The sequence below is a fragment of the Anguilla rostrata genome, chromosome 14 (assembly GCF_018555375.3).
Source record: "Anguilla rostrata isolate EN2019 chromosome 14, ASM1855537v3, whole genome shotgun sequence".
NCBI classification, from domain to species: domain Eukaryota; kingdom Metazoa; phylum Chordata; class Actinopteri; order Anguilliformes; family Anguillidae; genus Anguilla; species Anguilla rostrata.
This window is the reverse complement of record NC_057946.1, coordinates 5,492,689-5,555,271: the sequence shown is the minus strand read 5'-3', so window position 1 is coordinate 5,555,271 and position 62,583 is coordinate 5,492,689. Positions and strand designations below refer to the sequence as shown.

At 45.7% G+C, this 62,583-nt stretch overlaps 4 protein-coding genes across 8 annotated transcripts; all 4 read left to right on the top strand.

Moving 5' to 3' along the window:
- Positions 1-8,946: 8,946 nt before the first annotated feature.
- On the top strand, positions 8,947-20,498 carry LOC135239453 (ectonucleoside triphosphate diphosphohydrolase 2-like). 3 transcript variants are annotated; one of them, XM_064308116.1, is made up of 9 exons: positions 8,947-9,192; positions 14,228-14,345; positions 15,532-15,682; positions 16,771-16,930; positions 17,636-17,863; positions 18,085-18,354; positions 18,785-18,904; positions 19,227-19,361; positions 19,790-20,498. In XM_064308116.1, exons 1-9 carry the CDS (start codon positions 9,076-9,078, stop codon positions 19,997-19,999), a joined length of 1,509 nt encoding a protein of 502 aa, XP_064164186.1. In that variant the 5' UTR covers positions 8,947-9,075; the 3' UTR covers positions 20,000-20,498. The 3 variants fall into 3 exon arrangements, with proteins under 3 accessions (XP_064164186.1, XP_064164187.1, XP_064164188.1); XM_064308117.1 differs by lacking the exon at positions 8,947-9,192 and adding an exon at positions 9,227-9,334; XM_064308118.1 differs by lacking the exon at positions 8,947-9,192 and adding an exon at positions 9,597-9,747.
- Positions 20,499-21,447: 949 nt separating this feature from the next.
- LOC135239454 (14 kDa phosphohistidine phosphatase-like) lies at positions 21,448-23,449 on the top strand. Its single transcript, XM_064308119.1, has 3 exons — positions 21,448-21,718; positions 22,058-22,185; positions 22,886-23,449. The coding sequence occupies exons 1-3, from the start codon at positions 21,508-21,510 to the stop codon at positions 22,976-22,978; spliced, it is 432 nt and encodes a 143-aa protein (XP_064164189.1). The 5' UTR covers positions 21,448-21,507; the 3' UTR covers positions 22,979-23,449.
- Positions 23,450-25,621: 2,172 nt separating this feature from the next.
- On the top strand, positions 25,622-51,595 carry mamdc4 (MAM domain containing 4). 2 transcript variants are annotated; one of them, XM_064308470.1, is made up of 29 exons: positions 25,622-25,739; positions 27,061-27,156; positions 27,628-27,786; positions 28,327-28,452; positions 29,391-29,624; positions 29,992-30,114; positions 31,142-31,303; positions 31,608-31,708; positions 33,168-33,323; positions 33,679-33,769; positions 34,480-34,593; positions 35,155-35,253; positions 36,076-36,213; positions 36,612-36,742; positions 37,235-37,337; positions 37,971-38,075; positions 39,687-39,821; positions 41,143-41,267; positions 42,440-42,659; positions 43,134-43,271; positions 43,966-44,087; positions 44,862-44,952; positions 45,457-45,600; positions 46,783-46,908; positions 47,117-47,241; positions 47,563-47,665; positions 48,130-48,317; positions 48,864-48,932; positions 50,971-51,595. In XM_064308470.1, the coding sequence occupies exons 1-29, from the start codon at positions 25,682-25,684 to the stop codon at positions 51,115-51,117; spliced, it is 3,729 nt and encodes a 1,242-aa protein (XP_064164540.1). In that variant the 5' UTR covers positions 25,622-25,681; the 3' UTR covers positions 51,118-51,595. The 2 variants fall into 2 exon arrangements, with proteins under 2 accessions (XP_064164540.1, XP_064164541.1); XM_064308471.1 differs by lacking the exon at positions 50,971-51,595 and adding an exon at positions 49,141-50,154 and having other exon boundaries at positions 25,623-25,739.
- Positions 51,596-54,105: 2,510 nt separating this feature from the next.
- Positions 54,106-61,807, top strand: LOC135239789 (glutamine synthetase-like). 2 transcript variants are annotated; one of them, XM_064308737.1, is made up of 7 exons: positions 54,106-54,213; positions 56,515-56,685; positions 57,176-57,337; positions 57,728-57,874; positions 58,713-58,840; positions 60,724-60,923; positions 61,500-61,807. In XM_064308737.1, exons 2-7 carry the CDS (start codon positions 56,517-56,519, stop codon positions 61,795-61,797), a joined length of 1,104 nt encoding a protein of 367 aa, XP_064164807.1. In that variant the 5' UTR covers positions 54,106-54,213; positions 56,515-56,516; the 3' UTR covers positions 61,798-61,807. The 2 variants fall into 2 exon arrangements, with proteins under 2 accessions (XP_064164807.1, XP_064164808.1); XM_064308738.1 differs by having other exon boundaries at positions 54,148-54,213; positions 56,510-56,685.
- Positions 61,808-62,583: the final 776 nt, after the last annotated feature.

The following is a 62,583-nucleotide window of genomic DNA, read 5'->3' as shown; positions in this document are numbered from 1 at the left end:
TAGATCTCCAGGAACAGCTTTTGGAATGACGTGCACTGTAAGTATGCATGCACCTTCCCGTCAGTGTACTTAGAAGTAAACAAAGTGCAGAGGTGATATAGCAGAGTGCTAAAATGTTACGTCAACACAACGTGTTTGACAGCAACGTCAATATGACCGGAGCTGCCCCTGTGCTTAAGTGAGTTTTTGATGTAAGACAACACTCCCTCCTTGCCCTTGGCAGCGTGTTCGGTGGCAACGGGAGGTACATTAAAGTCCGTGTCCTTTGCCAACGTGTTTACATGACCTGCCTTCAAATGGAAGAACTGTTTACAAACCAGTCACCTGACCTTTTCCTCTCCCCAGTCAAGGGAGGATCTTTTTTTATTGGTTAATGCTGCACGAACCACAGAACAGTTCCACCGATCTCTTTTACACCTCAGTGTGTGGGATTAACTGACGTTGCGGACTTCAGAGACGAGTTTGAGTCAATCAAATCACATAAATATAACTGATTTCTCATCTTTGTGCACAAACACACACACAAGCACACACACACACATAGAGAGGCACGACTCGAGCCTTTTTGTTGCCCTAGGCAAGATTGCAGACTACGGGGGTCGGGAGGGGAGCAGAGGGGTGTGTGGCCATCAACTAGGGACACAACACCTGGGTCCCCCACATTTGTTTGGCAACCCCCCCAAACGGACGATGACCACAACTGTTGCCAAATCACAGAATTGCAACTCATGCGTGCACGCAGTCTAGCTTTCTATATCTATTGCAGCAGTTGTCTGCCCCACGGTGCAGTTAGTTGGGAGGCCCGCCTCCCCCTTCAGCACATCGGGAAAGTAGCCAGAAGACCTCCAGGCTGCGACCTACCAGCCAACCCCGGTGGCAACAAAAGCACACAATCACACATGCACCTAAGCTTTGCCAAACATAATTGAATTTTGTAAGCAAATAGCGGCAGCTACCCAAAGTTATCGAACACTGACCAGCCACTTGGTTTGGATCAGGTTAGCCAGAACAGTCACCAAGGCAAAGTAATTTTTGTCTGTCTGCGTGTGGGTGTGAATGTGTGCTTTAGCTGGGTTGCATGTCAGCCAGCCCTAGTTGTAGTGGCAGTAACATTTTTTTTTATATCGACACAGTAGTCCTTTGTACTAGTCTTTGTACCAGCTGTGAAGAACCTCTCTTAGCCAAAATTAATTTGATGTGTGTCTAAAGCGGCCTGCATGAAACATTTATGAAAAGCTTGCTGTGGAAATTTCAATGCAATGTTTAAATTGACCTTTTATCAGTTCATCATTTATATTTATTGCAGGTCAAGCGAGTCCGAGCTGTCATAGTAACAGTGTTGTCAGATGTCTTGAACTTAATATTCCCAATATATTAAGCCCCTTTCTTTAAATGTCATTATACAGACTGCAAAGCTTCTTATCCATGCCTCCTTTTAAAATCTGTTTATCTTCGGCTTATTTTTACTAAAAAATCTCAGCTGAGATGTTTTAAAAAGCATCTACATTTGGGGTTCAGTTCCCCCCAGTTTGGATAACACTGCTCATCCTGGGGCTTCATTTTCTTAGCCTAGGGCTGACGAAATTAATTCGGGACCAGTGGGACTCACAGATGCTGTAAAAATAACCCAAGGGCTCGACTGATCCTGCACTGACCTGGGTTAGCTCAGGGCGGCTAGGGAAACGTAAATGGCGAATGACTGCAAAACGCCTCTCTCAGTCTGAGCACTTATGATGACACATGGTTTGAACTAGCCTGGGCCTGACCCAGGATGACGGACTCCAGGGAGCAAAATCGGAAGGGCTTTAGTCCAGACTAAAGTCTCATCCAAAAATCTTGCTCGTAACTGTGCGCAGCTGTCCTTTATGTGAATGGGCATGTGGGAGATGATTTATGCTTTTCTTGGAATCCTGTGTCTACGTGCACATTTTGCAAAACATGAATGAGTACTCTTCTGTGTGTGTGTGTGTGTTTGTGCGTCTGTGCAGAGCTGTGATTTATGTGTGTGTGCACGTGTGCATGTCTGCATGCACGCATGTCTGTATGTTTGTTTTTTGTCATGCTGTGATCTCTCTCTGCTACTGGATGCAGAGAGAGATCACTGACAGAAACAACGCTGTTCATGAGTGGAGATCTGTAACTATCAGAGACCCCCCTCCCCCTAAAAAATGTGAGAACTGCAGCAGGATTAGGATTGAAAGAAATGCATAAAAAGGAAGGATGAGAGACAAGAGAGAAGTAAAAGAAATGAGGGGGAGCAAGGTTTCACAGAGCCACTTCCTGGCAGTTTATTAAGAAAAAGATGATTGTGTGACTATGAGGGATTAAAATGACGAAGATTGGCAACAGTGGAACGATTAAGACATTACGGTTGCTATTACATTACTCTTCCAGTCAAAAAACCGGCTTTCGCGAGCTGCAGCTCTGTTTGTACAAAGGCAGGCTTGGGCCCTATCAGTTCACAGACATCACTTGGCTCCAAAGCATGTTTTAAGTGTCTTCAATCAGAATTTGCGGAATGCCCCTCCCACACCCATGTAGTTGCAGTTCGCATAAATTATTATTGCAACTTTTTACAACGTATTAGTAAGGCTGTGTAAGCTCGTGGTGAATAACCTTGCAAAAAATAATGATTAACCTTGTAGCTATGCATTTACATTTCTCCATCTCCAAGCCACAGATTTCCAGCTGTCGTAAATAAGGCCCAGCTTACTCCCACATGAAAAGCTTTTAAATGCACGTTTGAACCTTATAAAATCGCATAAAAATGCATGCTGCATGTTGAGATTGTCAGTAAGCAAAATGTTTTGAGTATTTAAGAAACATTTACACTACAAAAAAGGTCATGGCACAGTTACACTGTATATTGGTTAATTCTGTCAACAAAGTGGTCTGTGGTCACACTTTGGTGCAGTACCACCTGTTGTAAAATTCTTTAAAAAAAAAAAAATAGAATAGACACATTCACATTTTAAGCTTAATTCAGAATGCACAAAGGAGGAGGCCCATGATCCCATCTCTCCTCTCCCTGGGACGTCCTTCGTCGATTTGGGAGGAGCACACACCTGCGCCCATTCTCCGATAATTGTGCAGCCAGGTGCAGCCAGCGGGGCGTTATTCTTATGATCCTTTTGATTGCTGCAGCTTTGATCACGCAGACGCATCAATAGAAACCGGCCCGCGTTTGTCTCTCCATTGAATTCAGTTTGGCCACCGGGAACATTGACCCATTCTTCAAATTGATCCTCTCCTTAAAGAATTCAACTCTTGTGGTGTGTTTTAGAAGGGGTCGTTGCATTATTAAAGACAAAGCGGTCCGCAGCATCCCTCGATCAAACCAACCTAGCTTCCACATAGTGGTTTTTGTTCGCCTCTGTGGTCACTGCACTAGCTGCTTTAATTCCAGTGACACAAACGTTTTTCATCATCCGCATGCTGGTAAGAAGTGCGCAGTAAAAGAATGAATTAACTACAGCGCTACCTACAGTATGTTACATGAGGAGATGTACTGTATCTATTCTGAGATGTCTATTGGCCAAACTAAAAGAGCCCTCAAATTGAGGATAGCATGCTTTCAGCATCGCCTCGCGATAGTTTTTATGTGTCAAAGGCTTCAGAGATCTATAAATCACATGGATGATAGATGAAAGGAGCTAGCCTTTCTGTTGCAAAAGATGAGCTTGCATCAAAAAATTTAAAACTTTCCTTCAACTGGCTTGTCGATAAAGAAGTCCCTAGAAACACGAGGGCAGGCTCTTCCTGTAGCTACAGGGCTTGGTTTCCCAGTGCAATTATAAGAAAGTTGGTTTGTACACACAATGAGAGTAATTAAATGTATTGAAGTTATAAAGTAATACATATGAGCATTGATTTTTTGTCACTGGCGACATGGTCAACCCCAGGGGTTTAAACGTATTTAGTTTTCTGAGCTCTTACTGCTCCTGCTCTCCTTATTTCTGGTTGGTCCCTGGCCGCAAAGGTTTCTGGGTAAGGATCCTTCCTTTGGACCTTCCTTCCTTTCTTTTGTGCCTGTGATTCTTGCATTACTTCAGGGGTGGATTATCTTCTCATTTATGTGTTTATGTGTTTTTGCCGTTACAATAAATAGGCTTCCTCTGTTGCTAAAGTGAATTTATTTATTTTATTATTTGTGAAGTTCAAAAACTTTTTGAACAAATTGTATTGGGATGGAAGTACAGTATCCCAATCCATCCCGATAGCTGAATGCTTGTGTGGAGAGGAAGAATGTGTGCAAAGGATCAGCGTGAGTTGAGGGAGAAAGGTGGAAAAGAAAAAGAAATGCTTTTTGGTACTTTAATGCTTTTCACTCGAGTTCAGATGGCTCTTGTATCTTCTGTACAGTGTCATTGGCAAAGGGTCCAGCTGTAGCACACCTGAATGCCTGCTTATGGTAAGTGTATGTGTGCATGGGTGTGCATGTCTGTCTCACTTTGTAATTACAGTGTGGAGCTGTGTTAGTTGTACAATGCAGCTACTACACTACTACAATCAGTAGAGTCAAACGTAAAACCAGAAGGCTAGCTTTGACTGAAATACAGCAGGAGAAGCCAATGAAAGGAAGTTCCCTGAGCCTTTGTTTGAAATGGCATCTTCGGTTTTCCCATCAGTCACAGGTACCATTTTGCATTTTTTTTTTTATGCTACGCAACGTGAAATTCCCAGTCATGGTCTCACTCGCTGAAACATCCGTAATCAGAGTCTCTCAGCCAGCCGCTGCCTCATCCCACCTGTCGTCCTGGTCAACTGAATCCCTTCCCGTCCCATCCCTGGGCGATGCCAGTTCCCAATTCCGCATCGCCCTGTGGGCCTGCCGGCCACAGCTGGCAATGGCACATTCCTGACATGACACCGGACCACAGGGCCCATCCGTGCAACAGAACAGCGCCTTAACGGGGTGCACCGCTTGGCGGCTCCAGTATATATTAACCACAAGCCTATCTCAAAGCTGTGCGTTAGCTTAAATCAGAATTCCACAGCAATGACAGCATTCACCTAATACACACTGTGTGTCTGCGAGAATTCCAGCGTTTGAATTAGTGGGTGTTTGGGAAACAACAGTGCAGGATAGTGTAGTTCTCCCCCACAATGACCCCACCACTCATTAAAAACAAGCCCTCCAAGCTCCTCCTGCAGGACTTGGCAGTACAATATAGCACTGTTTCTAAAATCCTTGAACAAGCCAAACTGTCATGGTAAAAATGTAGCTGGGGAAATGACAACATCTGGAATCTCCAGTCCTCAATCACAGTCTTTTTAAAAGGCTTTATTGAATTACTGCTACACATCTTAAACACTAGACATGACAGCCTGTAAATGTAAGCAGAGTTATTAACAATACAACTCATTCATTTTTTAAAAACCCAAACATGGCTTTGTAGTGTGTATTGAGACATGATCTCGTTCCAGTTGTAAGCTGCCGAGTGTCATAAATACACAATATACATTGTTTGGTTTAATAACCCATATTATTTCAGGGTCTTTTTCCTTGATTTTTGGTTCAGGCAGGAGAATCTATGTGTTTGTCTGTGTACATTTTACTCTGCAATAGTACAGTTGTTTCCTCTTGAACAAATATAAACTCTGCCACAGTCAAATTAACACTGAAACACTGGATTTTAGTGTGTATCACTAAGGTTGATAACGTTGATAACGAAAATTCATCACAAAGGTTTTGTAGGGTTCTGTCCTGGGGCATAAGCATTAATTTTGCATATACATCCCTCGTCAAGAATTTTATTGGTTATATTTGTACAATAGCTACTAATATTTTCATAATCATGAGATTGTGATTACTCCCTCGTCTTGCGGCTGAGCTCATATAACACTTGTATTGACTGGCCTTTATTATTCATGACAAGTAACAGGTGCCTGTAGCTATGCAGACTAGACGGATTATGCTAATCACACTGGCTGTGTGAAAATGTATTCTAGGAGCGCAGCCAGTCTCTGGCCGTCCCATTAACATAGGTTCCGTTATTGTGTTGTACCCCTCCTGCTCACACCTTTCCCAAAGACTCAAAGTTCCAACTTGTATTCTTCATCAACAGAAGCCGCATTGCACTATATATATATATATTTTTTTTAAAAAGCACAATATTGAAATGAATGCCCAGGACCAATGAAAATGGTCCTGGGCATACTGTAGACAAGCATCACCCCCACACCACAGTTTCCCCCCACAGCTGTGGGAAAAACAATGGACTACGAACTGTCAACTCTTTTCATAAAGAAGGGCATGGCTACGTGTGGATTTAAGTTGCTTATACTCAAACAGGCACTCACACAGGATACGTCTAATACCATATTTTTGGAACTAATACTAGTCACAATGACGCATGGTACACAAAGCTAATCTTCTGACAGGTTCTCAAACATCAAACAGTAGGCTATTTGCTCTAGGCACCTGGAAACACAGGTAAGGACGGAGGCCCCGCCCTTGAGCTGGCAGACGGGACGAGAGCTTATGTTTGCCAGAGTGCATCCTGGTCCCAAACTTTGCACAAGGCCTGGCGTCTGGCACCACACCCCCCTCCTGCACACAGCGTACCAAGCGTGCCATTTTTCTTATGCCCCTATGGGAAATTAACATGGAATGTACAGAAAAAGAAAATAAAGTAAAAAAATACAACATCAAAATTCTCCCACAGCAAAATGAAGATTTTGAAGACATCGCAACACTATCACAACAGTACGGGCAACGGTGATGTGGAAAAATTATGTAAACCCTCCTTCAATTCTATGGCTATACATATTAGGACATAATTAACCCTAATCCAGTACTCACCAAATCCTAACAGTCAATAAATCTGACCTAATGTAACTCAGAACCCACACAAATTTTATGTTGTCATTATTTATTTTAAAAAATATGTCTAGGGGAACCAGGGAACTTGTAGATGAGTGGAGCAGGAAGGGAAGGATGGAAATATGGGGACAGAAGGAAGAGGTGTGACATTGGGGGTGTGAAGAGAAGAATCCTTCAGTCTTTTTGGGGTCCTTGATTACCTTTGGGGCAGGAGCCCACGTGTCTTAGGTGTCATTCACAATCACATACGCTCACACAAGCAAGGTTTCCTACAACTAATGATGCTAACGACTTGGCACATAGAAAACGGGACATTTCTGAAGCATGCCAGTAAATTTACAACCGAATGGCTGGAGAAGTAAATAAATCTTTGTTTTTGAATGGCCAAATCAAAGTCCAGACTTCAACCCCACCGAGATGTTGTATTAGGACCTTGAGGAACATGTGAATATATGAATGCACTCAAACATCAATGCGCTGATGATTGTTGTTGTTGTTGTTCTTCTTCTTCTTCTTCTTCTTCTACAACAACAATAACATCACCTGATGACAGTAGAAAGCGACAAAAGAAACCTATCGCAGCTGTGTTGGTGATTTACAAATCTAGCTCTCTTCTTTGTGAACTAACTGTAAGCCGCTCTGGATAACAGCGTCTGCTAAATGCCTAAAATGTACACGTAAAATAAATCTATTCCATGTTTTCAAGGTTCCCAAAACGGAGCGTGACCAGTGTGCTACAAAATGGCACTTTCCTCTCTGCATAGCTTTTCTGCTTTGTTCCCCCATTTGTATTCCCTCACGGTGTATCCTTCTTCAGCGGCCTTGTGAGAGAACCCCGCATGGCTGGAAAGCTTTTGTAGAAAAACCCCCGGACCAGTTACGTAACACTAAATAGTCTTTTCATTGATTCTTGAGGCTGCTTTCAGGCTGTTAGTGGCACTAACGCAGTGCTTAGAGGTAGGTGCAAACACGTTCCGTTTCTAACTTGGGACTTAAACTACTTGTATTCAGTTGTCAGATGCCTATTTTCACTGTGTATTTCATAAACATTGTTTTACACAACAGAGGTCTGTGTAACACTCCCATATCGTCTCAGTTTCTCATTCCCATTCTACATCCCCACTGCATTCAACCCACAGACTGGAAAACTGGCAACTGCAGATGTACACGGGTTCCTCCCTGTGCATTAATTAGATCAATTGTCCTCTTAAAAAAAAATAAATAAATAAAATAAAATAAAAACATTTTAAAGCATTCAATTAATCCTTGCTGAATTAAGCAACTTGAGTTAGTTTATCATACGAAACATGGAATAACACACATACAATGCAGTTCTTCATATGTTAGTGTGGAACACAAAGGGCCAACTGAGTAATTATTGTAAATACTATTGTAAATATTTAAACTCATCATGCTCCGACTGCGATTTAAGTAATAAAACAAATGCAACAGACTAATGTATTGTTTGAGAAACACAAGGAATAAAATGCGTGGGCGACAGGTCATTTATGGCGCAATGTAAGTGAAGCCAAACCCATTCGAGGAAACCCGCTGCCCCTGCAGTAATCTCTCCGGCACAGACGTTGTAGAAGCGTAATTGTAGCTATTCACTACTTCCAACACTACACCGTCACGAGATCCAGTTATCGGGAATCCTATTGACTGTCATGGCCGGTCAATCCTGTAAGATTGTAGTTCCCGTCGCTTTCTTGTTACTTGGTGTGCTGGCTATTCTCCTTCTTACAATTCAAATCGAAGACATAGAGGAACCCCCGGATTACATGTCCACTTAAAAAAAAATAATAATAAAAAATAAAATAAAAACATTTTAAAGCATTCAATTAATCCTTGCTGAATTAAGCAACTTGAGTTAGTTTATCATACGAAACATGGAATAACACACATACAATGCAGTTCTTCATATGTTAGTGTGGAACACAAAGGGCAAACTGAGTAATTATTGTAAATACTATTGTAAATATTTAAACTCATCATGCTCCGACTGCGATTTAAGTAATAAAACAAATGCAACAGACTAATGTATTGTTTGAGAAACACAAGGAATAAAATGCGTGAGCGACAGGTCATTTATGGCGCAATGTAAGTGAAGCCAAACCCATTCGAGGAAACCCGCTGCCCCTGCAGTAATCTCTCCGGCACAGACGTTGTAGAAGCGTAATTGTAGCTATTCACTACTTCCAACACTACACCGTCACGAGATCCAGTTATCGGGAATCCTATTGACTGTCATGGCCGGTCAATACTGTAAGATTGTAGTTCCCGTCGCTTTCTTGTTACTTGGTGTGCTGGCTATTCTCCTTCTTACAATTCAAATCGAAGACATAGAGGAACCCCCGGATTACATGGTAAGCCTCCGGCATCAGCCTGCGTTTCTGTGAACGTTCTTGACATGTAATGGGTGCTCGCGATTTGTCAGAATTCTGCAGGTTCACAGATAGGCTAGGCTTTGGTGGGGAGCATGCAACATCTTTCATCGCGTTTTACAAGGTACATTTGATAATTGACTTCCGGTAAATCATTTTAAAGTTGGTTTTTTTCATTCAATTATCGCTGTCAACACCACGCTTTCACTTCAGCGGTGTTAGCTAAGTTATATACAAAGCACGCGCACTGTGCAGCGTGGTCACGTGTTTTAATATGATTCATTTTGCAGCTGACTGTGGTAGTGTTACAGGTGTCTTAATATATTAATGCGGTTGCAACAGTTTTGTGGACCGCAATGTTTTAAAGCAGATTTCCTTCGTTTCCCGCTCATTAACGAGAGAGATAAATATCGGTCAATCTTGGACTACATCACCTCCGTCGAGCAACATGCTGAAAACATTCATTGGAAAGTTCTCAAATAACCTACAGCACTAAACACGAATCTATGAAACGTGCTGTAGCAGCGATGACATCGAGTAAGTAGTAGAATTATGAATGTGCACGCTCACTTGTAATAGTAGTAATAGACTAAAGACAGTGTACTTTGCTGTGCCCGTTTAAAGTAACCTATTTTTTTCTCTCAAGTTGCCCTGAAAGTCTTGCGGTGAAAAAAAAACACACATTTTAGATGTTTTTTCTGGACATTTCACAGTTAGATTTTTCAACGTTCATTTTCACATTTATAAAGTTATTTGGTGCGCTACATTACAGTGTGTATTGCATAATTTGGATTGTATGATTTGAAATGCTTTTCGTAGGTCCTGAACCTCTGGTCCTGGAGAGTCTCGGGTGTGTTGCTTTCTTTTCTTTTCTTTTTGCCAGTTTCTCCAATTTTTCTCCCCAATTTAGTCGTTATACCAATTCCCCGTGTGTATCATACAGTCCTGGTCGATGCGCTATGCTCTGTCGGTCTGGGGAGGGTGTAGACTACCACGTGCCTCCTCCGATACACGTGGAGTCGCCAGCCGCTTCTTTTTCACCTGACAGCGAGGAGTTTCACTGGGAAAGCGTAAGGCGCGCGGAGGTTCACACTATCTCGCCCAGATCCCCTTCCCGCTGAACAGGCGCCCCGACCAACCAGTAGGAGTCGCTAATGCAACGATCAGTACTCATACCCTCACCGGCTACCTACCCGCGAACACTGCCAATTGCGTTCGTAGGAACGTCTGCCCAAGCCGGAAGTACCGCTGCCGGGGATCGGACCTGGGTCTCTGCGAGTAGGCGAGTGCTTATACCTCTACACCACCCAGACGGCCCTTGGGGTGTCTTGTTTTCTGCTGCTACTCAGAATTTAATTGGTCAACTAAAGCAGTTTGTTGTAGTTAACTGTAGTTAATTGAATCCTGGGTCTCAATTGATTGCTGCATTCAAGGTTAAAACAACAGCCAGTCTTGGCCAGGGTTGAGGACCCTGTCCCCTGGCTTAAATCCTAAATATTACAAAATGGTAGTGATGATCTTTTCTTTTTTTTCTGCTGCAATACGAAGTACACTGATTTTTAAGACAGCCGGCCACCTGGTTAGTGTGGTGATTCTACACAGTTTCAGGCTTCCCCCTCTAGGGAACATTTAGTTGGTGAACGTGTCATAATTATAACTGCAGGTTGGTGCTTACGTTTTCCCAGCACTGCGTCTGCTCCACGGAGCCTTGTACCTGAGAAACAGATGTTTACCCACTGCCGTCTCGCCTGCTAGACAGAGTAATTTGCAGAGTGCTTTTGTTGCGTAGTGGAACACGGGGGAAAAATAGAAGCTGTGCAGGTCTGCCGTGGGTAGTCTACTTGTTTAGACAGTCGGTGCGTTGGTATTATTTGTCCTTGTATCGACAGCTGAAACACTGTTGCGCAGGGTGTGCCCACAGGGCTATTAATTGTGGGCTTATCTGAAAGGATTGCCCCACTCAATCACAGACGTAGGTTCATTCCAGTTGCTTATTTTCACTTCTTGATTCCGTTCCTCGTGTCCTTTCATTGCTCCTTAGCTCCTCCCAGAGGGTGCTTCAGCGGGGGGACACCAGTGCACCCCTTTTTTCCTGCACACGTGAAGAATAAATGATTGACCTGTGGATTCACCTCTCCCCATCTCTGCCACGTCTGTAATTGACGTGGATTTAAACCGATGCTTGACTGAACAAGGACGTTCCGTTCGCGTAAAACACGTTTCTTTGATTCCTTCGTCCTCATGTCCTTTTCTTTCGTCCTCCCTTGGGAAGAGCTAAGGAGCGAGGAAAGGATGCAAGGAAAGGATTCAAGGGGTGAAATTAAGTGATCGGAATGAGCCCGCAGTGTTATACGTATCATAGGCAGGGCTAGCAAACCCATGATAAATGTCCAGAGTTCAGCGTTAGCTGATCAAAGATGCAGTCTGAAGAGTTGTGCTACCATGGCTCAGTCATAGACAGTGACGCTGTCCCAAACTGCAGTGGGGAGCCCCTTCCACCAAAGCTCGTTAATTTTCTTGTTCCTGTAATTCTTATTTTTAAACTGTCACACTTTGTCTCTCCAGAATTCTTTAAAAACAAATCCCCCTTTCTCTTTCTCAGAATAGGGGGTTAGGAATTATGCTCTCTCAGGCTGTGACAGGCAGCTGTGCATTGTGCTGCCAAATTCCTTTCTCTCTCCCTCCCTCTTCCTTTCTCAGCCTTCTGGTCCTTCTGTCTGTCTCGGTGTTCCCTCAGAGGGAGAAAGTTCTGTGGTAGCTCTTAGTTTCCTTTTGTTTGTTGTGGCAGTGCCAGCTCTTTGTTGTGGCAGTGCCAGCTCTTTGATGGGGCACTCTTTCAGGGTGTATAGAAAGGGCTACGAATGCCCGTTGCCAGACACGCAGACGTCGTCCGTTTTATACACTTGGAAAGATCAGGCCTTATAAGAGCAAAATAAGGTTTACTGCCGCAACACTGAATAGAATGAACACGATACTGTAATACTCCAGAACAGAGACGGGCAAGAGTGAGCAAGAGTGAGCGAGAGCGAACGAGGGTGAGAATTGAATGAAGCTGCTGAGAGGAGAGAGAGGTGGATGAAGTGGGGGTCGTTTTCCAAGTCTTTCCCCATCAAAGGGGGTGGGTCACAGTTCCTTGGATGCTTTACGGCTTACTCACACGCAACTGCACAGCCTCTTGGTTCAGGGTTCCCCCAACCCACTGCAGAGGGAGTCCCCCAAACTTGTCCCTCCGCACCACGAGAGCAGCACGCACAGTATGGGGAAGAGGCAGGGGTTAAAGACAGAGAAAGAGGGAGTGAGAGAGAAAGATGAGAGAAAGTGACAACTCATGATTGCTGTAAATTAGTGACACGATTTTGAGTTATGGATTTTGGATGAAATGTTGGATGTCAGGTGTCCACATACTTTTGGCCATGTAGTGTATGTGCTGGAACTTGGCTCTATTTATTTATTTATCATATGTAAAAATAGACACATTAAAACAGAGGATAATTCTTGTATCTAACATTAACAGAATAAAGGAAATATACACTACATGGCCAAAAGTATGCGGACACCTGACATCCAACATCTCATCCAGAACGATGGGCATATGGAGTTGGTCCACCTGTTGCTGCTATAACAACCTCCACTCTTCTGGGAAGGCTTTATACAAGATTTTGGAGCATTGCTGCAGGGATTTGCATGCATTCAGCCAGAAGGTTGGGCACTGATTGAGAGATTAGGCCTTGCTTGCAGTTGGCTTTCTAATTGATCCCAAAGGTGTTGGTTGGGGTTGAGGTCAGGGCTCTGTGCTGGCCAGTCAGGGTCTTCCATTCCATGCTCGACAAAACCATTTCTATATGGACCTCGCTGTATGCCTGGGGGCATTGTCATGTTGAAACAGGAAAGGGCCTTGCCCTAACTGATGGGGAAGGACAGAATCATCTAGAATGTGATTGTATGCTGTAGCATTAAGATTTGTCTTAAGATTTGACTGGAACGAAGGGGCCTAGCCAAAACCATTGGATTAAAATTAAGATTTTTGTTGGTAAGCCATTGTATAAGCAGGATAATCACCAAGGCGCTGCGCATTACATAGTTAAATGGTAAATGGACTGCATTTATATAGCACCTTTATGTAGTCCTGTGTGCTCTGATGATGTCGTAATGCCCTCTCGCTCTCCCCCCTGCCAATATGGTATAGTCCTGTGTGCTCTGATGATGTCATAATGCCCTCTCTCCCTCTCTCTCCCCTGCCAGTATGGTATAGTCCTGTGTGATCTGATGATGTAACAATGCCCTCTCCTCTCTCTCCCCTGCCAATATGGTATAGTCCTGTGTGCTCTGATGATGTCATAATGCCCTCTCTCCCTCTCTCTCCCCTGCCAGTATGGTATAGTCCTGTGTGCTCTGATGATGTCATAATGCCCTCTCTCCCTCTCTCTCCCCTGCCAGTATGGTATAGTCCTGTGTGATCTGATGATGTAACAATGCCCTCTCGCTCTCCCCCCTGCCAATATGGTATAGTCCTGTGTGCTCTGATGATGTCATAATGCCCTCTCTCCCTCTCTCTCCCCTGCCAGTATGGTATAGTCCTGTGTGCTCTGATGATGTAATAATGCCCTCTCTCCCTCTCTCTCCCCTGCCAGTATGGTATAGTCCTGTGTGCTCTGATGATGTCGTAATGCCCTCTCTCTCTCTCTCCCCTGCCAATATGGTATAGACCTGTGTGCTCTGATGATGTAATAATGCCCTCTCTCCCTCTCTCTCCCCTGCCAGTATGGTATAGTCCTGTGTGCTCTGATGATGTAATAATGCCCTCTCTCCCTCTCTCTCCCCTGCCAGTATGGTATAGTCCTGTGTGCTCTGATGATGTCATAATGCCCTCTCTCTCTCTCCCCTGCCAGTATGGTATAGTCCTGTGTGCTCTGATGATGTAATAATGCCCTCTCTCCCTCTCTCTCCCCTGCCAGTATGGTATAGTCCTGTGTGCTCTGATGATGTCATAATGCCCTCTCTCTCTCCCCCCTGCCAGTATGGTATAGTCCTGGATGCAGGCTCCTCCCACACCGCCATGTACATATACAAGTGGCCGGCGGACAAGCAGAATGGCACGGGCATCGTCACCCAGCACAGCGAGTGCCATGTTAAGGGTGAGCTAGGAGCTTGGCTGCTGTGTGTGCAGTAGCGTCACTAGGGTTGGTGACACCCAGTGCGGTCGACCGTTGGTGTCACCCAATGTTGGGTGTTTGGGATGTTGTCGACCGGGGTATACTGTAATAATACCAGAATAATGCATCGGAGAAATTAGCTGTTTCAACCCGTCGCTACACAAAACACTTCACAAAAAATGTATTGCCAGTCATTTCAGTGTCACCCCCCTCGGTGGTGTCACCCGGTGTGGTCCGCACCCCCCTAGTGACACCTCTGTGTGTGTGCATCGTTCCCCCACCCGTCCACCCACACTGCACTGCTGTAGGATCCTGTGTGTGCAGTCTCTGTGCTCTGGAACCAGAGAACATCTGCACACAGAGTGGTCCAAAGCTAACAGTCTAGTTTTATTTACAAATGACGCCTTGGACAGATACAGAGTTGACTCCCTAAACTCCCTTTTTGAGAGATAATCCATTCAGATTCACTTCCTTTGACATCTGTTTCGCAGTTCTTCCCGGTCAGTTCTCCCCTTGCTGAAAGTACCAAAGGTTTTGAGTTATAGTTAAATCATGTTTTGTGACTTTTCTGACTGTCCTGAAAAAAATTGGGATTGGGTGGGGGGGGGTTTAAATACATTTCCTGATGGCATACCTGACATTTCATGAGCTAATAAACTGAGGAGGCAGAGAACCTAGCTTTATGGTCGTCCCAAACCTCTGTTTTGTCACTCTTCTTGTTTTTCAAAAGCTGGCCAATTTTAGAAAAAATAATTAACAAGCATAAGCACCAGATTACTGTGGAAGGCATCCATGCTTGAAAGACCCTACCACTGTCCAAGTCCTGTTCCCATGACAGCAATTGTTTTTTTTTTTTGTTTTTTTGTTTTTTTAGAACCAAGGCTCTCAAAGTTCCAGTGAGGGAGAACAAATCCTCACTTTCGTTTTTTCGCAATTCAAACCCACACTTTTCCTAAAGCTCCAAGTGGGTTCAGACTGTGGGAACCCTCTAATTTTTTGGTCGAAGGGTCAAGCTTCTGTATGTGGGGGGCTTTTCAGCTGCAACTGCTTATCCCAAACTGCTTAAAGTGAAGGCTATCCTCTGTGGGGACATTTCTGCTGACAGTACAGGCAGCGTGTACAGATGGGTTGTGGGATATGACGGAGTAAGCAGAGTGTTGTGTTCCAGGAGGGGGAATCTCCAGCTATGCAGGACAGCAGGGCGCTGCGGGGCGCAGTCTGGAGACTTGCCTGGACACGGCAGTGAAGGACATCCCAAAATCCAGACATAGCCTCACACCCGTGTACCTAGGGGCAACAGCAGGCATGAGGCTGCTGACGTGAGTGTGCTTCCCCGACACACACACACACACACACACACACGCACACACACACACACACACACACGCGCACACACACACACACAAATATGTCTGCATACTTAGGAAGTACTAAGAATTTGACTGGTCTCCTCTTGTCTGAAATGATTCATATCTGAAGAAATGACTTATGATCTGACAGCAGGTCAAAATGGGTTGAGCTTTACGTAAACATACACACGCGCACACACACACAAGCACACACACATACGCACACACACACACACATACACACACACACACGCACACATACGCACACACACACACGCACACACTCACACATACGCACACACACACACACACAACACACACACACACACACACACATCAAATATGTCTGCATACTTAGGAAGCACTAAGAATTCGACTGGTCTCCTCTTGTCTGAAATGATTCATATCTGAAGAAATGATGCAGGTCAACATGGGTTGAGCTTTACATAAACACACAAGGTGGATTTCACATCCGTATTCAGCCATTAATGCTCTACATTTATTACACTGAGGCTGCATAAAGTTAAATATAGTCAGAGCTGGCAAGTTTACACAGGCATGCAGTGTGTGTGTGTGTGTGTGAGTGTAAGTGTGTGTCTGTAAGTAAACCTGAGTGAGTATGTGTGTGAGTGTACTGTAAATGTGTGTGTGTCTGTGTTTGAGAGTTTGTGTGAGTGTGTGTGTGTATGTTTGTATGAGTTTGAGTGATTGTCTGTATGTGTGTGTTAGCGAGAGTGTGTGTAAGGAGAGAATGTGTGTATGTGTGTGTGTGTGTGTGTGAGAGAGAGAGAGAGAGGGAGAGAGATAGAGATACCCAGCACAGGGGTATCCTGATATATATATTCACGCACATACACACTCATTATTCGCAGTCACTCTCACACACACATATACATTTAATATGAACACGGCCTGATGCTAATAGCCTCAGATGAACGCTGTTGTGCAGGCACTGGTGTCTGCCACAGGAAAATACCCTGCATGTTTACAAATACACATACCCTCACTCCTTCTGTCTTCAATCCGTCTCTCTCTCTCTCTCTCTCTTCTTCCCGCAGAATCTCCAGCCCCAGGGTGTCAGAGGAAATTCTGCGGGAAGTGGGCGACAAAATAAAGTCCTATCCTTTCAACTTCCGAGGGGCGGCCATTTTGAGTGGCCAGGAGGAAGGGGCATACGGTTGGGTCACCGTCAACTACCTGCTGGAGAACTTTGTCAAGGTAGCCTCACCCGTGAGCTGTGAGGGTATCTGGGGCGATTCACGCTCAGCTCTTTCAGGCTACTGATCAGGAAGGACTTGGGAAATGCTGACCGTGGGATTTTTCAGACACATTTCGTTTCCAGTTAATCAAATTACAAACTGGGCTTGACATTGGTTCCTGTTAGTTCTGTGCCAGGGACCAATCAGGCAGTGGTTTGAGGACCTCTAGTGGAAATTCTTGGCTATGCAGTTGAGTTTGACCTGCACCAGCGTTTCTCAAACTCGGACTTTGGGTAACAGTGTATATGCTGGTTTTCATTCCAACCATAACTGCAATCCCAGTTTGAACAAGCTGTAAAAACATTCCATTAGGTGCTTTTCATTTTTACAGTGATTAGAACAATTGACAGTCACAAGCCCTCGCTGGGTAAAATTGGGGGCCTCTGGATTAGAGTAAGCCACCAGCTTCACCTGCAAATAGTATTTCAGTCAACTATGCACTGGTTAATGTGGGGACCTCTACTGGCCATTCAATGGTATGCATATGAGCCATGTATGCCTTTTCAGTTTTTCAAGGATTATGACATTAACTTCATCTTGGCCTGTCAGTGTTATTTCAGAGAGCAATGTGGTGGTTTGTGGTTTGTATGGGTGGTCATTTCAGGAAGTGCCAAATTATGTTCTGTGCCCTCTTCCCCCCAACCCCCCCCCCCCCCCCCGCCAGTATGGCTTTGTGGGTCACTGGATGAGCTCGGGCAGGGAGACGGTGGGGGCTCTGGATTTCGGTGGGGCCTCCACCCAGATCACCTTCCTGACCCGGGACCCGGTGGAGGATGAGAAGGACAGCATGACCCTGCGTCTGTACGGGAAGGACTACGCCCTCTACACCCACAGCTTCCTGTGCTACGGCCAGGACCAGATGCTGCGCAGGCTGCTGGCTCACCTGCTGCAGGTACGGGTCGTCCCGCAGTGGATCGCTGACACTCTCCAGAATTCGGGTCATTTCTGTTTCAACTCAATGTTTTTGGGGACTTTTTTTGATTTAGTTGAATTTGATAAATTTCCTCAATTGGCTGAATTGAAATGGAATTCACCCCAACTGTGCTGGCTGTCTGCTGTGCTCACCCACCCACCCCCCACCCCCACCCTGCCCCCTGTTTTTCCCGCTCTCAGTCCCAGGGCTACCCGAAAACCGTCACCCACCCCTGCTTCCCTGTTGGCCACAGCGTCCCCACGGAGATGGGGAAGGTGTTCGATTCGCCGTGCACTGTGGACAGTAAACCGGCCCCGTACGACCCCCGGACGCCGGTGACCGTGCTCGGCTCGGGCCAGTACCACCAGTGCCTGGGGAACGTCAGCGAGCTCTTCAGCTTCGGCAGCTGCTCCTACTCCCAGTGCTCCTTCGACCAGGTCTTCCAGCCCAACGTCAGCGGCAACTTCATGGTGAGGGAGGGAGGGAGGGAGGGAGGGAGGGAGGGATGGCCACGCAGCTGCAGGGGTTTCACGTCTCAATAAAGCTAACAGTTTGAAATCTACTAAAGCCGCTTTTCCACCGCACGGTGCCGGCTCGACTCCACTCGACTCTACTCGCTTTTGGTACCAGGTACCTTTCATCCTGGATAACCCTCCACGTGTCAGATAGGTGCTATTACACCCGTGAACCTCTGCGTCATGTGGGACTGCGTCTGTCATTATACCCCTGCATGTGAAACGCTGCTTATCTGGCGAGCATTGTTGGGCTGACTGGCCTGTTCTTGTCATTACGTTGCATTATGTTAACATACAGTTACAATATCTCTATCCTTCTCTCCCTCCCCATTCTCTCTGTCTCCCCCTACCTTCCTCTCTTCTTCTCTCCTTCCTTCTCTCTCAGGCATTTGCAGCGTTCTTCTACGTGCACTCTTTCCTGAAGCTCACCACAGGCATCGCTGTCAGCACCCCTGCTCAGCTGGAGGAAGCAGCTCGTGCTGTCTGTAACCTGACCTTCCAGGAGGTATCCCTGCCCTGTGTGTACATGTGTGCGTGTGTGTCTGTGTGTGTCTGCGTGTGTGTGTGTATGTGTGTGTGTGTGTTTCTGTGTGAGTGAGAAATGTCATGTACAGCGTGCTAATCTGTTACAGCATCACACATTACATCTGTGTGTGGCCACATCATATCTGTTTCTCTCTCCTCCCTCCCCCTCTCTCCCTCTCCATTTCCCCTCTGTCTCCCTCTGCCTTTCTCCCCCTCTCCTTCCCTCCTTCTTGGTCTCTTTCTATCCCCGTCTTTCTCTGCCCGCCGTCCTCCCCGGCTCTCTCTCTCTCTCTGTGTGTCAGATGTTGGCGTTAGCCCCCGAGCAGGAGAAGCGTCTGCAGCAGTACTGCCCCGCCGCCGTCTTCATCCAGGTGCTTTTGCTGCGAGGGTACAAGTTCGACGAGATCTCGCTGCCCAAGGTCTCCTTCCAGAGCAAGGTAAGCCTCCTGGCTACAGCATTACCTGGAGAGGACGGATTCATTTAGGCAGGATGACTGTGTCTCAGCACTCACCAGCCCCCCCTGCTGGTCAGCAGCGCACTCACACTCTGCTTTCTAAAAAAAGCACTTCAGTGACATTCCAAGCCATTGGCTGGTCAGGGCTGCCCAACCCAGGTCCTGGACGTCTACCGTCCTGTAGGTTTTAATTTCACACCTAATTATGGCAGCTCAATGAGATCTCTAGCTGTTGAACAAGGTGTGCTTTGTTATGGTTGGAATGAAAACCTACCGGACAGTAGATCTCCAGGGACAAGGGTTGGGCAGCCCTGGTCCAAGTGCTGCCTGTTAACGTGTGTATTTCTTGAGCACGGCTCCTTCTGTGCGGCTGTGTGACTGTGTGGCGTTGCTGTGCCTGACTCCGACAGGCAGGGGGCGCCTCTGTGGGCTGGGCCCTGGGGTACATGCTAAGCCTGAGCAACCTGTTACCAGCGGAGAGCGTGGGGATGAGGAAGGCCCTGCACCCTAGTGCCTGGGGCGTCCTGCTGTTCCTCTGCTCCCTCCTCCTCCTCGGTGCTCTGGGATACCTCGTCCTGCACACCTCTCGAGGGAAAAACCAGGATGGAAGTTTCGACTAACCACCACAAGAGGGCGATGTCGGGGAGACCCAAGATCCCCACGTGCTCTGAATTACTGTGAAGAGTGCCAGCATCAAAGTCTCTGGCAAACCCAACTTTCATAATTCACAACATAATCTTCAGAAAAAAATTAATTGCACTTAATTTTTCTATTTTCATAATTCACAGAGCCAGACGCCACAAGTGAGCTAATTGTGGTGTTTCAGTTGACAAATTGAAAAAAAAATGTGAGAACTGTGTCAAACAAAAAGGTTATTTCAGAGTATGTCCATTTTTTTAGTTATTGATTTGTTTTTATGACAAGCGCTCAGAAGAAGCTATGTGTATAAAATGTTTTATTGGCTTCGAGAGCCATTTTGATCCTGTCTTTGGGGAATTTCTTTAATGGCATTGAAACCAACAGTGTATCCAGGCCACTGATGTCCTAGGATCTAAAGGACTAACTTCCTCCAAGAACAAGGATGGACATGTGTACTACCACAGATTAAGAAAAGGAAAAGCCAGGCCATTACAAGCCATTATGAGGCTTGTTTCCAGATTTCACACACCCTCAACCAGTTCTGACAACTATCACAGTTTCCATGTGTGTTACTATCTAGGATTTAAAAAAAACAAATATAGAGTCCTTCAAAGAAGCATCTAGGTTCTTGTCCTTTAGCAAACACTCACCTAAGGAAATTCAAAGTACATTAAAAAACATGCAATAAAATGGACCCACACGTATGGTGGTCTTCTGTAAGAATGAAGGTGGGTTGGGGAGGGATTTAACACATTGTAATTAACAAACGTGTTTAATAAAAATCTTGCTTTTTATATTTGTTTGGAATGTGCTAGGTTGTCTTGCAAGAGACAAAACAAGATTACCACTAAATTCAAACTTAATCTAAACTTTTCTAAACACATAAAACTGGTCGGTGTAAACCTTTTTTATGCTCCATCAAATAAAAGTTAATAATATTTTACTATTATTGTGCACATCTGTGTTTTGTAAAATGACTAATCAACAGTGAGTATTAGTTTGTTTTCATGTATTATTTAAATGATTAAATAATAAATTATTATGTTTCAATACTAATAATAATAATACTAATAACAATAACCTATTATTATTATTATTATTATTATTATGTCAGGTTAACTTGGGGGATGGTTAGACTCCAACTGCACAGTATCACCATCATTGAACTGCCTGGGACTGGTTTTCTGCTTGGTCAGGAAGGAGTAGCCTACTGGCTCATCAATATCACCATCAGTAGAAGCCTAAACCGGGACCTCATTCATCCAGGTACGGAACGCGAATTATGCCGCTTAAATGGCGTACCTGTATTTCATCACAATAACCTACCTAAATTTGCTTATACAAAAACTACGAGATCCACAATACATTGCGCTGTACTTCCGTTTGTGGGAGTTTTTTTCCTTTCCCCTTAAAAAAAAGCTATAATAAAGGCCTCCAACCCACAAACAAATAGCAGGTTCCTTCGCGGACGTCTGCCAATCAGAGACTAATGCGCATATCTGCTGTTGAGGAATGGGCGAAATTTCTCGCTCTGCTTTGGACTGTAGTCATGGCTGCCGAACGCCTGGCAAATATTCCTCAGGTGGACATCAGTTCGGACGGCGTTTTTAAATACGTCCTCATTCGAGTACACAGCACCGAAGACGGGGATGACTCGAATATAGAAATTGTTCGAGGTTATGCATGGGCAAATTATCACGGTATGAGATGGGGGCAGTGCATTACCATAACCTTGATATCATTTAGGAAATTTCACTGCAGTTGGCAAGCAGTCTAAAAGCAGCTATCTCGGCACGGCGAGCGATATCAGAGCGACTGTAGCCTACATATTCTGGCTGTATAAAGACCGCGACAGCAAATACACAGTGAAAGTATTAAGGTATTCTTATTGAAGTGCTTAACATACCGAGAAAAATACACGAATGTAACCCACGAAAGTGGAGAGCCATAACCAAAATGCCATACCTAATTAACTGGTCTTTGTCAGCCCGCACGCTCATGGAATATTGATTCTCACAGCGCTTGCACGTCCTTTTCAGCTGATATCTACGAACTGGTAGCCGCTGAACTCCAGAAGGGAGGCGAACTTGACTGTCAGTGTTTGGGAGGGGGGAGAATTAACCACGACAGCCATGCGAAGAAGATTCATGTCTATGGCTACTCCGTGGTGAGTATGTTGCCCCGCCTTTAGGGTGTGATTTATTTACGAAGCTTTGAAAGGGCACAAAATTTAACCCTGGCTTTGTGCATAAAAATGATTGAATCTTGAATCTGGTGTGGCGTAAGGAGGTGCGGTCCACCAGGCGGCAGCACTGGCCCTACACACAGGTATGTCCACAGTTGTGATGCATGGCAATAATCACTATGACTGTGGCCAATGGGCTTATTAAAAGGCCTGATGGTGAGGCATAGTTGACGGACAGGTTTCTGGACTGTTTTTTTTTTAATGGGTGGTGCTGTAGTATTCCACCTGTGAATATGAAAACAATGATTATGACTGCATTCAAAGGAAACAAAGTGATAATGATACCACTTTGTTTCCTATGAATGCAGTTATAATCATTATATGTCCTGGTTGTAGAGCTAGTTATTTTTTCCAACTGTAACTGTGTCATTCAACAATTAGATACAATCCAATCAGTGTGGGTTTTTTTCCCCCCGCCTAAACGTTCATCATTGAATATGAGCAAGTTGGGGAGTTTTCATGCCTTTGACAGAGTTTGGCATTCGCTGGGCGTTCATTAAAAGTACTGCGTAGAGAACAAGGGACAAAAACGATGCATGCCGAAGTTAGTCATTAGAAAATTTAAGGACGAACCGCGGTGCGCTTTGATTGAACCTGCCCCCTTCTTGCCTCTCCCTTGCAGGGATTTGGCCGGGCCGATCACTGCGTCGCCACAGAGAAGCTGAAGGCCCGGTACCCCGAGTACGAGGTGACCTGGGCTGACGAGGGCTACTGAGAATCCCCTGGAAACAGTCGCTCAGAATGGGATCGGGGCAGAGCCGGCCTGTCCGCACCCGGCTGGATTTGCTGGGTAGATTTGCCCTGAAGGAATAACACTGGGTTTGCGACGGTGGAACCTGCAGTTTTAAGCTCGTAGTGGACATTAAATAGCCAGTATTTGAACTATATTGATCTTGAAACATACCGGCAGACCACTGATATGTTTTTGAACCGGAATGTTTCCTGTGCTGTGGAAATAGGGACAGTCATTGAAGTTGGACTTGAGCTCTGTGTGACTTTAACTTCTGCTGTTACATTCGGTGCTGTTGGTTTGTTGCGAGGAGAGAAAATTGTATTTATGTTTATAGTTGTGTTAATGTAGGCCTATCTAATATTTCGATCATGGCTATAGATTATTATTTAGCTATGTGCTTTTTTTAGATGCATGAACAGCTACAAAATAAAATTTTAAAAAATGTAAAAATAAGTGTGACCCTAAATCACTGGATAAGCTACAAGCTTACAGATGCATCATACATTCCCATTTTGATAAGCTGTATGGATGCAGAATTATTTAAACTGGGGAAATAAAGCTATTAAAATAAATCCGTGTTCCATGGTGATTCACAAATCTTAGGGTTTCGTTCGTTCTGTGTTTTCTTTTCAGTGCACAAACACATGGAAAGTTCAACAAGTAATAACGAATAAAAGCATGCTATCATTTAACTGTTTTACAACAGTAAAACTATAAACAATCATTCATAACTGCTGAAGAGGACTTTCATGCACATCTCATAAAAAGTGTTTTGCAGAAATGAGAATGTAATTAAAAAGGTGGATATTTATCGTACGCAACTGATTTAACGTAGCCCCCATAAAAAGTTAACTCCGACTGAAATAATGTCAGTAATTATTGTCCATAATCCTTATCTCCCATCCGAATATGCTTACAATCAGTATGACAGTCAGCACCAAAGTACAGAGATTAAAATATAAAAACCCTTGTGTCATTTCAGTGGCCTCATCAGCTGTGAAATTCAGTTGTGTTTTGCGAAGAACCTGATTCATCTCTTGCTTTGTTTATTGTTTGTTTCGCATCTTGGTTTAAATTAAACTGCAGCCTGTTCCGGAGCAGTAAAAGCACCATTTTTCTCACTGTTGGCTGATGGATGGAATGGGGGATCCTGTGCCTGTCGTGTGTTTAGGTGTTAGGTGTGTGTGTGTGTGCCCCGAGCGTTCATATTCACTGCTGTTATGTCCTTGCTTCATACATTCAGGAGGTTTATCTTTATTGCTTCCTGTGAATAACATATTTTATAACTCTGATCTACACTTATGAGGATTTCAATAAATGGCGCTGCTGTCATAAGCATCTCTTATACACACACACACACACACACACACACACACACACACAGTTCGTTTTTGATATTTATATGTTTAGATTATTATTTGCTGAATTTTCCGTGTGATTATACGCTGAAATGAAGATCCAGCATTTAGTCAAACCGTTCTGTATCACCTTAGAACAATTATTTCTTAATTGTTCACACTTTCCGTCTGCAATTGTACACATTCTTTACACACACGCTTTCTTGTGTCGTAAACACGGTCTGATATTGCCAAACTGCTGATATTGCAAAAACACGTACGTGTCTAGCTCCTGTGGTCTCTGGACCCCCAACTGAGTAGGGCATATCAAATCAGTAACTGAGCCAAAATAAAAAACAAATTGTTTTACATCACACATGTAGTAGTATTAAAGGTTAGTGTCCTTGCTGGACGCCACATAATGCACACAGATTCTTTTACATCTGCAGTTTAATTGAGTTCCACACTGTTGTTACCTCTGAGGATTATACTGTATGTACATCTGATGCAGGCAAACTGCAGGCGATCAGTTTGCCAGATTTGGCCAACCCCTCTGCCGCCCTTGTGTTAGCAATATCTGTTAACCCTGCGATGCCCAAGAGGGCTGATGACTGTATTCAACACTGAATCAGTGTGCAATGCCACAATATTAGGCGTGGCACCAAGAGACCTGGGTCAAATAAATATTTGTAATACTGTTACATGCCAGTAAATTCCTGCTGATTACTAGAAATTTTACAATAAGAGATACCTTTACTTTCTTTAATACTCTGGATACATTTTTTTTTTCATACAACTCTTTTTCTGTGACACTTTTATATGCTTCTATGTTAGTAACATACTTCACTGAAACTTTTGAGGGATCTGCTTTGGTGTTTTCGAATTTAATTGGCATCTAAAGAGTTCAGGTATTTCAAATGCATGTTTGAATTGCATCACCATGCCACACTAAGAACTATTGGTTTACCTGGCTGCGCCCCCCAACTACCCCTCTCCTTTTTGGGCTGCAGTTGAGCTGGCAGTGGTATAGCGACGCCCCCCCCCGGCTGAACCTCCTGACTCCTTCCCAGGTGGCCGGGAATGGCTTCCAGCGAGGAGGCCGACGGCGCAGGTGTGACCGGACCTGCGATTGCAGACAGGAGGCAATGCTACCAGCGGCCGCCTGCTATTTGTGGGAAACTGCACAAGCATTATTCAATGGATTGAAAGTCCAGATGTTATCTCTGAGGGGCGGGGCGGGGGGGGGGGGGGGGGTGGTGAAGGGAGGTCTGGAGCGGGAGGAAATGAGCAATATCAGAACAGAGCTTGGTGGTGCGCGGATATTCCTTGCGGCTCCTGGAGGGGAAACATGGCTCTGTGCAGCAGAACCTGGGCCCTCCTGCTGGTGCTGGTCGTGGGGCACTGGGGTGAGAGAGCGGAGGAGGGGAGGGGTCCTACCTCCGAATTTACAGTACTGCCGCTGCTGCTGTGTCGCTGCTGCTCACAAAGCTTCGCTGCTTTCATTAGGAGTATCTTATTGTTCCATTCTCTGCCTCTGACCTCACTGCCTTCAAATCTGCAGAATGTTCTAGAATTTGATTTTGTTCTGGAATGATGGTTAGGATTATGACATCGTAATGACATCATGATGTTCGCCGTTTCTGATTACTTGGCTTTAAATTGCAGCTCGGTCTTCAAGGACGATTTTCATTTACCACGATTGTGATTTAAGTTCACCCAGGCTGTCGCTAAATTTACTTCATTATTATTTAATTTTTATCATGCTGCAAAATATTTGCACTTACTAACAGTCTGTTGTCCTCAAAGTCACGATTATAACTGCTGTCCTTTCTGAATGGAAACATTTTTCAACGATTATCATTTCTGTATTACACTTTCACTGGTGCTAACTTCACTTTATTAATGATCCAACCTGTTCTTTGTTTTGTTTCTCACAGTCTGTGTGTGTTCCTCGATATATGCTTAGCCGCACTGGCTATTTTAAGATTTCATTCCTGCAGTGAAACGCGAACGCATGCACACATACTGTGTACATGCTGCTGGTTTCATGTGTGTGACCTTCACGGTGCGAAGGTGAAGTCAAGTCCAGGCTGAACTAGTAGCGAACTTAATTTAGGATACCTCCATGATGAAGTTCTTTATTTGTGTGTCAACTTGCTGAATTCTTTAAGGTATTGAAACAGCTTAAACTGGCCCGTGGGCTAGTGCTAGGGTTTTATGGATGCACTAAAAGGTGATGTTTGCCCTGTATCTGATTCTCATCTGGGACCTTTGGCTGACTGAAGTCTTCTGGCACCGTTCAGGAGATTAGGAAACACTTCGGCCTTTGAGCTTCCTGGCTTCCGGAGGGCCCATAAAGTCTTCTAATTGAGAGGGAGGACGATGACGTTGTATTAGGGACCGTCTCTGTTTAACATAAAAAGCACTTGCCTCTCATTGTTTTCTCTTAATGCTTGATGTCTGTGCATTTTATTTGCATTATGTACATTACTGGTCGTGAGAGAACATAGAAGCACCCATATAAAGCAGCTTGGCAGCCCTACAAATGCAAATGTCTGTGACTGAGTGAGTGAGTGACTGAGTGAGTGATGAAGTTACACCATTGGTCGGCCGGATCACGTGTGTTAGGTCCAGCCATATACTAGGTCTTAACCTGGTCCTGATTTATTGGTCACTTCCTGTCGCTTGTTTGGAAAGGTGCTCATCGTGAACTCACTTTTTTTGCAGCGATGGTAGAAGCGCAGCACGGGTGCCAGGCGCACCAGTGCAACTTTGTGTGCGACTGTCTGGACGAGCAAAACTGCAGCGACGAACAGAACTGCGGTAAGGTGCCGTCCCCGGCAGCGGTACTTCCGGCTCGGTCAGACGTTCCTACGGACACAATTGGCAGTGTTCGCGGGTGGGAAGCCGCTTTCACGTGCTTACCTGTGTGTGTGCATCTGTACACGTATGTTCACACATGCGTGTGTGTGTGTGCGTCTGTACACGTATGTTCACACATGCGTGTGTGTGTGTGCGTCTGTACACGTATGTTCACACATGCATGTGTGTGCGTGCGTCTGTACACGTATGTTCACACATGCGTGTGTGTGTGTGCGTCTGAACACGTATGTTCACACATGCGTTTGTGTATGTGCGTGCGTCTGTACACGTATGTTCACATGTGTTTGTGTGTGTGTGCGTCTGTACACGTATGTTCACACGTGTTTGTGTGTGTGTGCGTCTGTACACGTATGTTCACACGTGTTTGTGTGTGTGTGCACATGAGCACACACTGTGTGTGTACTTGTCTAGGCTACAGCAGGGGCTTTGTGTGTGATTTTGAGGACCCGGCCATGTGTGGCTGGGAGGACCAGTCTGAGAGCCCGCTGTACACCTGGGAGAGACGGCAGCGCGGAGACAGGCTGCCCGACAGCGGACCGTCCTCCGACTACACCACTGGCACCTCTGCAGGTACACCCCCCCACCTGGGCACTGTCATACACCTGTACAGGTGCATATACCCATCACCTGGGCACTGTCATACACCTGTACAGGTGCATATACCCATCACCTGGGCACTGTCATACACCTGTACAGGTGCATATACCCATCACCTGGGCACTGCCATACACCTGTACAGGTGCATATACCCATCACCTGGACACTGTCATACACCTGTACAGGTGCATATACCCCTTACCTGGGCACTGTCATACACCTGTACAGGTGGACAATCTTACCTGGATTCTGTCACATACCTCACTCACAACATGTGTTCTGTGTGTGCAAGCTTGTGTGTCTGTCTCTGAACCTTACGGTGATGGTGACAGATTTTGTGTTGGTTAGCGTGCAGATTACAGTATTTCCAAATGGTGGCGAATGGCTGTTGGTGCTTCCTTGTTCAGTGGCTTGTTGCGTGTGATTGGAAGGGTGTGCGTACCATTGTGTTAAGTGGTGTTTGCATGCTAATTGTGGCTTCGAGGTAAGTTGTCGAGTGTCATGCTTTTGCAGGGTGGTTCATGGGCGTGACGTCGGTGAGCACAGATGACCTCACGACGGCCGTGCTGGTGTCTCCCGTGATGAGCCAATCAGCACTCACGTGCCAGCTGAGGCTAAGATACTTCATCTGGGACTCAGGTGACACGAATGCACACAAACAAAACCCATACATGTACGCACATGCACCCACAAACTCACACTCACTCTCTTACACACACACACACACACACACACAAATGAACGCGCACATGCAGATACTCACATACAGTACACATGAAAACACACACACACACTCGTGCACAAACATACGTAGTCTTCGTTACAGTCTAAGTGTGGCACTTGTGTGACTGTGTTCTGGAAATGTTGCTCCTTTATGAACTCGGGCATTAGAACAAAAAACAAGCGCCAGGAGGTATCCTGATGGCATTTCCCTCGGTGTGCACGGGGCTCTGTAGACTAGCTAGCTGTGGCTCAGGCCTGGGCTCCGTTCGGGTTTCTGTCGAGTTAGTTCTGTGAATTATCTGAAAAATACCACTTAAATGTTCTTTGCAGACTCATCGATAGTCAATAATCATTACATTACATTACATTACAGGCATTTGGCAGACGCTCTTATCCAGGGCGACGTACAACAAAGTGTATAACCATAACCAGGAACAAGTGTGTTGAAAACCCTAGAGGGAAGTGCAGTTCCAAGTGCAGGGAACGACCGCGTAGTTTAACTTGGACCCTGTAGGTTAATCTGATTAACACAACAAAGAACAGCAACAAAGCAGTCTATGCAAATAAAACAAGCAATAGTTGAGTAGGCACGAGTGCATTAACTAAGTCAACTAAGGTAAACGGCTAACCTAGCTACAACCCTAAGATTACAAAGTCAGTTAGAGACTACGGGGGGGTAGGGAGGGATGGGGAGAGGTGCAGCCTGACGAGGAGAGTCTTCAGTCGTCGTTTGAATTTAAGCTTGAATAATCAAATTTAAGATGGATTTTTTTTTTCAACCTTTGGACCGAAACGTTGATCCCTGGTGTTTGGCCGGGCCTGATTTCGGGTTCCCCCCCCCCTCCCCCTCGCAGGCTACACGGGGCTGGACGGGGGTGCGCTGTGGGCGTCGGTGCAGCGGGTGGACGGGGTGCAGGCCGTGGTGTGGCGGCCCCCGACCTCCAGTTTCCGGGGGTGGAGGGAGGACACCGTCTACCTGGGCCGCGTCTCCGAGGGCTTCCGTCTCCGCCTGCACTCCCGCCGAAACCGCGGTCGCCGCGGCGACGTCGCCGTCGACCAGCTGGAGTTCCTGAACTGCGGCCTGCCCGGTGAGGAGGAGTGGGCTTGGAGGAGGGGGAGGGGCAGGGCTGTGAAGTTCGGTTCTCGGTTGATTGTCGACGCTGTGACATCATTGTCAGCTTTCCTAGGGTCATCCACATGATGTCCTCATTATGGCATCCTTCTTACTTGTTTGCAGTTTTCTTCTATTTTCTATTATTCACGGTTGCTCTGTTTGTCTTTTTTCATCAATGTCCTACACTCTCCTTTGACAGCTGTTAAATAAAGACCCTTAATGTCAACTTCCCTCTCTCTCATTCTTTCACTTCTTCCCTCTTCTAATCCCCCGCTCCCTTTCCCTACCTCTCTTTTTCTCCCTCCCTCTCCCCTTTTTTCCCCTCTCTTTCTCTCTCTCAGCCGCTCAGCATGGGCACTGTGCAGGGGGTGCTCTGCAGTGTCAGAGGGGGAACTGTGTGGAGCCGCACCAGGTCTGCGACGGCTCTGACGACTGCGGGGACGGGACGGATGAGATAAACTGCGGTGAGGATGTGGACGGAGGGAGGGAGGGAGAGAAGGAGGGAGGGAGGGAGAGAGGGAGGGATGAAGGGAGGGAGGGAGGGAAGGAGGGAGGGAGGGAGGGAGAGAGGGAGGGAGGGAGGGAGGAGAGGGAGGGAGTGGAGGGTGGAGGAGAGAGAGAGGGAGGGAGGGAGGGAGGGAGGGTGGAGGGAGAGAGGGAGAAAGAGTGGAGGGAGAGAGGGAGGGAGGGAGGGAGGGAGGGTGAGAGGGAGGGAGAGGGAGAGAGGGAGGGAGGGAGGGAAGGAGGGAGGGAGGGTGGAGGGAGAGGAGGGAGGGAGGGAGGGAGGAGGGAGGGAGGAGAGGGAGAGAGGGAGGGAGGGAGGGAGAGAGGAGAGGGAGGGAGGGAGGGTGGAGGAGAGAGAGAGGGAGGGAGGGAGGGAGAGAGGGAGGGAGGGTGGAGGGAGAGAGGGAAGGAGGGAGGGAGGGACTGAGGGAGGGAGAGAGGGAGGGAGGGAGGGAGGGAGGGTGGGTGGAGGGCTTTCCTGTGTGATCTGAATTTACTCCTGTCCGCTCTGCCAAAAACAGTTTATTCACAATGCTGGAGATGCTGAATTTCAGTTTGGATCTGTTTCTTTCATCAAATGCATTCAATGTGTTGTGGATGTTTTTTTTTTTTTGTTGTTTTTTTGGGTTGAGCTTGTATTATCGTTTTGTCATATGACAGGTCATTTTTGAGAGGAAAGGAGACTTTGTAAGTTGACTAATAAACTAATTCATCCAGTTGGTCATGGTGAAATCATGGTGTTTTGATGTGCGGAGTGACATATTTTGATCGGTTAAAACAAGTTGGTGTCTGATTATTCATGCCAGCTTGCAATGCTTTTGTCTACATCCTTCCGTACTTCAAGTGACAAATGCAGAGGATTAAGGATGCAGTGGAAAAAAGAAATGAGAGTACTGACACACACAGTCATAAATGAAAAACAAAAAAAACTAAACGCGATAGAGGAATGGGAATGAGATGGCTAGTTTTGTCTCTGTTTGGATCCAGGTGGATATTGGGGCTGTGACTTCGAGGAAGGACTCTGCGGGTGGGACCTGAGGACGTTTTCCACACTGAAATGGAACCGGACCAGTCAGGACAGCCTGTCCGCGTCCCCCTTTGAACCCAAAATCGGGCCGGGCCGAGACCACAGCACCAACACCGCCTCGGGTACGGATCTTGGGTCGTGTTTGCACATTAAATGTTTAAAAGGAGATCCGTGCGCTCCAGTGCCTTCCTCCGGGTTAGTCCTTCTAAGTGAAGGTACCCAGAGTGTCTTTGCTGATTTTGTATGTCTATTACTGAGAGCACCGGGGATTCTGAAGAAGCTGGCCAAAGCGCGAGTGTTTCTCTATAATTATTATTATTATTAATATTATTATTAATAATAATAATAATAATAATAATAATATTATTAATAATCATAATAATCATCATCATAATCATCATAATAATGTATGTTAACTCTTTTTAGGTTCCTTCCTATACCTCACCAAGCCAGAAGGCATGACGAACGATTGGTCACATTTTCAGAGCCCTGTCCTAGAAGCGACCAATAGCACGCATCCATGCCAGGTACGGCTTCTGCTGCATGTTGGGCTGCTCTGCAGGAATTAGGCCAGGACAAGGGGGTGGGTGCACGGAATTACCCCCCAAGAAACGGCCAGTCCTGATTAACTCCGATAAGGGTGAAATACTGAGTGGCTCACCCTGTTAAGACGCTCGGTTTCCTGTCTGTGTGTGAATGCGCCCCGTGGTCTGGTATTGAATCCAACCTGCCAGTGCCTTCTGGGTACTGTAGTTCCGTCGGGCCGCATGTCATTGAGCATCACTCAGGGAGAGGGGGGGTTTTAGGCAGGGTTGTCCTCATGTCATTCTCTGGCTCTGGATCAGTGTTGCCATTATTGGGCGGGTTTCCGCCCAATTGGGCTCCTTTTGATTACGTTGGCCGGGGAAAAATTGCATTGGGCTGGTAGATGAAATTTTTACATTAAAAATTACTATTACACATTTAGCAGACGTCTTACAGTAGCACATAAATACTTTTACATCCTTAGCTTGTACCATGATCACTGGAAATCTGGCATGAGGAGGTACCTTGCATTCAGTGGTCCACATAATTTTTTACCAATCTAAAAGTGGACTTTGTTATCAACGCGCAAGTTTTATCCACTAGACCACTCTTCTCTCATTTGGGCTACTTATGTCAAGTTAGGTTTCTTACAATATTACAACAGGTGTAAAACTCTCTACCTGAGCTATGTTTCATCCACTTTAATCTGCCTATGGAGTGCATACTTCATTCCCATCTTAATGTTTGAGCACAATTAAAAGAATTTTATTATCATGGGCCATGACCTAACCATTTCATGCATCTATATATTTATATATAATAGATCTTGGCTGCAAGTGAACTGCATCACTGGCTGGCATAGGTTTGACAATACTCTCTGAACGGTCTCATCCCACTACTCAGTAGACACCTCTGTTCTTTGGGCGAAAGCTGTGTTCCTTTTCCCATTATTTTAAATGTTATATGACTCTACTTTGTCGTGCTCATTTGTCAAGGGGCCGTGTGCAATTCTTAACAGATTCCAAAACTTGAGATCTGATGTAATCTGGTAGTTAACAAAATTGCTCGTTCTTTGTCTACAGTCCCTGGGCAGTCCCTGCTGGCCGTTACTCACAAAACAGCTTGTGTGAATGCAGCTTGTTTTCTCCTGTTGTCTGTTAGCCAGCTGCTCGGGCCCATGTTCTTCACAGTGAAAGTTGCATTTGGCTATAGCTGAAGCCAAAGCATTCCACTTAGTTGCATCTTCTGAAAATTCATTAAGTGATGTGGCCAAGTCCCATATGTTGGCAGTGTTAGATCTGGACTACAGTGTAGCACAGGAAACCCCAACCAGCACTTCCTGTATTTAAGGAGCTGAGAGGAAGGAGGAAGCGTTGGAGCTGAGCATCTGGTAGGTCTATCAGTCCGTGGTAAACCCCAAGACATTTGGAAACCCCCCTCTCTCCCCTGTCCCGTCTGCAGATGGTGCTGTACACACACCAGTTCGGGCCCAGGTCGGGGGGGCTGTCCGTGTTGGTGGTGGATGGGGAGATGTACCCCGTGTGGGAACGGGGAGGACAGCTGGGGGACCTCTGGGTGAAGGCGGAGGTGGAGTTCGTGGTCAACGTCACCTTCCAGGTAACTGGGGGATTCGGGGGACCCCGCAATGAAGTGGGGCTCCAGGGTGTGGCTTATCTACTCTTTCCATGGTATAACCACCCCCTTTCACCCCTCTCTCTAAATCTCCTCTCCTTCTCCCCCTCCCCCCCCCTCTCTCTCTCCCCATTCAAATCAGTTTCATTTAGAAAAAAGTAACAGTGACTATATCATTCAATATGTACACAAATGCAACAAATTTCCCCTCGGGGATAATAAAGATTACCTTACCTTACCTTAGCTTACCTTACCTTACCATATATATATATATTAAACATTAGAAATACCTCCTCTCTGTTTCTCCCACTTTCTGTCTCTCTCTCTCTCCCTCTCTCAGATTGTGCTTGTGGGTGCCATAAGAGACGAAGAGTTTGGCGGGATCGCGGTGGACAGCATCGTGATGTCGCCAGGTTGCCGGATTGCCAACGGTGAGCGGCCTCCCATCTGTTCGCTCTTTCGTTTGTCAGACTCTTTCACCCGGGGGAAAACCTGAAGTCTTAAGAGCAAGCCGTCACACGTAGGGCCACCGGTTTGTCTCCCTTTGCTTTCTCGCATGGTAAAGTACTTCAGTCCTCTAGTGCCAGCTAGAGGTCCCCTTCTCAAACAGTTGTCCCATTTGCACCGCCTCAATAATCTGAATTGATCAAGTGATTGACACGAATTAAGCACAGATGAAGATTGAGAGCTATGTTTACAAGTTTTAGAATAATGTAAGTGGTTCTCAAGCCACACTTTCTTGTCCACATGCCATTGCTTTGATAAATACTTAATATTTTGACCATAGCACTCTAATGTACTGGGAAGGTACTTGAAGCTCTGTTGTGTTGTCTATGTACTGGGTTGTTTGTGGCCTGTGTTGTCTAAACCTATACTGTTAGTATTGTGTTGTTTGTAGCCTGTATTGTGTGACTGCTTGCTTTTATTGTCACTATGGTGAAGCCAAAGGCAAATTTCCACAAAAGTGGACAATAAAGTATCGATCTATCTATCTATCTATCTATCTATCTATCTATCTATCTGTCTATCTGTCTATCTGTCTATCTGTCTATCTGTCTATCTGTCTATCTGTCTATCTGTCTATCTGTCTATCTATCTATCTATCTATCTTGTTTCTTCTTCTCTGAAATCGCTTCCACAGAGTCCTCCCCGGGGGTGACTTTCCCCAAACCCCCCGGCCACCCCTGCACCTCCAGTGAGAAGCTGTGCGACTTTCACCCGGACTGTGAGAACTCTGAAGACGAAGCCAAGTGCGGTGAGCTGTGTTTTCTGCGCTCGTGCACGTGTGCGTGCGTGTGTGCGTGCGTGTGCACGTGTGCATGCGTGTGTATGTGCACGTGTGTGCGTGTGCAAGTGTGCGTGCGTGTGTGTGTGCACGTGTGTGCGTGCGTGTGCACGTGTGCGTGCACGTGTATGTGCACATTTGCACGCATTTGTGCACGAGCGTTCGTGCATGCGTGTGTTTGTCTGTGTTCAGAGTGTGTGTGCAAGAGAGTGTGAGCACATGTGTGTGTGTGTCTGTGTCTGAGCGTGAGTGTATATTTCTGTTAGTGTGTGTATGTTTACTGTATGTAATTGTTCTTTTTGTGTATGTGTATATGTGGGAGAATGGTCGCACATACGGGTGCTGCATACACATACTTTTTTTATGTGCATATATTTGTATGTGCGTAAATGTTTTGCAAATGTTATTTTTCTTTTTTGTCTTTTTGGACCCATATTGAGTGTGTATGTTTGGGAATATGTAAGTATAAGTGGTTTTGTATGATCCGTAGGCAGGTTTGATTGATTGTGGGCCTACGTTGTGTCTATGCAGGAGACTTCTCCTACGCTCAGGGCATCACTGGCTGGGCTGATGCCAGCATAGGGGCACAAGGCTGGTCTCAGAACCTAACACAGAATGGGTCCTCACAAGGTAACATTACACTATGGGGTGTACAGGTGTGCGTGTGTGTGTGTGTTTGTGTCCTTATGAAAATTAATTTGTGCCTGTATATGTGTGTGTAATTTTGTGTGTGAGTGTGTGTGCATATTCTGTGTGACTGTATATATACAATACTGTGTGTGTAAATGTGTATGTAATTGTAAGTGTGTGTGTGCATATGTGTACGTACGTGTGTGTGTGTGCTTGTGCCTGTGAATGTGTTTGTGTGAACGCGTGCGTGTGTGCGTGCATGTGAGAATTAATTTGTGCCTGTATATGAGTCTGTGTGTGTTTGTGTGTATAATTCTGTGTGACTCTGTATGTGCAGTATGTGTGTGAGTGTGTATGTGTGTGTATATGTGCATGTAATTGTAATTGTGTGTATGCGACTGTGTATGTGCAGTTAGTATGTGTGTGAGTGTGTATGTGTGTGTATATGTGTATGTAATTGGAAGTGCGTGTATGTGTGTGAGACTGTGTATGTGCAGTATGCATGTCAGTGTGTGTATATGTGTATGTAATTGGAAGTGCGTGTATGAGACTGTGTATGTACAGTTAGTATGTGTGTGAGTGTGTGTGTATATGTGTATGTAATTGGAAGTGCGTGTATGTGTGTGTGAGACTGTGTATGTGCAGTATGCGTGTCAGTGTGTGTGTATATGTGTATGTAATTGTAAGTGTGTGTATGAGACTGTGTATGTGCAGTTAGTATGCATGTCAGTGTGTGTATATGTGTATGTAATTGTGAGTGAGTGTGAGACTGTGTATGTGAGTCAGAGAGTGAATGTGTGTGACGGCTGTCTCTCTCCTCAGGTGCTTACCTGTATGTGACAGAGTTCCCAGGGCAGCAGCTGAGTGAGGCTCGAGCTCGGACTCCTCTCCTGGGCCCGTCCGGCCCTGCCTGCGCAATGGAGTTCTCCTACAGTCTGACCGGGAACAGCTCCCACATCGGTACTACTGGTCCCTCCCCATCTCTTTGAGCTGTCTCTGTCCCTCCACCTTCCCCCATTTCTTTAAGCTGTCTCCGTCCCTCCATCTTCCCCATCTCTTTAAGCTGTCTCTGTCCCTCCATCTTCCCCATCTCTTTAAGCTGTCTCTGTCCCTCCATCTTCCCCATCTCTTTAAGCTGTCTCTGTCCCCCCATCTGCCCCATTTCCAACTCCAGCTTCCCCCCGCCCTCCTCTCCTCTCCTCTCCTCTCCTCTCCTCTCCTCTCCTTTCTCTCTTTCTCCGTTGTGGCCCAGCCTCTCCCTCTTCGTCTTGCCAAACGTTCGAATTAATCACTCCTCACCCTGCCCTCTTCCACCTCTCTCCACCTGTCCTCTCCTCTAAACCCCCCCCCCCCCCCAGGTGAGCTGTCCGTCAATGTGATCGACGGGGCGCTGGGGACCCGGTCTCGCCTGTGGGGGGTCACCGGGAAGGCGGAGGGGGAGTGGCCGAAAGCGGAGGTGTACATCGGCGCTCGCGATCACCGCTTCCAGGTGTGTCCGCCAGGTGCACCATCAGGCGCAGCACCGTGCTCCTGACCCCTCACTCTGTTTGTCTCAGAGGACTGTAACCACTCAGTGGCTCCGCCTCCCTCCCTGTCCCCTGTCTGTGGCTCCGCCTCCCTCCCTGTCCCCTGTCTGTGACTCCGTCCCCCCCCCCCAAACTGTCTCACTTCCGTTCTATACAAATTGCTCCATTGGGGTAAGGTACTCCGACTGCGCTAAATATTTAGAATGGCAAAAAAATGTTAATGTATGGAAATCAGATTATCTTAATTTTGCTGCACGTTATTCTGCAGTATTTGTTTTACAAACTGCAAGGAGAAATAAACATACAAGTCCAGAAGAAAATAGATCTAGCGTATGACAATGACAAAGGGCCGTTGCAAAGAAGTCACTGAAGATCAGAGATACGTACAAAATTTGGAGCGCTCTGTGAATATATGCCGGATTTGTGCTCATTTCTTTGTTTCTCACACCCCCTAGATGGAACTGGAGGCTCTCTCCCAGTACGAACACGCTCAAATTGCCGTGAAGGACGTCCGCTATTTGAACTGTCACTCGGGGTACCTGCCCGCTGTGGGCCAAGGTGAGCAAACTATTATTTTCCTCCCAATTTGGAATGACCAGTTGTATCCAAAGTTCAAGGAAATGTCTTTCACTGGGTAACTTGGAGTCTTTTTTATTTTGTTTTTATTGTTAACAACAACCTTAGTGTATTCTTTTTCTATTTGGAATGCTCAAATGTACTTGTAAGCTCGCTGGTGTTGTTTGACTGGATTAAATGAAATTAAAAGCAAATATAAAATATTACTATAAAGATATATTTAAAGGTAAATATATCCATTTCTGACCTTGGTATTACATTTTTCTCCAAATTGGAAGTACTCAGTTGTATGGTAATGGTATGTTTTATTTCACGGGGTAACATGGATTGTAAAAAAAACATATTGAGAGTGGTCAAATCTGTATAGGTCTGTATGCGCAGCATTGTTGGGGAGATGTGTGTTGTTGCTAAGAGTATTAACTGCTCAGTGGTTGTGCTAACACAGGAATCTGAATTAACATATGCAAGACATATGCGTATGTATATGAATTTGCATATGTATTGAAAGAAAATGTACTTTCTCACATCACTGTGTGCGTGCTACTGCTCCAAGGATGCACATCATTACTCGATGTGACGTGCGGTCGCCTTTTAACTGCGTTTTGTTTCCTTCAGACCTGTTCTGCAACTTTGAGACGGATGATTGCAACTGGTATCAGGACCAGACTGACAACTTTGACTGGAATCTGATAAATGGAATGGACCACACAATAGGCGTTGGTATGTAGCAGCAAGGATTCACTTTCACTTCTTCAGACATAGGGTTTATTTGCATTAACAAGAGAACAAATCGACCTCTCAATTCTGACAGTTCCACTGTTGTTAAAGGGTAGGGGTAGTGTAATAAAGTTATTTTCAAAATTAAATTCTCTCTCTGTAGGTAGAAGTTGGATGCAGACACATGAAGTTGACTCAGCTATGTAATCTCTCTCTATCTTTCTCCCTCTCTCTAAAATTCAAAAACGTGCTTTATTGGCATGATAGGATGCATCCTATGTTGCCAAAGCACAGGAAAGAACATACCATTGAAGGCATAAAAACATATCTAGATATGCAGTGTACCAACAAATTTACCCAATATATACTCACCGGCTGTTCGTCTGTACATGGCAAGCTGTATTGTTTCTGCTTGTGTAATGCCCTTCCTGATTATTTTCACATGTTCTAAACGGAGTGTAGCACAGTGGGTAAGGAACTAGACTTGTAACCGAAAGGTCGCAGGTTCGATTCCCGGGTAGGACACTGCCGTTGTACCCTGCATTGCTTCAGTATATATCCAGCTGTATAAATGGATACAATGTAAAATGCTATGTAAAATAGTTGTGTAAGTCGCTCTGGATAAGAGCGTCTGCTAAATGCCTGTAATGTAAACGTAACATAACATAATGCTGAGCACAGGCCATTCAGCCCAACAATGCTCACCATTTTCCTGACTAAATTGTTGCCTAGTGCTTTGATTGCTTACCGTCTAGATAGTGTCTAACACCGTATCAAGCCTGCTCTTGAAAATCCACATCTGCATCTACTATGTGACCAGGCAGGTTATTCCACATGTTGACTATGCTGCTTGAAAAAATTATTCCTCATGTCTGTCCATAATTTCCCTTTATGTCCCCTTGGTCCACTTACAGACCTCCTGAACCTGAAGAACCTCTTATAGTTTACTTTGTTAATTCCCTTTATGAATTGAAAAGCCTCAATCAAATCACTCTCCTTTTACTAAACCTGAACCTTTTTCAACCTGAATCGCTTCAGTATATATCCAGCTGTATGTAGATGCTATGTAAAAAAAAAAAAAAAAAAAAAAAAAAAAAGTTGTGTAAGTCGCTCTGGATTAGAGCGTCTGCTAAATGCCTGTAATGTAATGTAACGAAGAGATTAAGCATCTAAAGTCTTTCCTCATAGCTTTTATCTTTCAAACCAGGAATCAATTTGGTTGATATTCTTTGAACCTTTTTCAGAGCCTCTATCTAGTAGTACGGTCCCAAGAACTGGGTGGTCTAACAAATGTGCTGTATAAGATAAAAATAACTCCCTTGGATTTATACTCAGTACTTTTGGTCATATATCCCAACATCCTGTTGCCATTTTTTAGTACTGCAGCACAGTGCCTTGAACCTGAAAGGTTTTAATGGAAGTGCAGCACTGTCTCCCCTGCTCCCTGACACACACACAAAAAAACACGCACACGCACACACACACACACACACACACACCCTCTCTCTCTCTCTCTCTATCTATATATCTGTCAATTGCTCTCTGTCTGTCAATCGCTTTATCTATCTATCTGTCTGTACTGTTTGTCTGTCAAATGCTGTCTCCTCTGTTTAGGTAGAAGTCTGGTTGTGGACATGTGGAACTCCTCTCTACGAGGGCTGTCCGGCCGCCTGTTGTCCTTCCCCCAGCTCTCCACTCAAGGCGAATCCTGCCTGTCCTTCTTCTACAAACTCTATGGCCCACAGACAGGTGAGTCTGTACAGTCCAGAGAATGGTCAGTTTGTGGAGTCCACAGAGAGGTAAGTCTGTACAGTCCACAGAGAGGTCAGTCTGTATAGTCCACAGAGAGGTCAGTCTGTACAATCTACAGAGAGGTCAGTCTGTACAGTCCACAGAGAGGTTAGTCTGTACAGTCCACAGAGAGGTCAGTCTGTATAGTCCACAGAGAGGTTAGTCTGTACAGTCCACAGAGAGGTCAGTCTGTATAGTCCACAGAGAGGTTAGTCTGTAATCTACAGAGAGGTCAGTCTGTACAGTCCACGGAGGTGAGTTGTAGTCCACAGAGAGGTTAGTCTGTACAGTCCACAGAGAGGTCAGTCTGTACAGTCCACAGGATGGTGAGTCTGCAGTTCACAGAGGGGTCAGTCTGTACAGTCCACGAGAGGTGAGTCTGTACAGTCCACAGAGAGGTCAGTCTGTATAGTCCACAGAGAGGTCAGTCTGTATAGTCCACAGAGAGGTCAGTCTGTACAATCTACAGAGAGGTCAGTCTGTACAGTCCACAGGATGGTGAGAGTGTGCAGTTCACAGAGAGGTCAGTCTGTACAGTCCACAGAGAGGTCAGTCTGTACAGTCCACAGGGGTCCGTCTCTATAGGGTCCGAGAGGATAGGGTCGGGGTTTACGAGTCACAGGAGGTCAGTCTGTACACCCCACAGGAGTAGTCGTACAGTCCACAGAGAGGTCAGTCTGTACAGTCCACAGAGAGGTTAGTCTGTACAGTCCACAGAGAGGTCAGTCTGTATAGTCCACAGAGTGGTGAGTCTGCACAATCTACAGAGAGGTGAGTCTGTACAGTCCACTGAGAGGTGGGTCTGTACAGTCCACAGAGAGGTTAGTCTGTATAGTCCACAGGATGGTGAGAGTGTGCAGTTCACAAAGGGGTCAGTCTGTACAGTCCACAGAGAGGTTGGTCTGTACAGTCCACAGGGTGGTGAGTCTCTCTGAGGGGGGTGGGGTGGTTGAGGAAACATGGGGCTGCTGGGTGGCTCCTACTGCTAATACAGGACGTGTATTCGGTGTGACACCCCACAATATGGAGTCAAATCCTGGCTGTGCAGGGGAATGAGGGAGTGAGCCAGTGGGGTTGTCTGCAGCTCGTCGCTCGCCCGCGACCTCCCCTGCTGCTCCAGCACTCCTGCACCACGCTGACTGTGCAGCTCTGCCCGCGGACCGTTGAGGGAAAGAAGTTGAGCGTGCGGGGAAGCCCTTGCTCCCCCAGAATCGCTCGTTCCCGCTGAATAGCTTGCTCCCGCTGACATTTCAAGTGTGACTTTGTGTCTCCCACCCAGGCTCCCTCAGCGTGAAGCTGCTCTCGGGCGGGGCCGAGGTCCTGGTCTGGACTCGCAGCGGTGCCCACGGCAACCAATGGCACCAAGGCAATTGCCCCATCCCCCACCAGCACATCAGGTTTCAGGTAGCCATTTATCGCCATTTACCCAGGGCTCCCTGATTAAAACCATAAACTTTACATTAAAACCCTCACAGAACGTAATGGACGTTTAAGGGGATTTGTGGATGGTGCATCCAGCTAAAACACTGGTTCTCGAGCTGATGTCTTTGAGCTGACGGTCAAACCGTGACTGTGGCTGGAGTATTGCAAGGTGGCACATGATTGGCTGTAAAGCTGCCCTGGGTAGTTTACAGGGCTGTTTACAGGGCATTCCACACTTCGTAAACCAATCCATCCTCGTCTCCTCGTGTCCTCGCGTGACCCAGGAATCAGTCACGGTCCGCCATCTTTAAAGACATTTCAATCCATTAAATGCTCCTTAGAGGAGTAGGAAACGAAGAGTGAGGATGCTCCCGGGGGATGCTTCAGCGAGGATACATGAGCGCATTCCTTTTGTGGAAGTATTTTTGGAACGTGAAACATATAAATGATCCACCTGTGGAGCCACCTCTCCACATCTGCCCTCGCTGCAATTGACATTGTGCCAAACTCTTCGCTTGACTAAGCAAGGACATTCCATTTGCCTAATACATTACAGGCATTTAGCAGACGCCCTTATCCAGAGCGACTTATACAACTTTTTACATAGCATTTACATTGTATCCATTTATACAGCTGGATATATACTGAAGCAATTTTGGTTAAGTACCTTGCTCAAGGGTACAACGGCAATGCCCTACCCAGGAATCGAACCTGCGACCTTTCGGTTACAAGCCCAGTTCCTTACCCACTGTGCTACACTCCCATCCCATGTTACCTTGATTCCTCCTGGTTTCCTGGTATCCATAACCTGGTATCTGTTCCTTGCATCCTTTGGTAAATGGTAAATGGTAAATGGACTGCATTTATATAGCGCTTTTATCCAAAGCGCTTTACAATTGATGCCTCTCATTCGCCAGAGCAGTTAGGGGTTAGGTGTCTTGCTCAAGGACACTTCGACACGCCCAGGGCGGGGTTTGAACCGGCAACCCTCCGACTGCCAGACAATCGGTCTTACCTCCTGAGCTATGTCGCCCTTTCCTTGCGTCCTTCGTTGGGTGGAGCTAAGGAGCTAGGAAAGAACACGAGGAAGAGATACAAAGAATGTTTCTCTCTCCCTCCCTCCCTCCTTTCTCTTTCTCTACTTCTCTTCCCAGGCTGTCTTTGAGGCGATTCGCTCGGGGTTTGACGGACAGGTGGGGATAGATGATGTGTCGCTTCGGGCCAGACCCTGCCCGGGGCCGTTGGCTTGCTCCTTCGAGGGCCAGACCTGTGGCTACACCTCCTCTGGCTCCTCCCCCTGGGTGCACCAAAACAAGATCTCTGGCGGGGTCAGGCACGGCCCCAAATCCGACCACACCCTGGAGACAGACCAAGGTGAGGGTCTGTCGAAGTACCCCTGTTCCTCTCTGTGACTCGGGGCATTCAGGGGACACCCTGTAACTTTTCACTTCAGATGTTTTTTCTAGAAGTTTTGCTGGGATAGGAGGATGAGCTTTTAGTTTTCAATAAAACTCAACAGTCTACATTTTTGAGGATATTTGAGGACTATGTTGCTGTGATTAAATGGGCCTTCAATTTACATTCCGGAAGGAAGGAAGCAATAATAAAATGTGGACTAAAATGTTTTGCATGTTCTGGAACAAAACTGAAAACCCAAGGCTTACTGTAGAAACTCAAGTATTGGAGCAAAACCGATGTTGCAATGGTCCTCAGCAGACGGGTGCTATAGAAACGCACGGTTTGTGCAACTGTGCACATTCCCTGGGTTGTGTTTAACATTTAGGGGCCCATCTTTGAGCCTTTCGATGCTTCATTGTGGAGGGGTTGCCCTGTCCCTCTGCATTTCAGGGTACTATATGATCACGGACAGTAGCGCGACATTCCTTCCTGAGGGTCATGTGACGACGCTCACCTCCCAGCCCCGCGACAGAGTCCCCAACACAGAGTGTGTCCGTTTTTGGTATCACATGGGGGGAGAAAAGCCAGGTAGGTACAGCATTTACTCTGCCATGTTGTAGGCTGAGTGTGTTTTGGTGTGTGTCGTATTATGTTGTGTTGTTTTGTGTCCTAGGTTAGTCCGTAGTTTTTTTTGCATTGTGTGTTCTTTTGTTTTGTGCTGTGTTCCTGGCTCCACAAATTTGTGTTATGTTGTGTTTTAAGTGTGTCGGGTTGTTTAGTGTTTTTGGCTCTATGAATGTGTATTGTGGTGTTGTAAGTTCATTGTGTTATCTGTGTTCTTATATACAGTATTTTGTGTTGTGTTGTGTTTTGATTGTGTTGCGGGATCTCAGAATGTCTCTTGTGTTGTGTTTCAGGCCCTCTGAATGTCTCTTGTGTTGTGTTATATTGTATTTCAGGCACTCTGAATGTGTGTTGTGTTGTGTTATATTGTATTTCAGGCACTCTGAATGTGTGTTTGTTGTGCTATCTTGTATTTCAGGCACTCTGTGTGTTGTATTATATATTGTGTTGTGTTTCAGGCCCTCTGTGTGTTGTGTTATATATTGTGTTGTGTTTCAGGCACTCTGAATGTCTGTTGTGTTGTGTTGTGTTGTGTTATATTGTGTTTCAGGCCCTCTGTGTGTTGTGTTATATATTGTGTTGTGTTTCAGGCACTCTGAAAGTCTGTTGTGTTGTGTTGTGTTATTGTTTTTCAGGCCCTCTGTGTGTTGTGTTTCAGGCACTCTGAATGTGTATGTAAAGTCTGGTGACAAGAGGACAAAGATCTTCTCTAACAGTCTGAACCAGGGGGACGCCTGGCGCTATGCCAATGGAAACATCAGCGCCTCTGAGGTCTGGCAGGTACTGTACTGAGTCAACAGCGCACCTGCAGCTGAGGGTCGAGTCCGGTCCGGTCGTGAGCTCAAAGCTGCGGGGAGATAGCATCTCTGGGTTTTTGGGTCAGGGTAGTTACTTTGCTGGTGTTTGGCGTGAGGCTGGTGGCCCTTCCTCTGATCCGGGTACAGCCCAGGGTGCTGCGTATGGTCCTGATGCAGGGGTTGGGTTGCCTGTGGTGATGGAGATGATGCTGTATGTAGCTTGTGGTGGTGGGGATGATGCTCTATGTAGCCTGTGGTAATGGAGATGACGCTCTATGTAGCCTGTGGTGGTGGAGATGATGCTCTAGCTTGTTAGATCTTGTGTGGGGTGGGAGATGAGCTCTTATGTAGCCTGTGGTGATGGAGATGATGCTCTATGTAGCCTGTGGTGATGGAGATGATGCTCTATGTTGCCTGTGGTGATGGAGATGACGCTCTATGTAGCCTGTGGTGATGGAGATGATGCTCTATGTTGCCTGTGGTGATGGAGATGACGCTCTATGTAGCCTGTGGTGATGGAGATGATGCTCTATGTTGCCTGTGGTGGTGGAGATGATGCTCTATATTGCCTGTGGTGATGGTGATGACGCTCTATGTAGCCTGTGGTGGTGGAGATGATGCTCTATATAGCCTGTGGTGATGGAGATGACGCTCTATGTAGCCTGTGGTGATGGAGATGACGCTCTATGTAGCCTGTGGTGATGGAGATGATGCTCTATGTTGCCTGTGGTGACAGAGATGATGCTGTATCTTTCAGTTGCAGTTAGAGGTGGTGGGGGCAGGCGGCACACAGACACACGTTGCCGTTGACGACATCATCATCTCAGCCCGCAGCTGTCCACCACCAGGTGTGTGTATGTGTATGTGAGAGAGAGAGAGAGAGAGAGAGAGAGAGAGAAAGAGAGAAAGAGAGGAAAATGGGCCTCATTCACTTAACATGCATGCAATCAAGTCTGATTGGTATCTGATTGCTTACAAACGTTTCCACAAACATTTCGGAATTCGTAATTTTGTTCTTATCTGAATTTGTTCTTTGATAAGATCAAACTCTATCCGTGTTTTGTAATGCGCATAAAGGCATATGCAGAAGTCGTTTGTATTTATTATTATTGTGTTTTATTATTCATGCAGTGTCATTTTAAGTAGTTAAAGGCCTCATGCCAAGTATTATATTAATATAATAATATTTAATATGCTATTGATTTTAACTACATGAACTAAAACTAACCTGTCTGAATAGCTTTTAATTTTTACTGGCTTTTTTTGTTCAGTTTTGCTTTGGCTCTGTTCAGTGTTAAGAGCAGGTATAGTAGTTTTGTGGGGATTTATAAGTGTGTGGATGCATATTTCAGACACAAAGTGTACTCTGGAGAACGGTCTGTGTGACTGGTCCAACACCCAATCTGGGGATCAGCTGGACTGGGAGGTGACCAGCCCAGCGCAGGAGAAACACTACTCCACTCCGCCCCTCGACCATACCCTGCAGTCAGATAGAGGTGATGCCCTATCCCCTAGCATCCTGTGTGTGTGTGTGTGTGTGTGCACGGTCTCCGAAGCACTTTGTGTGAGCGTAATATGTGTTCACATCTGAGTAAATATCCATGTATATTTAAAACTTTATATCAAAAATTATCCAGAGTTGACACCATGGAATACATGAGATCAATTCATTCATATTTAAGACATTTTAACTACTATAATGTCTGTATGTTATTATGACAAATGCTGCCCCCCACCACACACACACACACACACACAGACCACGTACACTGGTACAGAGTCTGGATCTGTGATTCCTGTTGCTTTCAGTCCACAGGCTGCTGTCACAAACAGGCCAGTTATCTGAGCAGTCAACTGGATGGGTCCATTTGCTGCACTACCACATTCTCCATTTCACGCTTGCACCTTCTTTGGCATCTAGCTTATGTTGCATGATTATGTGCTGACTGCTACCATCGGTTGTTACCCTGATGACTTGGCATCAGCAATGTGTGTTGCCTTAATCTGTTTACTGTATGTGCACTTATGCAAGCTTCTTTGATTAAGCACATCTGCCAAATGTGAATGTACCGTGAAAACACCAAAACTGTTTCTGTGCATGTGTGTATGCTCACTGCGTGCAGTACAAAAAAGCTTCGTGCTTTGACACCTGCAAAACATATTCTTAGAAAATATTGTTGACCGTGAATTGAACATCCCTCCCCTTAATCAAACAAGCGCGAATCCGCAATAGCTGCGACCGCACACGCGCATGCATCCATCATGTTTGCGTGCATCCATGCATATACCCTCACACAAACATGTGACCTCTTCTTTGGCTCATGACCAAACTTTCCACAAAATCTTGTGCAAATCTGTGAATACATTCGGGAGTTATGCGCCTTTTTGTGATAGGCCATGCCCATCGCCACGCCCCCTCTTGGTCAATCGGCCTGAAAGTTACTCAGCTCTACCTTCGGACATGACTAACCTCCATGCCAAATTTTAGCCTCCTGGGGCGAAAACTGTAGCCGCTACGGGGTGGGACACTTTTGTAGACCAACCGACCGACTGACAGACAGAGCTATAGAGCTGCGGTCACAGCTAAAAAAAACTCACAGGTGCTCATGGGTGGGTAAGCTTTCCAAAGCAGATTTTTGGTTTCGGCTGACCGTGCCCTGCTGTTTTCTCCTTCACAGGTCACTTCCTGCTCCTTCCCAGCAGCACCCGGGACACGGCAGGTCAGGCGGCGTGGCTGCTGAGCCCTCACCTGCCACCCACGCTGGGCACCTGCCTGAAGTTCTGGGTTCACAAACCTGCCTCCCGTAAGAGCTGCTCCCCCCCCCCCCCACTCATGCCCACCCCACCCCTCTTCCCCCTTCTCTTCCTCCTGCTTTGTCCTTCCCTTCCCTTTTCCCATCTCCCCAGTTTGCGATGTGTCCTCCAGAGGCCCGCCCACTCTCGCCGGGGTTTCTCGTGTGTAGGCCCTGTCGTTTGATTGGTTGTGTTTGAGTTTGATTGGCGTCCCTGCAGATGACGGTGGCCTGGTGGTGGTGAGGCTGTATGGGGAGGCTCGGGAAGAGCTGCTGAGTGTGGGAGAGGTCAGCGAAGCGTGGCGACGCTTTGACATCGACATCGTCTCTAAGGAGGAGTACCAGGTACTGCAGTGCCGCTAGCGCACCTGTGGGACCGTAGCCATGGAAACGTGCACACACACGCGCGAGTTCAAAATCACACGCGTGTGCGCACACTCACATGCACATGAACATACAAACGTGCACGTACACACGGACTCGCACGTAATCGCACATCATGATCATATACTCACAAACGTGCGCACGGACACAGACACACACAAAATCATCGCCACAGACAAAACATACACAAAAGAAATATGTGTGTGTGTGTGTGTGTGTGTGTGTGTGTGCGTGCGTGCGTGCGTGCGTGCGTGCGTGCGTGCGTGCGTGTGTGTGTGGTAGATTGTGTTTCAGGGTGTGAAAGGGAAGAACGGTCCGTTGGCTCTCGATGACATTCAGTACACGCCAGGAGTCAGCTGTGCGGGAGAGAACACGGACCCAGAGTGTGAGACGACGTCTGCTTTTCTTTTTTTCTTCTGTGCAGCTACACCTCTCTCTCCAAGTTAGAAAGATTCACACTGACTTTATTAACCTTTCAGGTTAGACAACAGCCTAGTTTTGCCAGAGTATCGCAGGACATTAACTGCATTAGATGTAGACTGCAAGGCAAACCCTCTCTTGCTCCCTGTTAAATAAAAGCTAATTTTCTAAAAGAAAATAATGATCCTGCAAAGACATGTTTTCTTGCAGGTTTACAAAGCAAACATGGTCAACCTACATGTTAATTCACCGTACACCCCTGGACGTCCCTGGGATGCCATTTGTACATTTCCACACATTAAATAGCATTTTAGTGTTATTTTTACAGAGTTCATGTAAGTCTGAGAGGGATCTACTCAAATCCGTGTCCTTGTAACATTTTGCCATGCAGCTGTGTGCATAAATGCTCCTCCCCTTTCCTTTCTTTAGCCCCGCCCCCTTCTGACGACAAGGGAGGGATCGCGGCATCAGTCGTCGTGATGCTGCTGCTGGTGATCACCCTGGCTGCCCTGCTGGTGTTTTACCTGCGCAGGCGGGGGAGTCCTTGCACCCAGGGGCAGGCCAAGACGTCAGCGAGCTGCGGCATCGCCAACGAAGCCTACGACCCCAGCACCGCAGTACGTAGCATCACAGCTAACGGCCCTCATTGGCAAACCTTCCCATAAATGTGACTTGCAAGACGTAGCATTACATTTCATTACATTACATTCGTTTGGCGGATGCTTTTATCGAAAGCAACGTAGAATAAGTGCATACTAAAGGTCGTTGGAACAACCACAAAACACAGGTCCGATAAGGTACAATACTCATTTTGTACAGTTATTCATAGCCATGAATGCATTAAGTCCAGTTCACACAGTGAACATTACTCTGACCTGACCTAATAGCATACGATGATGTTTATTATTATGATTATTACTTATGTGCATCATATACTTGGATCGAGCTAAGCTACACATATGGCTTAACATACATATTAAGCAGCCTCACCCTGCAGCAAGCACAGAGTCGTGGGAGTTTTTTTTGGTGGAATGCTCTCGTAAATGAATAGCCAGAAACGGGGATAAGATGGAGTGTGTCATCGGCACGCTGGCAGTCGCCCTGCGTACGCAGCGAAACGAAGGCGTCGGCTCTAGCGATGACGCGTCTCCGTCTCTTGGCAGGACCACGTGTCGGTGCCCCCCATTGACAGGAAACCGGAAGACGGCTTCGCCAGCGTTTCATATTCGACGGTAAGGGCTCGACGTCAAATGGCTTTCCTTCAGTCACCGTTGAGCTATTGACTGACGCATCACTGGGTTAAAAGCAGAGCACACCTCTGGAAATTTGGCAGACTCGTTACAAGTGGACAGTGCCGGCTCAGTCAGGATTGCAGAGCCATAAGGTTATGAGCCTGGCTCATTGAGGTTATGAATGGACCTATTCTGTATTTTCTCCCAGGATTCCGAGGAGAGAGAGATTGTGTAGAGGGAGGAAGAGAGTCCACTGGCACCATTGTGACATCACAGCTGGAGAACTGCTCGCGTCACGTCGTACCTCAGCTAGCTAGACGCACGCACGCACGCACGCACCGCTACAAATTCAGATCTCTGCCTCTGCATACTGTATAACGTCCGGAGAGGCACTGATCCTCTCCCGTCTGGATTGCTGCAGCTCCCAACTCCTTGCTGGCCTCCTTGCCTCTGCCATCAATCCTCTGCAGTTCATCCCGAATGTTGCTCGCCAAACAAGATTTACAATCTTCCCAGTCTCAGCCATGTCACTCCCCTTTTTATCTTCCTCCACTGGCTCCCTGAATCACCCGTGTTGGCTCACGTGAAATTCAAAACCTGGTGGTGGAACGAGCTTCCCACTGCGGTCAGGACGGCAGCAGAAGCCCTGCCCATCTTCCGGTGCAGAAGGAAGACTCACCATGGCTACCCTGACCCTCTTTAGCTAACCTTTCTTTTTCTCTTTCTTTCTTTGAATTTCCTTTTGGGTAATGTTGTAGTTGTAACCGTGTAATGGTAGGTTATCTGTCAACTGGTGCTTTCTTTCGTTACAATGCAAATGGTTTTTTGTTAGGTTAACATTAGACTCATTGATTTTTTTAATGGCCTTCTGTGCATTCTTGGTGATACAGCATTTTTGTATCCTTGGGTGGCAAAAAATGTTCTCCATGTCCGTATGTCACTCTGGATAAGAGTGTCTGCCAAGTGATTGTAATTAATGTAATGTAATACAATTTGGTTTGAACAATAACAGAGATCTAGTAGAGGTTCTGCTTGCTTTTGCAAAATGTCAGTCCATCTGTTGAGAAATGAGCAACAATGTGTGTTGAGGAATCTGTGTGTGTGTGTGTGTGTGTGTGAAAGAGATATACAAACCCTATACCAATGACCTGCCATTCCTCCTTGCTTACATTTTATAATGCATAAATTTACATGTTCTTGATTAAAGCAAACTGAACTTTAAGTTGGAGTCTCGTTTTTATATATATATATTTTTTTTTTGGTTTTGCTGGATGTTTGGTTTGCTGTAAACAGAATTGGAGATATTTGCAGAAAGATTCAATTTCTTTTTACAAAGTGTATGCTTCCAGAAAGTATGGCAAGGTGTCATCTTCAGGAAATCTACCTTGCGGGCAGAAGGACTCTCTGTGACAGTGGTTCCCGACAGTGTCACATGTGTCACATTCATTCAGTAGGTGTGTTGCACAATTGGGGCATGGGAGTGTCACTCAATTAGCAAGAACCAGAGTGACTACTGTAAGGGGTGTGCAGGCAGATCTGTATCGCAGTGTCCTCCAATCACGACAGAGCAGTCTTTTCCTGTAATTTGTAGTAGCCTATTCCCGACAATAACTGAAATATGCACTTCGGTGGCTGCATTGCACCTGTAATACCGGTTGCTCTTCTCCAGCTATGACTCCACCATTATCGTTGTAGTTTTCCAATACATTTAGCTGGGCGGTACTGTGCATTTTCAGTTGTGTATTTCAACGTATCGTGTTTTGAAGTACTTTGTACATAAACAAAATATTTTTTTATGTAGTCTCTTCTCGCCACAAACTGAAACGAGCTTAAGTGATATTTCGTAATTGTGTTTATTCTGTTTTAGATTCAGATATTAGCGCTATCATTTTAAGACTGCTGACCGGGTCACAAGGTGCTTACTGTAACCAAAGTAGCGAATTGGCGGCATCTCTGGGTTTATGGCTGGGGAAGAAGGGAGTTTTGAGGTTTGTCATAGTTGTTAGAAGTGTCTTTACCTGTGTCTGTCTCCTTACAGGGAAGATCAGTGGGCCCTGCTCAAGCGACGTCATATTCAAGGACGGTTGCAGTTTCAAATCTTTGGTGGGTGCCATCATACCCTTCATGGTGCCAAATGTCACAGTCCAGAATTGATGCATGTGAAAGAAAAATGTATGTACATTGAGTGTTTAGTATACTGTGAAATGTGCAGCAATAACTCTAATAGAGTTTATATGAGTCCGATTTGCATTAAACGTAGCCTGCCAGAGTAATTCTATAACTGACGCTATTGGTTGTTCCAAAATCTTATATACTCCTAAGGGTCTCAGTCTAACAATATGACAGATATTATGAAATATGACAGTTATTGATACTTTCTGTATGTTTTGTATTTGCTTAATTATTATAGGTAGACAAGAGCACACCGTATCATTATTGTGATTATAATGATTTATCAGTTCAAACCACTGATAATCCTCAAGAACAGAATGGACCAGAATGGCCAGAAATTAGAGTTTGCTAAAAATGTGCCTTTAAACGAACTCTTATAGACAAATGAGACGAGCATTAGCCATTACAAAAGCAATGGAAAGAGGAAAGAATGGAGAAAGAAAGGAACTGCTGTCGATTCTTTAAGTAAATCTGCCACCCTCTGTTTTGCACCTGATCGTCTGTGCTGTGTTTTGTGACTCATGATTTTGGTTCTTTTAGATTGTGGCTTGCTCTTTCCATTTATATTGCAATCAATTAACCATTAATCCTATTATCAAATTATAATAAATGGTAAATGGACTGCATTTATATAGCGCTTTTATCCAAAGCGCTTTACAATTGATGCCTCTCATTCACCAGAGCAGTTAGGGGTTAGGTGTCTTGCTCAAGGACACTTCGACATGCCCAGGGTGGGGTTTGAACCGGCAACCCTCCGACTGCCAGACAATCGGTCTTACCTCCTGAGCTATGTCGCCCCTAATAATACTTTATCAAATGTTGCTATATTGCCCTTTGTATACGCAGTGGCACAGTGGTGCCCTGTAGCACCGTTGCCTCCTTGCAAGACGGTACTGAGCTTGCATCCCAGGTGGACTCACCCGATTCATGGTGGGATAGATGCATATGACCTTGGCCAGTAGCAAGTGGTATGGATGGATGGAAGTTTACCACGCCTTGTTTATTTTTACCCCACGAAAACATTTATTTGGCCCAGTGTGAAATAATTATTTACAAAAAAGAATTACCAAGTTCATGTATTTGAATTAAGTAATAAAATGTAGTTCACAAAACCACTAATATTTTACTGAACTTGTTAGCTTAATGCAACTCATTTATCGTTTCCGTGTCAACAGAAAATATTGTCACCGGAGTTTATAATTTGTATTCCACAGAACCTTGAACCTTAAATGTTTAACAAGCTGAGAAGTGGTATTGTAATCAGTTACTTAAGAATTTTTATTTGGGAGAACCAACTCCTCAGCTCTGACGAATGTTTTTTTTTTTTTTTTTTTGACATAACTCCTAGCTCTTGAATAAACGCTTGTGAAATTTGCAGTAGAGAAAATGCGCAGATGTCCTTCTTTTTTGAATTTATCGTTTTGCCTCTATCACTTATTCTGAACATGTATGAGTGCGCTGTAGTATTATTATTTAGGCCTCGGCTACCTAATTAGAGAACGAAAAAAAATTATTTGAGCTAGCGCGAGCAAAGCCGCGCCGAATCGTCCGCTCAGCAAACACGCAACCTATTAGCCTGAGCAAGCCAACCGATCCCCCTTTCTCATCGTTTTCCCTGTGCCAGGGTGTCGGGCACTGGTGCGGAGGAAATAGTGATGATGTTGTGCGCGTCTTTTCAGGCTTTCGTCCTCTTCATTTGCTCTGGTAATTTGTTGTGTGCTGTCGACTGAGCGCAAGGTTGGGGGACCAGCAACCGGGTTGGCAGGTGCAACCCGACTGTTAACTAACCGGTGGCCGTTAATTTCCCGGTGGGGTAGCCTAACCCGCTTGCCAACTGAAGGGGAAACGGCTTTAAACGCGAACGCAGAGGAGTCTGGAACAGTGTGTTCGCTCACTGATCCGTCGCTTGTTTGTTCTTCGTTCTGGTCTGCAGGCACATCATTTTACCATCTAATTCTCATTTCTGAATATGAACTAAAGCTACGATGCGTTCGGACAGAGCTCCAGGACTGTTTAAAAAAAATGACGAATCTTCTTTTTGGGGGACTCAATATGCTATTTGGTAATCGCACTAAAATTGATTTTATTTTATCCTATCGCATTGCCACATGTTAATAGGCTATGGATACGGTTTCTAAAAATACAGACACGTGACAATCAGGACATAATAATGGCTCATATTGTCTGACCCTTTGTCGGTGAGCCGAAGCAAATGATAAAACCTATTTTACGTGGACCTAATGTAAATTACAGTCATTTCTGAAATGTGTTTTATAAAAATTGTACTTAGGAAATAAAAAACCACTCACAAACAAAAAGAAAAAAAAACCCAATGCAATCGTCCAATAAACAATAATTTTATTTGAAATACATTAATTCTTTTTTACACGTTAAAAGTTAATCGTGTAGCTATATAAGGCAATTTTGAAAGAATTATGTCTTATGTCTCATTAAAAAACAATGATATTATGAGTTTTGCCCCGTTTGCACGATGTCCAAATGTCAGCAAGCATGAAATGAGCTCAACTTGCCCTGTGAAACGAATCACACCACAAATCTACGTCTGTCCAAAAAAGTTGAATAAATGTATTAACAAGCCTACATGAACTGCTAGGATCTGCAAATTCTGCTCAGATTTGTAGCCAGAATTCTGAGAGGATACTCTACGTTGGGGGCGAGGCGTCGATGTACGATTGAGTGAACAGACAACCCCAATTGCTTACAGGCTAACAAGAATTTATTTAGACAAAGTTCCGGAATTAAAAAAAACGTGCGGTGTTCTGATGTAGACATCTGTGCGGTTTCATAGTCAGTGATCATTTAAACAGGACCAAAAATGATAAGCATGCAACGCTCATAAACAACATCTGATTGACTAATCTTTTTTTAGCTCTACAAAATTCTTTTCATTGTCAATGTCAAGTTGTTCAAGGAAAACTTCCGCTTTCACTTCGCTGCCTGACAGACATTCCATCTGGCACAGACGTCACCAACAATCCCCGTAAGGTAGGCGTACCCTTTAAAAACTGAACCAGATAACAACGCGGCAGCACAGGCAGAGAAAATATCAACACACCACTGCTGTCCTGATCGGTTCTGCTGCACTCGAGTAAGTTGGCTTCAATTTTTATCATAGTGTTAAAAAAAAAAGAAGTTTATTTCTTTTAGGTGCCTGGTATATTATGTCCAGCATGCTTTTCTTCATGACTTTGAAGTTTCAAAGTTTATGGATCACTTAATCTATTGATTAACCTACCATACATAGATTTCTTTTTTTAACTTTAAATAAGTTATACATAGGGGAGCTTGCCCAGGTAAACAATCACAGCATCCCATATAGAAATTGAATTGATACACTGGAATATATTGTAAATATGTGGAATTTAAAAAAAAGTAATAAATACATTTAATATATCGGTGTAATATATTGCAATACCTGAGAAGCAGCAATAATGTGCATTTGCCCATATATTGTTACATTTTGCAGCATCTTGATGATATATTTGAATATATTTTCAGCATATTACACTTCTGTCACAGAATGCCTCTTTATCATTCAAAGATGAAAGAAAACAAAATATCACAGAAGAGTGAAAAAAGCTAAAGAATATTGTAGCTGCCTAGCAAATAAAACAAAGCTACTGTGTTTGAAAAGGCTTGACTGCCTGTTAAAGAACTGAGGCTGGAATTTAGAGGAAAATCTACAGAGCAGCCATTTCGCTGGATGGTCACGGAACTGGCAACAGTATTCGATAATGTAATAGCAGCTGACTAATAAAATGGGCATCCTTTGTGGTGGGTGAACCTTACCTGTCTCTGAGCAGCATTGTTTAAATTCTTCAGAGGCTTCCTTCTGAGAAGATATGCCAAAACGTTCTGTAAATTACATATTAATTAAACGACTCTAATTTTCTCTTTAAAGGAAGTAGTAATTTATTCTTGTAATAGAGCTTCCCTCCCACTTCAAGTAATGCGAGTTCAACCTGATATGATACCATGAGTGACCTTGGGCCTGTATTCTAGGGGAGCTGATCTAGGATTGTATTCTGCTGTCATTTTCTTGCATTGTAAAAAAAAAAAAAAAAAAGCATGGCAGCATTGTTGAAAATCATGGAAAACTGAAAAAAGGCAGAAAGCACAGTGTATTCTTTTGTAAAAAACATTGATGTCTTAAATAAATTAATATATTTAAATGACTGGAATACGGTGCACAACTGTAGCTACACTAACAATTACTTGAAGTTTCAAGAAAATCACCAGGCAGTTGCCACTAGGAACAATTATTATTATTATTATTATTATTATTATTATTATTATAATTCATTGATAGGCTGTTGCATTTAACCACAGTCCATCGCGGGAAGAAAGAGCATGATTTTTATTTTTTTTTGCCTTTAATGACAGAACCTTGTTAGAAACAGAGCATGGCAAAATTGCATCGCCAAAATAATAAAACAGGGTTACCGTGCCTCGGTTTATATTTCTTTAGAGTTTGTTTTTGCGCAACATGTTATAGCCTACATCGTGATGTTTGAGTCTTTGGTGGAGAACCTGTTGTTACCGCGACTTAAACCATAAACCGGGACGACGCGATCGGCATCGACACTCGTGACAGTCTTGACAGGAGCTGTCAAACATGTAATTGCAGCTACTGTAACGATGATGTAATCTTTGATCTGACTGCATTCCAGAATCTGTATACATTGTCACATTGTGTTGTTCCCAGCAGTTGATTAAAATGCGTATGCCTATACAAATGTACAAACTGTAAGCCATGTGAAGGCTCACAGTTGCCATCCAAAACTGCTGAAAAAGCATGGAAAGCACTAAACATGGAGGGCATCATGGAAATGGCACACACACACAAAAACAACAACACAAAAAACAGGGACATCCACGGAACTGCCAAAAAAAAAGAAAGAAAAATCACAGAATCTTTGACACCCGCAACGTCCATGACACACAGCCATATCCATAACGCGCAAAAAAGAAGAGAGAGGCGACTCCTATCTATAAGCCTTCCTGTGCTTTATGAACATATTCCCGGGTATTCAGCATGACAAGAATGGGCAAAGTGAAGAGCTTTGAAGCTTTCAGCTGTGTGAATGGTGTAGTCAGCATATGACTTTGATATCAGTGTTTAATGTACATATCAAAACTCTCAGAATTAAATAATTTTCATGACCTCATAGACCATATTTAAGTTCAGCAAGGAACACACATATATATCTATATATACACATATACTGTATATTGAGTACTGTGCTATTTATGCAGGTGTAGTATATACAATCCATGCACTGCCGTGTTGCTCTGCTACACTGTCAATCATTCTGACTGACCTCCTGTCACTTCTCCCCATCCCCCCTGCCCCCACCCCCCACCCCCCCCACCCCCCCCCCCAGCTCAGCCATGTCCTCCCTATCGCCCAGCTCTCAGTTGAACAAAGCCATACTGCAGCGCTACCTGGCCCTGCCCCAGGGCAACCTGTGTCAGGTGACCTATGTCTGGATCGATGGCACCGGAGAAGGGCTGCGATGCAAGACGCGGACGCTGGAGAGCGAGCCCGCCGGCATCGAGGGTAACCGCTTCTCGTGCGCACGCACGCACACGCACACACGCACGCACACGCACACGCGCGCACGCACATTGCCCCCCTTTAGGTTGGCATTTTTTCTGTGTTATTTTTCCTTCACTTGTTATTTTTTTATTTTTAATTCTGTTTATTCATTTTCCATATTCACAGTATAACATAACATAAAACCAGTGCCATAATAATAGATATTACATCTGTACATTTGACACATACTGTACGTGCACACCACTTCTCCCTCCCACACCGAGATACTGTAGGTTCCACAACATCACTCTCACCCCACAAAGTAAAAATACAGAGATAAACATAAAAAAATAAAAGTAGTTAGTGAATTAAATAGATTCCATGTAAGCCATCCATGGGTCTCCTTCACTTTTTTTGTAGTGTTTTCAATAATTTAAATCTCTTTTTATCATCAGTCAAAATAATAATAATAATAATAATCACATTTATTTTGCCCTATCCTTATATCCAGATATCCCGGAGTGGAATTTCGACGGCTCCAGCACCTACCAGTCAAAGGGCTCCAACAGCGACATGTACCTGATCCCTGTCTGCATGTTCCGGGACCCCTTCACCCGTGACCCCAACAAGCTGGTCCTCTGTGAGGTGCTCAAGTACGACCGCGAGCCTGCAGGTACTCTCTCTCCCCCCCCACCCCCGTGTCTGCAACTGCTTCGTTTTCGCTTTCACTTGATTTGGAGGAAATAAATTGGCCTCTTTTTCCCCAAAACCTTCATACTTTTAAGGTCGACTTTAAAGGATCATTGTGGTCCTAAGATGATCTGTGCAGGGAAAAGATTGTGGAAAATGAGGCCCCGGGTCTAGTAATCTAGTAATAATACTTCAGCTCATTAGACACCTTCTTCCGGATTTCTGACCATTATTACTTCACATCGTTTATTATTTTCACATTACTTTCATATTCAGAATGTTATTCTTTGTTTGCTATAACGTGGTAATCATGTGAGCAGTTCAGTCGTCTGAAACAGCCTGCGTTACCTGCGTTACCTGCGTTGTTGTCCAGAGCACAACACGAGATTCAGCTGCAATAAAGTGATGGAAGGGACGAAGGAATTTCGGCCTTGGTTTGGGATGGAACAGGAGTACGCCCTGCTAGGGATTGACGGACACCCCTACAGCTGGCCACAGGGGGGGTTCCCAAGACCCCAGGGTGAGTAATCCTAAAATCACAACAGTTCATCTTGTGTTAGCCTGTGGAGCCACATACCATCCATTGATATGGGTGAATACTCACTGAAGTAATTCAGGTTAAGCACCTTGCTCAAGGTTAAGGGTGGTACAGTGGTTAACTTTATTCCAAATTAGGGAGAGAAAAAAAAAACAGGAAAGACTTTTTTTTTTTTTTAGAGAAATCCCATTCACGTATAATTTCAAAAGTGGTCACAGCACCATGAATCATGTCTGTGTTATGAACCTGAGGCAGAGCCTTTGATCACAGCATTCTAGAGCCTGGAGAAAAACAGTGAGAAAACCAAGGTCATTATTTCATCTTGATAATGAAGGTAGTAAAAAAAACATGTAACCGAAAACAGATGCAGAGAGGAAGAAGATGACAGGAAAGGAAAGTGTGATTATAAAGACGTTTGTAGTGTGAGAATGCATTTCTTTTCACAGTCACTACGAGTTGCTCATGCGAGTGCGTCTGCTGTCTGTCAAAAAAAAAAATGCTACTCTTATTTTCTCCAAATTTGGAAAGGGCACTTAAATAGCCAGCAAATTCATGCTTAATTAGCAAGGCCCCCTCTGTCAATTCAGGGAGCACAGATGAGCCTGAGGTCTCCAGTGTGGCTTGTAGATTGCGATAGACTGGCAGCCTGGCCCCAATGCATTCTGGGATAGGCTCCAGCACCCCCCCTTCGTGACCCTGCTCAGGATAAGCGGGTATAGATAATGGATGGTTTTTGATTCAGTGAGTTCAAAATCCAGTTGATGAATTGAGGAGAGCGTTGTGGCCGCCTGACTCACCCGGCCATCCCGGGCTCTCCTAGGCCCGTACTACTGCTCTGTGGGCGCGGACAGGGCGTACGGCCGCGACGTGGTGGAGAGCCACTACAAGGCCTGCATGTACGCCGGGGTGAAGATCTACGGCACCAACGCGGAGGTCATGCCCTCTCAGGTAAACACACAGCGCGTTCCTAACCCTAACCCTAACCCTGGCACCTGAGCGCCTGTATCAGAGGTCATGCCCTCTCAGGTAAACACACAGCGCGTTCCTAACCCTAACCCTAACCCTAACCCTGGTACCTGAGCACCTGTATCAGAGGTCATGCCCTCTCAGGTAAACACACAGCGCGTTACTAACCTCTTACCCTGACCCTAATCCTGGTACCCGAGCGCCTGTATCAGAGGTCATGCCCTCTCAGGTAAACACACAGCGCGTTCCTAACCCCTAACCCTAACCCTAACCCTGGCACCTGAGTGCCTGTATCAGAGGTCATGCCCTCTCAGGTAAACACGCAGTGCGTTTCTAACCCCTTACCCTGGCACCTGAGCACCTGTATCAGAGGTCATGCCCTCTCAGGTAAACACACAGCGCGTTCCTAACCTTAACCCTAACCCTAACCCTGGCACCTGAGCACCTGTATCAGAGGTCATGCCCTCTCAGGTAAACACACAGCGCGTTCCTAACCTTAACCCTAACCCTAACCCTGGCACCTGAGAGCCTGTATCAGAGGTCATGCCCTCTCAGGTAAACACACAGCGCGTTCCTAACCTCTAACCCTGGCACCTGAGCGCCTGTATCAGAGGCTCGCTGCTCGCTTTTGAACGCTTTTCCCGTTACCGCCAAACTCTTTTAGCGGGGAAACAGTGAGCGTAGGTAAAGAACACTTTGTTTTGTTTCCAGAGGTTCACCCAAAAATTTTGGTACCGCTGGCAAACAACGGCAACTGTAAAGTGGTGAACTCTTACAGAGTGCTCCTTACATAATGGCATTACATTACACAAGTGGCCGTTTGCCATAGCGTGGTTCACTGATCTGCTTCGATTACTGTACAAACCAGTTTAGAGACAAGTTTTAGCATCGTCATACAGCGCAGCTTACAAAATGCGGTAAAGTTTAGGTCATGAGTAGAGCTGAGTCAGGTATCACAGCCATGTGCCAAATGGTGTGTGGTTTCATTAGTGTTCCCAGCCGATCTGTAACAGTCTGGCAGACTACATAGACCGCATGGCCGAAAGTATGTGGACACCTGACATCTAACATTTCATTCAAAATTATGGCCGTCGATATGGAGTTGGTCCACCCTTTACTGTTGTAATAACCTCCACTCTTCTGGGAAGACGTTGTACGAGATGTTGGTTGGGCGTTGCTGCAGGGATTTAGTTCCATTCAGAAAGACGAGCATTAGAGAGGTCGGGCACTGATTGGGCGAATAGGCCTGGCTCGCAGTTGGCCTTCCAGCTGATCCCTAAGGTATTGGATGGGGTTATGGTCGGGGGCTCTGAGCAGGCCAGTCAAGTTCTTCCACAACTTCTTTCGAGAAAACCATGTGTGCCCAGGGGCGTTGTCATGCCGAAACAGGAAATGGTTGGGGAGCACAGAATCGTCTAGAATGTCACTGTATGCAGTAGCATTACGATTTGCCCTCAGTGGAACTAAGGGGCCTAGCCCAAGCCATGAGAAACAGTCCCAGACTAAGGGGTGTCCAGATAATTTTGGTCATATAGTGTACCTGCCATTTAATATCCTACATTGATATCAGTTTGTAAACCTTTCTTGTCCTTTTCCCCTCTCTCCTTGCATTCCTCCTTCCCTTCATGTCATCATTCCCTTTATCAGAGGCATCACTAGGTATTAATGTGACGAGAAGCTCTTCGTCATTTGAATGCATAACACGCATCCCCCCCGCCGGTTAACAACATCCAACAGCACCCCCCCCCCCACACCCCCCGTCGACAACATCAGGTGACACCAACGGTCACCCGTACCGGGTGTCACCAACCCTAGTGACGCTACCGCCTTTACATCCTGTCCTCTTCCTGTCCGTGTCCCGGTAGTGGGAGTTCCAGGTGGGCACGTGCGAAGGCATAGAGGTAGCGGACCACCTGTGGATGGCTCGCTTCCTGCTGCACCGCGTGTGTGAAGACTTTGGGGTGGTCGCCACCCTGGACCCCAAGCCCATGGCGGGAGACTGGAACGGGACTGGCTGCCATACCAACTTCAGCACTAAGGCCACGAGGGAAGAGGGAGGGCTGAAGTTAGTGTGCAACTACTCTACTACACATGGAGAAACGCACGCACGCACACACACACACACGCACACACACGCACGCACACACACACACACACACACACACACGCGCACACACACCTATATCGCACATGGAGAAATACACATACATACACACAAAACTATACTTCAAATGGACAAATACACACATACACACACACACAAAACTGTACTAAACATGAAGAATATGCATTGCACTACGCATGGTGACACACTTCGACAAATACGTATACGCATAGACAAATATGTATTGTTGCTCATGGGTATGTGTATATATATATATATATATATATATATATATATATGTATATATATTATTGCACCCAGTTTAAGTCTGAGTGTGTATGTATATACACCATGCAGACACACACTCACACACCTACATATGGACAAATATACTTACACACACACACACACACACAGACACACCACAACATCTGTTTACGTTGACTTAATTCACTTAACGTATGTTTACTTAATTATTATTATTATTTTTTTTTATGAACGAGTTGATTTCGGGCCTCCCCTTCTCACCCTCACCAGGCACATCGAGGACGCCATCGAGAGGCTGGAGAAGCGCCACGCCCACCACATCCGCCGCTACGACCCGCACGGCGGCGAGGACAACAAGCGGCGGCTGACCGGCCGCCACGAGACCTCCAGCATCGAGCGCTTCTCGGCGGGCCGGGCCGACCGCGGCGCCAGCGTCCGCGTCCCCCTGCAGGTGCACCAGGACGGCCGCGGCTACCTGGAGGACCGCCGCCCCGCGTCCAACTGCGACCCGTACGTGGTGGTCGAGGCCATCGCCCGGACCTGCCTGCTGGGGGAGGACAGCGACTGAGACTGCAGGGGGGGGGGGCGGTGTACGGTGGTGGGGGTGGGGGGTGGGGGTGTATTGATGGCAGCTGTGGGGTGGGGGGGTTGGGCGGTGTACGGTGGTGGGGGTGGGGGGGTTGTTGGGGTGTGAGGTGGTGGGGGTGGGGGTGTGTTGATGGCAGCTGGTGGGGGGTAGGGGGGTTGGGCGGTGTATTGGTGGCGGGGGGGGAGGCGGCAGGGCGGGGGTGCTTGACAGGGGGCAGTGACAGTACCACAGATTCTTCGGAGTCACCAGTCAAGTTATACTTCATTTGTCCTCATCCTCGAGACCTAGGAGCAGTGGGGAGACACAGTGCAGTGCCCAGGGACCAACTCTAGCTCTGAGGCCAGTGCCTTGGTCAAAGTGTGTCATACGTGTCTTTGACGTATATATAAAACACTCAGCTGTGCACATGAGAATGTTGTCTCCCTACTTCTGAAGCCAGAGCATTCCAGTCTGTCTGGAAAGGGGTATGAGAATTGTAACCCTATCCTCTTTCGTTTTTGGATTTCTTTTATGGACAGTAATGTTACAGGTATAGCATGTATAAAGATAGTGTTCATCCCTCTCCACACCAAAGCCCTCATTGAATTCAAATTCAAATAAGCTTCATTGGCATGGTAAGGGTACACTTACATTGCCAAAGCATACACTGACGTGACAAACATAACATATAGGCAGTAGCAATTTAACTACAGTAATACATTAATCTGAGTCTCTCTGCTTCTCTGATTTGAGACTGGATGCAATGAATGCATTGTGCATAATGCC

What these genes read in the sequence shown, in the direction of transcription:
- LOC135239453 (XM_064308116.1), top strand. Translation starts at nt 9,076, where the DNA reads ATGGCCGGTCAATACTGTAAGATTGTAGTTCCCGTCGCTTTCTTGTTA. An exon ending in AGGAACCCCCGGATTACATG is followed by an intron (nt 9,193 to 14,227) that starts GTAAGCCTCCGG and finishes CCCCCCTGCCAG; the next exon opens with TATGGTATAGTCCTGGATGC. An exon ending in GCAGGCATGAGGCTGCTGAC is followed by an intron (nt 15,683 to 16,770) that starts GTGAGTGTGCTT and finishes TTCTTCCCGCAG; the next exon opens with AATCTCCAGCCCCAGGGTGT.
- LOC135239454 (XM_064308119.1), top strand. Translation starts at nt 21,508, where the DNA reads ATGCGCATATCTGCTGTTGAGGAATGGGCGAAATTTCTCGCTCTGCTT. An exon ending in TGCATGGGCAAATTATCACG is followed by an intron (nt 21,719 to 22,057) that starts GTATGAGATGGG and finishes CGTCCTTTTCAG; the next exon opens with CTGATATCTACGAACTGGTA. An exon ending in ATGTCTATGGCTACTCCGTG is followed by an intron (nt 22,186 to 22,885) that starts GTGAGTATGTTG and finishes TCTCCCTTGCAG; the next exon opens with GGATTTGGCCGGGCCGATCA.
- mamdc4 (XM_064308470.1), top strand. Translation starts at nt 25,682, where the DNA reads ATGGCTCTGTGCAGCAGAACCTGGGCCCTCCTGCTGGTGCTGGTCGTG. An exon ending in CGGGAACAGCTCCCACATCG is followed by an intron (nt 36,214 to 36,611) that starts GTACTACTGGTC and finishes CCCCCCCCCCAG; the next exon opens with GTGAGCTGTCCGTCAATGTG. An exon ending in GGACCACACAATAGGCGTTG is followed by an intron (nt 38,076 to 39,686) that starts GTATGTAGCAGC and finishes TCCTCTGTTTAG; the next exon opens with GTAGAAGTCTGGTTGTGGAC.
- LOC135239789 (XM_064308737.1), top strand. Translation starts at nt 56,517, where the DNA reads ATGTCCTCCCTATCGCCCAGCTCTCAGTTGAACAAAGCCATACTGCAG. An exon ending in GTACGACCGCGAGCCTGCAG is followed by an intron (nt 57,338 to 57,727) that starts GTACTCTCTCTC and finishes GTTGTTGTCCAG; the next exon opens with AGCACAACACGAGATTCAGC. An exon ending in AGGGAAGAGGGAGGGCTGAA is followed by an intron (nt 60,924 to 61,499) that starts GTTAGTGTGCAA and finishes CACCCTCACCAG; the next exon opens with GCACATCGAGGACGCCATCG.